Source organism: Salvelinus namaycush, chromosome 21 (genome assembly GCF_016432855.1).
Source record: "Salvelinus namaycush isolate Seneca chromosome 21, SaNama_1.0, whole genome shotgun sequence".
Lineage (NCBI taxonomy): Eukaryota > Metazoa > Chordata > Actinopteri > Salmoniformes > Salmonidae > Salvelinus > Salvelinus namaycush.
In genome coordinates this window covers 56182867-56254955 of record NC_052327.1, presented here as the reverse complement: position 1 = coordinate 56254955, position 72089 = coordinate 56182867, and the positions used below count along the sequence as shown (strand labels likewise).

General features: G+C 41.7%; 2 protein-coding genes across 2 annotated transcripts; one reads left to right on the top strand and one right to left on the bottom strand.

Annotated features, from left to right (window-relative positions):
* Positions 1-21542: 21542 nt before the first annotated feature.
* LOC120066797 (solute carrier organic anion transporter family member 1C1-like) lies at positions 21543-45466 on the top strand. The gene is made up of 13 exons (XM_039018271.1): positions 21543-21684; positions 24003-24135; positions 24508-24629; positions 26623-26769; positions 26906-27004; positions 27411-27665; positions 28480-28644; positions 37687-37882; positions 38140-38305; positions 40044-40234; positions 40449-40513; positions 40587-40704; positions 45232-45466. The coding sequence occupies exons 1-13, from the start codon at positions 21543-21545 to the stop codon at positions 45464-45466; spliced, it is 2034 nt and encodes a 677-aa protein (XP_038874199.1).
* Positions 45467-51323: 5857 nt separating this feature from the next.
* On the bottom strand, positions 51324-67048 carry LOC120065994 (B-cell receptor-associated protein 29-like). Its single transcript, XM_039017034.1, has 7 exons — positions 66957-67048; positions 60652-60752; positions 59377-59524; positions 57641-57776; positions 57216-57312; positions 54333-54433; positions 51324-51332 (listed from the first exon to the last, which is right to left on the bottom strand). The coding sequence occupies exons 1-7, from the start codon at positions 67046-67048 to the stop codon at positions 51324-51326; spliced, it is 684 nt and encodes a 227-aa protein (XP_038872962.1).
* Positions 67049-72089: the final 5041 nt, after the last annotated feature.

Here is a 72089-nt window from a genome sequence, read left to right as displayed (position 1 = left end):
CATACTGACCCATCCCAGATTAATGTTTGTGCTGTTCATACTGACCCATCCCAGATTAATGTTTGTGCTGTTCATACTGACCCATCCCAGATTAATGTTTGTGCTGTTCATACTGACCCATCCCAGATTAATGTTTGTGCTGTTCATACTGACCCATCCCAGATTAATGTTTGTGCTGTTCATACTGACCCATCCCAGATTAATGTTTGTGCTGTTCATACTGACCCATCCCAGATTAATGTTTGTGCTGTTCATACTGACCCATCCCAGATTAATGTGTGTGCTGTTCATACTGACCTATCCCAGATTAATGTTTGTGCTGTCCTGCCATTGTACAGTTCATACTGTACTGGCCTATGCTGTCTGTCTGTCTGTCTGTCTGTCTGTCTGTCTGTCTGTCTGTCTGTCTGTCTGTCTGTCTGTCTGTCTGTCTGTCTGTCTGTCTGTCTGTCTGTCTGTCTGTCTGTCTGTCTGTCTGTCTGTCTGTCTGTCTGTCTGTCTGTCTGTCTGTCTTTCTCTCTCTCTCTCTCCCCCCCCTCTCTCTCTCTCTCTCCTTCGCTGGTATTAAATATGGATCAGTATATTAACAACATTAGCAGTCCTTCCCCTCTCAGGTGATCATCAACTGTGATAGTGGTCGTGCCCAAGCTATGTTTATTAAAATGCACCTTTAAATAGCAAAAACAGAAACCATCCTGGATGTGATGTGAAGCCATGCTGTAATGTATATTCAGTAGTGTAAGCTCTATATGTCATGCAGGCTTGGTATCTATCTCCATGGCAACAGGAAAACATGGGACATCAAGGATTGACCACCAGGTGAGGTACACACAGGACGAATTCCATCACTAGACTGCTCTGTTAGAGTCTGTGTTAGATGTCTCACTAAATGTACCTCATATCATACTGTAATATTCACAGATGAAAAAAGTCACACATTTATTTTAATAGGTTTATGTATATCATTCAATCTGTATAGCAATGGAATAGTTCAGTTTTAAAATTGAGTGATGAAAATAAGAAATGTAACTGTACCCCTCATCACTGTCAAACGCTCCATAAAACACTTCAGCGAACAGGTCTTTCTAATCAACCTGGCCCGAGTATCCTGGAAGAATATTGACCTCATCCCGTCAGTAGAGGATGCCCGGTTGTTCTTTACAAGTAATTTCCTCACCATCTTAAATATGCATGCCCCTTTCAAAAAAATATAGAACTCAGAACAGATATAGCCCTTGGTTCACTCCAGACCTGACTGCCCTCGACCAGCTCAAAAACATCCTGTGGCGTACTGCATTAGCATAAAATAGTCCCTGTGATATGCAACTTTTCAGGGAAGTCAGGAACCAATACACACAGTCATTTAGGAAAGCAAAGGATAGCTTTTTCAAACAGAAATTTGCATCCTGTAGCTCTAACTCCAAAACGTTTTGGGACACTGTAAAGTCCATGGAGAATAAGAGCACCTCCTCTCAGCTGCCCACTGCACCTAGGCTAGGAAACACTGTCACTACCGATAAATCCACAATAATCGAGAATTTCAATAAGCATTTCTCTATGGTTGGCCATGCTTTCCTCCTGGCTACCCCATCCCCGGCCAACAGCTCCACACCCCCCGCAGCTACTTGCCCAAGCATCCCCAGCTTCTACTTCACCCAAATCCAGATAGCAGATGTTCTGAAAGAGCTGCAAAACCTGGACCCGTACAAATCAGCTGGGCTAGACAATCTGGACCCTCTCTTTCTAAAATAATCTGCCGCCATTGTTGCAACCCCTATTACTAGTCTGTCCAACCTCTCTTTCGTATCGTCCGAGATTCCTAAAGATTGGAAAGCTGCTGCGATCATCCCCCTCTTCAAAGGGGGTGACACTCTAGACCCAAACTGTTACAGACCTATATCCATCCTGCCCTGCCTTTCTAAAGTCTTCAAAAGCCAAGTTAACAAACAGATCACTGATCATTTCGAATCCCACCGTACCTTCTCCGCTGTGCAATCTGGTTTCCGAGCTGGTCACGGGTGTACCTCAGCCACGCTCAAGGTACTAAACGATATCATAACCGTCATCGATAAAAGATAGTACTGTGCAGCCGTCTTCATCGACCTGGCCAAGGCTTTCGACTCTGTCAATCACCACATTCTTATTGGCAGACTCAACAGCCTTGGCTTCTCAAATGACTGGTTCCACAACTACTTCTCAGATAGAGTTCAGTGTGTCAAATCAGAGGGCCTGTTGTCCGGACTTCTGGCAGTCTCTATGGGGGTACCACAGGGTTCAATTCTCGGGCTGACTCTTTTCTCTGTATACATCAACAATGTTGCTCTTGCTGCGGGTGATTCCTTGATCCACCTCGACGCAGACGACACCATTCTGTATACATCTGGCCCTTCTTTGGACACCGTGTTAACAAACCTCCAAATGAGCTTCAATGCCATACAACACTCCTTCTGTGGCCTCCAACTGCTCTTAAACGCTAGTAAAACTAAATGCATGCTTTTCAACCGATCGCTGCCCACGCCCGCCCGACTAGCATCACTTGTCTGGACAGTTCTGACTTAGAATATGTGGACAACTACAAATACTTAGGTATCTGGGTAGACTGCAAACTCTCCTTCCAGGCTCATATTAAGCATCTCCAATCCAAAAGTAAATCTAGAATCGGCTTCCTATTTCACAACAAAGCCTCCTTCACTCACGCTGCCAAACATACCCTCGTAAAACTGACTATCCTACCGATCCTCGACTCCGGCAATGCCATTTACTAAATAGCCTCCAACACTCTACTCAGCAAACTGGATGCAGTCTATCACAGTGCCATCCGTTTTGTCACCAAAGCCCCATATACCACCCACCACTGCAACCTGTATGCTCTCGTTTGCTGGCCCTCGCTACATATTCATCGCCAGACCCACTGGCTCCAGGTCATCTATAAGTATTTGCTAGTTAAAGCTCCGCCTTATCACAGCTCACTGGTCAACATAACAACACCCACCCGTAGCACGCGCTCCAGCAGGTATATCTCACTGGTCATCCCCAAAGCCAACACCTCCTTTGGCCGCCTTTCCTTCCAGTTCTCTGCTGCCAATGACTGGAACGAATTGCAAAAATCGCTGAAGCTGGAGACTTATATCTCCCTCACTAACTTTAAGCATCAGCTATCTGAGCAGCTTACCGATCGCTGCAGCTGTACACAGCCCATCTGTAAATAGCTCATCCAACTACCTACCTCATCCCCATATTGTTTTTATTTACTTTATTTTGCTCTTTTGCACACCAGTATTTCTACTTGCACACCATCACTCTAGTTTTAATTAGCTAAATTGTAATTACTTCGCAACTATGGCCTATTTATTGCCTTACATCCTCACGCCATATGCACACACTGTATATAGATTTTTTTGTATATTGTGTTATTGACTGTAAGTTTGTTTATTCCATGTGTAAATCTGTGTTGTTGTATGTGTCGAACTGCTTTGCTTTATCTTGGCCAGGTCGCAGTTGTAAATGAGAACTTGTTCTCAACTGGCCTACCTGGTTAAACAAAGGTGAAATAAATGAAATAAAAATTAAGCTATGCTGCCAGTGTGTAGAATATTCACACCATGATAGAAACATAATTTAAAAGCCATTGGAATTACCATGGGTCATTAAGTGTGCCCAGTTAGTTCCAATTAGGCTTATTATCAAGATGTGGCTTTGGACCTTTTCAGGGTTAACCAACCAGGTAACACCAGATCCAATATTTTTTTATTTAACTAGGCAAGTCAGTTAAGAACAAATTCTTATTTACAATGAAGACCTAGCAGAGAACAGTGGGTTAACTGCCTTGTTCAGGGGTAGAATGACAGATTTTCAGCTCAGGGATTCAATCCAGCAAACTTTTGGTTACTGGCCTAATGCTCTAACCACTGAGCCACCTGCTGCCCCAAAAACAATTCCAGGTCCCTAGAACGTCGGGAGATGCCTTTAATACCGGCCACTAGGGAAAACAGTGAGCACTATTCCCATCAAGTAGGCTCGCGGCTTCCTACGGCGTGCTACGGCTTGCTAGACCACGAGCTCTGGCTCAGAGGATCGCCTGTTCAATCCCAGTGGTGGGCATTTTTTGCCTGAACCTTTAAAAAAAATCGATGTTTGTGGACAAACGTCGAATACTGCAGTCATACAATGAGATATTGTTGGCCAAAGAGGTGCGAGTTTGAATAGTTATTGGCACTGTATATCACTGCATGTAGAAGTGCTGTAAAACTGTTACAAGCTCATATGGTACATATTAGGCAGAACTATACTTTACTTTACTGTTTTGAATTATAACATGTTTCACATCAACATGTGAACCTGAGAAAGAAAATATGTTATGGCTTGTTATGTCGCAAAAAAACTGTTAATGAGACGTGATCACCTGCAGCTAAATGAATGATTCATTCACAGTACTTAAGATTTTTGCTGATCATCACGTCATCAACCTCTCATCATCACGTTCCACCCTCATCATCTGCCATCTAAGACATCTAAGGTTTATCTATTTTTTTTATTTCTTTCGATGTTTAGGCTATTCCGATTTACCACACCTGACATACTTTCCCTGGCGTTTGCCGTGATGCTCTATAGCCTAGATTTAATTCACGGCTAAAATAATGGCATGAATTAAATGTGCTTTTCTATAGTTCTACTCAGACGCGCATCACGTGTTTCGGTTCAATTCTCAGCCAGCGGTTTCCATGAACTGAACTATAGGCTTCAATGCTCAGATTGCTCCAGTTCTCCGGGTATGTGGTCGCTTGTCAAAGCCGGACTGAAATCCACAACCAAAAAATGAAAATTCTGAGAAATTGATTGAGGTGATTATTGAAGATAGCGATATTTCGATTGGACAAGAAAGCATATGGAAAACTGAAAACTGGAACCAGGGGTTCGGGCAGGGGTTCTGCTACGAAGAAGTTTCAGAGTGGATGTAACATCGACACGTGAAAGCTCTGCAGCCTCAGAGGCTCCTTCAGTTCAGAAAAAAAGTACTTGGGTAAGTAGGAATCAATTAAATATATTTATTGGCTATGGCAACATATTTAGCCTAAAGCCACAGTCTCTGAAATTTCCAGTGAATGAAAACATTTAAAAAAAACGAATAACATATTAGGCTATATTATATTTTATCATGGTGGACTGTTATCCAATTATCTTTAGATCCTTAAAAAATAATGATGCTCTCGTCAAATGTCACTGCTTGAGAAATACAGATCACAGACATTGTAGGAAGTGCAGCATTGCTGTGGCAACAGTTGCATGTGAAAATGTCATTTGCTTTGTTTTGTTGGTCGCCCTTTATGAGCGCCATACATACTATGTGTTTATATCCTGATACAAAGAGTTTATCTTACAACGAACAATCTGAAGAAAAAAACGACATCATATTCAATATTTACAATGATTAAATGCGGACACTGGCGCATAAGGAGAAACGTGTAGCCTATTGGACATTATTGGACAAAAGTACTGTTGCATCCACAGATTAGTTTAAGATCACTTGTAGGCTTCACTATTTGGTATTGTTTTGTAAAGGTTATTAGGCAAACAGTCTATAATGTTATTAGCTATGATATGACCTATCAGATTGTCTATAATCAGAGACCTTACCTTTAGCCGACCTACTGAATAAATTACCTATTAATTAGCCACTTGGGTTGCTGAGAGAGAGCGAGAGAGATGGGGAGAGAGAGAGAGAGAGAGAGAGAGAGAGAGAGAGAGAGAGAGAGAGAGAGAGAGAGAGAGAGAGAGAGAAAGAGAGAGATGGGGAGAGAGAGAGAAAGAGAGATGGGGGGAGAGAGAGAGAGAGATGGTGAGAGAGAGAGAGAGAGGCAGAGAGAGAGAGAGAGAGAGAGGGATGAGGAAAGAGAGAGATATGGGGAGAGAGAGAATGAGAGAATGAGAAAACAAAAAGATAATTACTTGACACATTGGAAAGAATTAACAAAAAAACAGAGCAAACTAGAATGCGATTTGGCCCTAAACAGAGAGTACACAGTGGCAGAATACCTGACCACCGTGACTGACCCAAACTGAGCTGCACTTCCTAACCTCCTGCGAAATGTATGACCATATTAGAGACACATATTTTCCTCAGATTACACAGATCCACAAAGAATTAGAATTATACTCCCATATTTATTGGGTGAAATATCACAGTGTGCAATCACAGCAGCAAGATTTGTGATCTGTTGCCACAAGAAAAGGGCAACCAGTGAAGAACAAGCACCATTATAAACACTTTTGTACTTTAACCATTTGTACATGTTACAACACTGTACATAGACATAATATGACATTTAAAATGTCTTTATTCTTTTGGAACTTTTGTATGTGTAATGTTTACTGTTCATTTTTTTTGTTTATTTTCACTTTAGTTTATTATTTATTGCACTTGCTTTGGTAATGTAAACATATGTTTCCCATGCCAATAAAGCCCCTTAAATTGAATTGAAATGAGAGAGAGAGAGAGAGAGAGAGAGGGAGAAGGAAAGAAAGAAAGAAAGAAAGAAAGAAAGAAAGAAAGAAAGAAAGAAAGAAAGAAAGAAAGAAAGAAGGAAGGAAGGAAAGAAGGAAGGAAGGAAGGAAAGAAGGAAGGAAAGAAAGAAAGAAAGAAAGAAAGAAAGAAAGAAAGAAAGAAAGAAAGAAAGAAAGAAAGAGAGAGAGAGAGAGAGAGAAAGAAAGAGAGAGAGAGAGAGAGAGCTCTCTGTCTTCTGTGTGCATTGTGTGATTCAGTCATAGTGTACCGTGTCATTCATCTAGTTAGTTAAAGTGTGCACGTGGTCTGGACAGGGATCAGAGACGGATGGTCTGTTTTACATCTTGATTGAGATTCATTCATGAAACCAAGTGATGAAAATGTCATTTTATTCACACAATGTGACATTAAAAATAAAAAAAACTACGTTGACCCATTCTGTTAAAGAGTTGTCCAACTATTCAACTTTGAACATATTGGTTTCACTAGGCTGTTTGTGCCTAGTCAAGATAATCCATCCAATTATCAAATCCAATTTTCCAAACTTTGGGCAGCAGGTAGCCTAGTGGTTAGAGTGTTGGACTAGTAACTGAACGGTTGCTAGATCGAATCCTCCGAGCTGACAAGGTAAAAATCTGTCGTTCTTCCCATGAACAAAGCAGTTGACCTACTATTCCTAGGGGTTCATTGAAAATGGGATTTTGTTCTTAACTGGCTTGCCTAGTTAAATAAACTAAAGAAACAGTCAGATACACATGTATATGTGATTATTATTGATCCTACATCTTGATTTATCGAGGAAACCGTCACTTTTGCTTTCTGTCAGCCCCCTCGTAGAATAGATCATGATTAACATTTGGACGCCCAATGTTGTTATGAATGAACAATTAGCCTATCAAACAATGATAAATCACTGGATAATCAGATGAAGCCATAACAAGGGGTTATGAATTGAAATAGACAGTAAACAGTAGGCTATAGGCCCTTATAGCGCATGTGGCTATCTGTACTTTCTCTCTGTTTGCTCCAGTTAGAAAACAAAGGGTGCGTTGTTTACCGTGAGAAATGGCTTGTGGCTTCCGCACACATGATGTTTCCTCATCTCTTTCTGTAGGCCACATGATTCAGTTGTTCAATAAGTCGTTCAGAAAATCCCCCGCCAAAAAATATTTACCACGAGGTGGCCACCGTCTTTGATATTAAATTGGTTTGGTCAACCCTTTGAAAGCTAAAGTAATATGTTAGCGACCTCGTAAACAAACGCAGCGCCATTTTGGTGGACGTTGTGCTACTGTACCCTTGACTGGAGATGGTGTTTCCGGCAGAGAGAAAAAAGACATAGGCCTACACCTTGAGGCTTTTCTCATTTGGGCAAAAGTCTGTCTTCCGTCCTCCATCCTCTCTCCTCCGTGACCCAAAAGTATGTCCACACCCTGTAAATGTCATTTGGCTGATGAAGTGTGAGTCTCATTTAATTTTTCCAGCCTCCATCTAAACAAATGGAAAAGAAAGGCACCATATAATTCCATATTTTTAGATGAGGCCTGCAGTCAGTAATTTACTTTCTTTGGAAAATAATAACTTCCAACAGGTGTGAGTTGAACCAATGACGAAAGATTACAACAGAGAAACTCCTTCCCCTGAAGACACCATTATCTTCCTTAGAAAGATGGAGGTTCCATCTAAAGGGAGGTGGACCCCAGACGACGTCTCCTCTACCCCATCATCTTCAGGGATGCAGAGGTCCAGTTGCTCCAGTCTGAAGGTACAGTACTTGTCTCTTCTCAGATCACCTCATGGGAAATTAAAACCCTGTACTGATCTAGGATCAGGTCCCCGTTATTCATATAAACATATTCTTTAAGATCTAAAAGGCAGAACTGATCCTACTCTGTCTGTCTGTCTGTCTGTCTGTCTGTCTGTCTGTCTGTCTGTCTGTCTGTCTGTCTGTCTGTCTGTCTGTCTGTCTGTCTGTCTGTCTGTCTGTCTGTCTGTCTGTCTGTCTGTACTGTAGAGTTCTAGGATTAATTATTCTGTCGCATAAACACTCTTCAAAAAGGGTTTGTAAAGGGTTCCTCGGCTGTAGGAGAACACTGTTTAGTTTCCAGGTAGAATGCTGTTTAGTTTCCAGGTAAAACACTGTTTAGTTTCCAGGTAAAACACTGTTTAGTTTCCAGGTAAAACACTGTTTAGTTTCCAGGTAAAACACTGTTTAGTTTCCAGGTAAAACACTGTTTAGTTTCCAGGTAGAACGCTGTTTAGTTTCCAGGTAGAACACTGTTTAGTTTCCAGGTAAAACACTGTTTAGTTTCCAGGTAAAACACTGTTTAGTTTCCAGGTAAAACACTGTTTAGTTTCCAGGTAAAACATTGTTTAGTTTCCAGGTAAACACTGTTTAGTTTCCAGGTAAAACACTGTTTAGTTTCCAGGTAAAACGCTGTTTAGTTTCCAGGTAGAATGCTGTTTAGTTTCCAGGTAGAATGCTGTTTAGTTTCCAGGTAAAACACTGTTTAGTTTCCAGGTAAAACACTGTTTAGTTTCCAGGTAGAATGCTGTTTAGTTTCCAGGTAGAATGCTGTTTAGTTTCCAGGTAGAACGCTGTTTAGTTTCCAGGTAGAATGCTGTTTAGTTTCCAGGTAGAATGCTGTTTAGTTTCCAGGTAGAATGCTGTTTAGTTTCCAGGTAGAATGCTGTTTAGTTTCCAGGTAGAATGCTGTTTAGTTTCCAGGTAAAACACTGTTTAGTTTCCAGGTAGAATGCTGTTTAGTTTCCAGGTAGAACGCTGTTTAGTTTCCAGGTAGAACGCTGTTTAGTTTCCAGGTAGAATGCTGTTTAGTTTCCAGGTAAAACACTGTTTAGTTTCCAGGTAAAACACTGTTTAGTTTCCAGGTAAAACACTGTTTAGTTTCCAGGTAAAACACTATTTAGTTTCCAGGTAAAACGCTGTTTAGTTTCCAGGTAAAACGCTGTTTAGTTTCCAGGTAAAACGCTGTTTAGTTTCCAGGTAGAACGCTGTTTAGTTTCCAGGTAGAACGCTGTTTAGTTTCCAGGTAAAACACTGTTTAGTTTCCAGGTAAAACACTGTTTAGTTTCCAGGTAAAACACTGTTTAGTTTCCAGGTAAAACACTGTTTAGTTTCCAGGTAAAACGCTGTTTAGTTTCCAGGTAGAATGCTGTTTAGTTTCCAGGTAAAACGCTGTTTAGTTTCCAGGTAGAATGCTGTTTAGTTTCCAGGTAGAATGCTGTTTAGTTTCCAGGTAAAACGCTGTTTAGTTTCCAGGTAAAACACTGTTTAGTTTCCAGGTAGAATGCTGTTTAGTTTCCAGGTAGAATGCTGTTTAGTTTCCAGGTAGAATGCTGTTTAGTTTCCAGGTAGAATGCTGTTTAGTTTCCAGGTAGAACGCTGTTTAGTTTCCAGGTAGAATGCTGTTTAGTTTCCAGGTAAAACACTGTTTAGTTTCCAGGTAAAACGCTGTTTAGTTTCCAGGTAGAACGCTGTTTAGTTTCCAGGTAGAACGCTGTTTAGTTTCCAGGTAGAACGCTGTTTAGTTTCCAGGTAGAACGCTGTTTAGTTTCCAGGTAGAACGCTGTTTAGTTTCCAGGTAGAACGCTGTTTAGTTTCCAGGTAGAACGCTGTTTAGTTTCCAGGTAGAACGCTGTTTAGTTTCCAGGTAGAACGCTGTTTAGTTTCCAGGTAGAACGCTGTTTAGTTTCCAGGTAGAACGCTGTTTAGTTTCCAGGTAGAACGCTGTTTAGTTTCCAGGTATAACGCTGTTTAGTTTCCAGGTAGAACGCTGTTTAGTTTCCAGGTAAAACGCTGTTTAGTTTCCAGGTAAAACGCTGTTTAGTTTCCAGGTAGAACGCTGTTTAGTTTCCAGGTAAAACACTGTTTAGTTTCCAGGTAAAACATTGTTTAGTTTCCAGGTAAACACTGTTTAGTTTCCAGGTAAAACACTGTTTAGTTTCCAGGTAAAACGCTGTTTAGTTTCCAGGTAGAATGCTGTTTAGTTTCCAGGTAGAATGCTGTTTAGTTTCCAGGTAAAACACTGTTTAGTTTCCAGGTAAAACACTGTTTAGTTTCCAGGTAAAACACTGTTTAGTTTCCAGGTAAAACACTGTTTAGTTTCCAGGTAAAACACTGTTTAGTTTCCAGGTAGAACGCTGTTTAGTTTCCAGGTAGAACACTGTTTAGTTTCCAGGTAAAACACTGTTTAGTTTCCAGGTAAAACACTGTTTAGTTTCCAGGTAAAACACTGTTTAGTTTCCAGGTAAAACATTGTTTAGTTTCCAGGTAAACACTGTTTAGTTTCCAGGTAAAACACTGTTTAGTTTCCAGGTAAAACGCTGTTTAGTTTCCAGGTAGAATGCTGTTTAGTTTCCAGGTAGAATGCTGTTTAGTTTCCAGGTAAAACACTGTTTAGTTTCCAGGTAAAACACTGTTTAGTTTCCAGGTAGAATGCTGTTTAGTTTCCAGGTAGAATGCTGTTTAGTTTCCAGGTAGAACGCTGTTTAGTTTCCAGGTAGAATGCTGTTTAGTTTCCAGGTAGAATGCTGTTTAGTTTCCAGGTAGAATGCTGTTTAGTTTCCAGGTAGAATGCTGTTTAGTTTCCAGGTAAAACGCTGTTTAGTTTCCAGGTAGAACGCTGTTTAGTTTCCAGGTAGAACGCTGTTTAGTTTCCAGGTAGAACGCTGTTTAGTTTCCAGGTAGAACGCTGTTTAGTTTCCAGGTAGAACGCTGTTTAGTTTCCAGGTAGAACGCTGTTTAGTTTCCAGGTAGAACGCTGTTTAGTTTCCAGGTAGAACGCTGTTTAGTTTCCAGGTAAAACACTGTTTAGTTTCCAGGTAGAACGCTGTTTAGTTTCCAGGTAGAACGCTGTTTAGTTTCCAGGTAGAACGCTGTTTAGTTTCCAGGTAGAATGCTGTTTAGTTTCCAGGTAAAACACTGTTTAGTTTCCAGGTAAAACACTGTTTAGTTTCCAGGTAAAACACTGTTTAGTTTCCAGGTAAAACACTGTTTAGTTTCCAGGTAAAACACTGTTTAGTTTCCTGGTAAAACGCTGTTTAGTTTCCAGGTAGAACGCTGTTTAGTTTCCAGGTAGAACGCTGTTTACTTTCCAGGTAGAATGCTGTTTAGTTTCCAGGTAAAACACTGTTTAGTTTCCAGGTAAAACACTGTTTAGTTTCCAGGTAAAACACTGTTTAGTTTCCAGGTAGAACGCTGTTTAGTTTCCAGGTAGAATGCTGTTTAGTTTCCAGGTAAAACACTGTTTAGTTTCCAGGTAGAATGCTGTTTAGTTTCCAGGTAGAATGCTGTTTAGTTTCCAGGTAGAATGCTGTTTAGTTTCCAGGTAAAACGCTGTTTAGTTTCCAGGTAGAATGCTGTTTAGTTTCCAGGTAGAATGCTGTTTAGTTTCCAGGTAGAATGCTGTTTAGTTTCCATGTAAAACACTGTTTAGTTTCCAGGTAGAACGCTGTTTAGTTTCCAGGTAGAACGCTGTTTAGTTTCCAGGTAGAATGCTGTTTAGTTTCCAGGTAGAATGCTGTTTAGTTTCCAGGTAGAACGCTGTTTAGTTTCCAGGTAAAACACTGTTTAGTTTTCAGGTAAAACACTGTTTAGTTTCCAGGTAAAACACTGTTTAGTTTCCAGGTAAAACGCTGTTTAGTTTCCAGGTAAAACGCTGTTTAGTTTCCAGGTAGAACGCTGTTTAGTTTCCAGGTAGAACGCTGTTTAGTTTCCAGGTAGAACGCTGTTTAGTTTCCAGGTAGAACGCTGTTTAGTTTCCAGGTAGAACGCTGTTTAGTTTCCAGGTAGAATGCTGTTTAGTTTCCAGGTAGAATGCTGTTTAGTTTCCAGGTAGAACGCTGTTTAGTTTCCAGGTAGAATGCTGTTTAGTTTCCAGGTAAAACACTGTTTAGTTTCCAGGTAAAACACTGTTTAGTTTCCAGGTAGAATGCTGTTTAGTTTCCAGGTAAAACGCTGTTTAGTTTCCAGGTAGAACGCTGTTTAGTTTCCAGGTAAAACACTGTTTAGTTTCCAGGTAGAACGCTGTTTAGTTTCCAGGTAGAACGCTGTTTAGTTTCCAGGTAGAATGCTGTTTAGTTTCCAGGTAGAACGCTGTTTAGTTTCCAGGTAGAACGCTGTTTAGTTTCCAGGTAGAATGCTGTTTAGTTTCCAGGTAGAACGCTGTTTAGTTTCCAGGTAAAACACTGTTTAGTTTCCAGGTAGAACGCTGTTTAGTTTCCAGGTAGAATACTGTTTAGTTTCCAGGTAGAATGCTGTTTAGTTTCCAGGTAGAACGCTGTTTAGTTTCCAGGTAAAACACTGTTTAGTTTCCAGGTAGAACGCTGTTTAGTTTCCAGGTAAAACACTGTTTAGTTTCCAGGTAGAACGCTGTTTAGTTTCCAGGTAGAATGCTGTTTAGTTTCCAGGTAGAATGCTGTTTAGTTTCCAGGTAGAACGCTGTTTAGTTTCCAGGTAAAACACTGTTTAGTTTCCAGGTAGAACGCTGTTTAGTTTCCAGGTAGAATACTGTTTAGTTTCCAGGTAGAATGCTGTTTAGTTTCCAGGTAGAATACTGTTTAGTTTCCAGGTAGAATACTGTTTAGTTTCCAGGTAAAATGCTGTTTAGTTTCCAGGTAGAACGCTGTTTAGTTTCCAGGTAGAATGCTGTTTAGTTTCCAGGTAAAACACTGTTTAGTTTCCAGGTAGAACACTTTTTAGTTTCCAGGTAAAACACTTTTTTGTCTTCTCCCTTCCAGGTAGAACCCTTTCACCCACGAAAACACCCCAATTAGGAACCTTTTGGTGAAAAGGTTCTACCTGTAACCCAAAGGGATTCTCTTATCAGGACAGTCATTCATCCAAATAACTCGTTATGGCAGGTTTTAGGTAAAACCTTTTTTTCTAAGAGTGTAACCACACAGTGTTGATTTTAGCATGTAAATCTTGGTGGGGCAAAAAATGTGTAATGTGGGATGCATGCCAGCAAAGCCACAACACAACACAACACTAAACAATACAACACAACACAACACAACACAATACAACACAACACAACACAACACAACACAACACAACACAACACAACACAACACAACACAACACAACACAACACAACACAACACTAAACAATACATTAATTGCACTATAACGGTGACAAACGGTGCCCACAAACTGTTAGGGCCTACATAAAGCTGTCCCAACAGCAGAGTCCAAACATATCAGTCCCAACACCTTACCACCGCTACACCTGGTTATCAGCAGAGCCTTGTCTGGCAGGGAAACAGTTCATTCAGCCTCATTTACTGCCTTTTAAGAAAACATAGCTGATGTGGCTGACTTGGTTAAACAAATTTGGTTTCTTCTGACAATTGAGATGTACAAACTATGGCAAAAGGGAACGACGAGTGGATAAGAGGCAATCCATCACTTAGATTAAGACATTAATGAGCGAGCTAGGACGGCCGTACAGTAGTCAATATAACTATTTGTTCAGCACTTTTGAAATGTACAGCGACAGAATTCAGAACATGGGCCATTCTTACAGTATCCTCTCTGTACACCAAGTCAGAACCGCAGGATAAATAAAGGGTGCATATAAGCAGACAATGAAGCTCTTACAATATTCGATCATGACATTTCTCTAAAACAGGTTATACTGTAGGCTTCATGTGCACCACCAAGTCAGAACAGTAGTCGAAATTAAGAGGGGAAAAGGGACCTAATTATTAGGGTGAGGCACATGGGCTACTAACAGCTTACCACACAACATACACTTAGTATTACTTTCTTAGCTACAGTATACATATCTCCCTGGCATATTACATCATTTATGCAGCAGCATATAAGACATTTTTGGATTCACCTTGTTGTGCTGTGCTCACTTGAACAGGAAGGTGGCCCGGCGGTTCTTCCTGGGCAAATTATGTCATCAAAGTCTAGCATTCTCTGGATTTATGGTGCTTTCAAGATAACATGGGAACTCGGTAAAAAACAAGGTTGAATCATAATGACGTCAGTGATCTTCGGGTCGTAGCTCTAGAAAGAGGCCCGAGTTCCCGACTTTGTTGACCGCTCAAAACGTATTTTCCCAGCCGGAGCTTGTTTTTCCCGAGTTCCCAGTTGTCTTGAACTCACTGAAGTCAGATTTCCCAGTTTCCGAGTTAACAGTTGTTTTGAGCGCGGCACAAATCATGCTTCATTGACAGCATGGCCAATGTTGAATGTTTATCATTTTAAACTAGGAAAAGATACCCTTAATCTTAGACTTTGTTCCACACAGCCACTCCACTCAATAGCAAGCTAATGATTACTTTCCAATGCTTGCAGTTAGCCATTTTCCTTCCAAACCAGTCATTTTTGAATTTGCGAAGATCAACTTGTTTTGTAATGTTTATGTCCAATGGCCGATAAGCAACGATACGTTTTATCTATAATTTCTCTTCATTATTTCTCTTCAAATGACAAGGATTAAAAAGGATTTGCCAGTAGATTGTCGACTTGATTCATGATGATGATTGCTAGCTAAGATTTGAAAGTATGTTGTTGACATGATCAGTCCAATCAAGGCCACTGTAGATATAACGTGATTTAACATAATTTTATCTGTGGCCAATGATCTTGAGCCTTCTTGGATGGGCACTTCTAATATAACTATATAGCAGCACCCAAGGAGCTTGAATATTTGAGCTCTACCCTTAGACTTGGCGGGGAAGTAGTGTCCCCATGAGTGACAGAACACTGAGCCAATCACAGTGCAACTAGAGAACATTACCAACACCTACGCTCCGTATTTTCCGCTGGATGCCACACCACCACAGAAAGCACTGAGCTAGGCTTAAGCACCTGCGTGTGTGTACTCTACATCATGCTGTAAGACAGTGTGTGTGTGTGTGTGTGTGTGTGTGCTGTAAGACAGTGTGTGTGTGTGTGTGTGTGCTGTAAGACAGTGTGTGTGTACTGTATATCATTGTTGTAAGGCCGTGTAGTGTGTAAAGCATGATATACAGTACAATCTTTGGTTTCCCTAATTGATTATTTCAAAACAGAAGCTTGAGTGAACTTGACTGCAATGGAACGTAGTGAATATTATCTCAGCCTAAGAATGATCACGCAATATGTTACACTGAACAAAATGAATATGAAGCTTCCAAACTGAACAAACATATAAATGCAACATGCAACAATTTCAAAGATTTTACTGAGTTGCAGTTCATATAAGGAAATACATGTATTAGGCCCTAATCTATGTATTTCACATGACTGGGAATACAGATATGCATCTGTTGGTCACAGATATCTTTCTTTTTTAAAGGTAGGGGCGTGGATCAGAAAGGTATCTGGTATGACCACAATTTGCCTCATGCAGCGCGACACATCTCCCTCAAGTTGATCAGGCTGTTATTTGTGGCCTGTGGAATGTTGTCCCACTCCTCTTCAATGGCCGTGCGAAGTTGCTGGATTTGCGGGAACTGGAACACGCTGTCGTACACGTCGATCCAGAGCATGCCAAACATGCTCAATGGGTGTCATGTCTGGTGAGTATGCAGGCCATGGAAGAAATGGGAGCTTCCAGGAATTTTGTACAGATCCTTGCAACATGTGGCCGTGGATTATCATGCTTATAAAAGAGGTGATGGCGGCGGATGAATGGCACGATGTCGTCATGGTATCTCTGTGCATTCAAGTTGCCATCGATAAAATGCAAATGTGTTCTTTGTCCATAGCTTATGCCTGCCCATGCCACAACGTTGCAAACCACTCTCCCACACGTCATACACATGGTCTGCGGTTGTGAGGCCGGTTGGACGTACTGCAAAATTCTCTAAAACGACTTTGGAGGCGGCTTATGGTAGAGAAATTAACATTAAATTCTCTGGCAACAGCTCTGGTGGACATCCCTGCAGTCAGCATGCCAATTGAGACATCTGTGGCATTGTGTTGTGTCACAAAACTGCACATTTTAGGGTGGCCTTTTATTGTTCCCAGCACAAGGTGCAACTGTGTAATGATTATGCTGTTTAATCAGCTTCTTGAAATGCTACACCTGTCAGGTGGATGGATTATCTTAGTAAAGGAGAAATGCTCACTATGAGCCCTCAACACTTAGCCCTTAGTGCTCTTTGGACTGCAACCTCCCTCCCTCCCTCACCCAGGCCCTGCAGTGTATTATAAAGTGTGAAAATAAATGTCCTAACCCAGGGCTGCTGAGAGAGAGAGAGAGAGAGAGAGAGAGAGAGAGAGAGAGAGAGAGAGAGAGAGAGAGAGAGAGAGAGAGAGAGAGAGAGAGAGAGAGAGAGAGAGAGAGAGAGAGAGAGGTCTGTGTACTGTACAGTGAAACCGTTTCTTGTTTGCCACTAGCTTGTGTACTGTGTGTGTACAATAGTTGTCTTTGTATATGATTAGTGCAGCTAATGACGTACTGTACATTAACTTTACACAGTGTATACACAAGCACTGTATCTGTAAAATGAGTGAGGTAGCCCTCAGCAGCAAGTGTAACAGAGTTTAGGGCCTGTCTTTGTCCTGATCTGGGCTCAAACAAGGGACCTTCTGCACAACAACCCTTCACGGTCCTGTGTTGCTAAGTTTGTGAGAGCCTGATGCTAGCAACGCCAGGGTGGTGGGTTCAATGTCCGCCATGGCCACCCATACGAAAAAAAAATGTAAGTTGCTTATGATAAAAGCTTCTGCTAAATGGCAAGCAGCACCGTCAACACCAGTGACCCAGAAAAGCCCAGTCGTTTCTTTGTCTTGGGCTACAGTACTTCTAGGTCTTGTGCGATGGACCCTACTACTGCACGGCACACACAGCTAACTACTTACCAGTGCCACATCAGCTACAGGGTCATTCCATTAAATTATTCTCTTTTGGGTATTGTAATTTATTGGAAAAATTCATGAATTAAATAATTTTTCCTTCTTTCATGAAGAGCACATATTCAACTTAATAAAAAAAAAATGCTTTCCCCATCTCAAGAGGTTAAATGACTATAGTAAGTACCAGATAAAGTAACGGGGTTGATGATTTCTTCTTAAATCAGCCATACATCTCCTCGTGACAGGGGGAACGGAAGCTTGGTGTGTGCAACAGGCAGGGGCAATTGAACGCAAGCTTCACCCCCAAAAAATTATATTGTAAAAAAAAAAAAATGTCAAGCCGGTCTGTGGGTAACAAGGTTGACGTGCTATCCTCGACCAGCTCAGCTTAGTTTTTACCTTAAAATGAATCACTAATCACAATAATAATCTTGATAAATTACTTTGTCAAAGCAACAAAATAACTTTTTATTTATGATGGTGAAAACGTTACAATGATTGTGAAAACTTGGAGAGATTTTGGTGCACAGATCCACTGGGGGAAAAAACTGGTTGAGTTAAACGTTGTTACAACGTAATTTGTCAACGTATGTTGATGTGGAATCTACGTGGAAAATACATTGCTTAAAAAAAAAAAAGGGAATCAACGTAAACTGTTGGTTTGATGTTAAAATTTCAAACACAAGATGATGTCATTATGTTTAAAAAAAATTACATAAACAAAACTTGTATAAAATATGTTGAAATTATATCCTCTATCAGACAAAAGTCCAGCCCTAGCTATAAAAGTCCAGCCCTAGCTATAAAAGTCCAGCCCTAGCTATAAAAGTCCAGCCCTAGCTATAAAAGTCCAGCCCTAGCCTTAGCTATGATATTTGTCACTGTCTATAACCAATGCACTGTCGTGAGAATGCTTGTTGAGAGATCTCCACTTAAAAATAGAAATAGATTCACTGTTACCATCAAAGTAATTCCAAAGGGTCGGTTTATTAACGGGGCAAATGAAATGTGAGCATACAACAGCTATAGTTTCAATTCAACCCAGAATTCAATGAAACCAAAAATCTGACATTGTTTTTCTATTGGAATTTGGTTGTGCATTTTTTTTAGATGTTTGAAAGCATAGTGAAAACACATAAAAACATTCAACTAACTTGTGGCTGTCTTTCTGAGTGGGTGATTATAGGTTGAAATCTCATTGATCAACATCTCAACCAAATATTACCCAATTATCCACTTGGTGTGCCCAGTGGGGAGGGACATGTTAAAAGGTAGAATTTTGGCACATTAGCAAGTCTTAATTCATATAGAAAAACAGATTTATAGAATTTTCCATGTGGTATATATTAAAGGGCACTTCATTTAATATAGCATGCTTTTAAGTACAATATTGTTGGACAATTTCTACTTAGAATATCAAAGGGACGAAAAAGGGACTCATTTCGTTGAATGATCCTACAATAAAAAAGCTGATTAGCAAGTCTGGTTTCTGTTTTTTTGACAACTGTTTCTAACAGGATTTATTTTGGATGTACTTTGACTGAGCTTGTAGACTCGTGGTCACGGTTTCTCTTCACGTTGACAGCCGTTTGCCACAATGCAGTCCGTTGCTGTTGTTTCTAGATATTTCTTTACGCAGACAGACTTAGGGAGTAAACACACATTGTTTGAGGATTCAGCATATTACAGTACAGTATGTGTGTTAAATGTGGATGCTAAGGCAACTTCTTCTGGAGGCTTCTAGCTTGATATCTTGACAAACGGTAATATTACTTAAGGAGAAAACAGAATTGGCGTCAAAAATCCTCCTTTAACCTGGATCATAGCTTTCACCTGGATTCACCTGGTCAGTCTCCATGTCATGGAAAAGGCAGGTGTTCCTAAAGTTTTGTCCACTCAGTGGATATTGTATCCTTTTAATTTATTTTATAAAAGTGCAGAAAATGTGCATGTACTTTTATCCTCATTTTCAGTATTTTACATTTAAACTCTTACAACTGTCAAATCGGTGTTCCATTAAGAAATGGCAAGATTTCATGGAGTAGAAAAGAGATTCAAGAACACTTGGAGGATGATGGATTTTTTTTTTTTTTTAATGTATATTATTAAAAGTACAAACAATTAATTTCAAGATGTATGTAAGTGAAATGTTAATTTATGATGCTGAGGCCTGCTGTGTTCTGGAAGCTAAGTTTCTGGGTTTATTACTTTGACCCCAGATCAAGGGTCATGTGCAAGTATTCTAGCCAGTCACAGGGTTTGCGACACAGACATATAACATGAGCTAAATCACAGCTCCTAGGAATTCAGTTTGTGGGATTCGGGGAATCTGGACTTTTTATACTTGGTCAAATCTTTCTCAGGAAATCTCCCCATGGCCTCTGTCACACCTTGGTTCAAATACTATTCGCAATAATTTCAAATACTCGATTGAGGCTTGATTGAGCTTGCCTGGTGCACTGGAATTAATAGATTAAATGTATGAGAAAATCCTGCCCATCTGGCACTACCAGATAGGCTAAAGCAAACTCTCAAAATTATTTTCAAGATTTCCAATCATATTTGAATCCAGGTCTGGCCTATATTCTGGCCTAAAACTGCATTTACAGTCTGCCCAATTCTGCTAATTTATTCACTAATTGGTATTTTGACCAATCAGAAAAAAGATTGGTGACAATTTCTGGGATCGGTCAAAAGACCCAATTATTGGTAAAAATATAATAATTGGGCTTCCTGTGTTAACACAGCCTTGGAGACATAATGTGGGGGACCCCTATACCTTGACAGCAGAACCCAGTACCCTATGCTGTAGCTCCTAAGTGTAAGCTGCATCAGATATTTTTCAGAGCTGATCTGATTAGTCTAAAGACCAATTAGCGGGGGGGGGGGGGGGGGGGGGGGGGATCCAATTGGGCTTTCTATAGCCACAATGGAAAACAACGGGGCGAGGCGATGATGAGCTATCGTGTTGTTCTGAACTGTGACCTAGTTTGGTGCTGAACGTTTTACAGAAACAAAGGTGCTATTCTATTCTACTGAAGTGCCCTCCTGCACAACCCACCAAGCCGAATTACTCAGTGATGTAACGACTGTACTCTAAAATCCACCCGCATCATTATAATTTAGGCTATGACTTGAGATGGACTAGTGTGAGGAACATTTTAAATTATAGGTTGTATGTGTTGGATTTGAAATGAATACATTAATTCAACCAATTTAGACCCTTCAGACTTATGGCTGGATCTGTAAGCAGCTTCTCCATTATCTATGTGAACGATTGAATAAATAAATGAATTCATGAATGAACTGGCCTCGTTCCCAGGAAAACTGTTGCTGAAATGTAATTTGTCTCAGGCCAAAATTAGAAAGGTCTTATTGTAAAAAAAAAAAGAGTTAAGGAATCAACATAAGTTGATGACAACATACTGTATGTTAATGACATGGAAATCATTTTAAGTGATGTCTCAGTTACGACTTTGCCGGAAACATTTCTCAAGAAGTAGAATCTCTGCACCATAAGGCCAGTATCAGTCATGTCGTCAGCGTTCAGAGAAACACAGTACATCTGAGGTCAAGTTGCTACTGTTGAAAATATTTGAATAGAAATATGAATGATGTATGACATACTGAAACCACTGATAACTCAGATGAGTGTCTTTGTGTTTCCTCTCTGATGGACAGAAATAGAGATGTCCTGGTCTGTCTGAGGTGAAGTCTTTGTGCTTCCTCTCTGATGGACAGAAATAGAGATGTCCTGGTCTGTCTGAGGTGAAGTCTTTGTGTTTCCTCTCTGATGGACAGAAATAGAGATGTCCCGGTCTATCTGAGGTGAAAGTCTTTATGTTCAACTCTGCCTTTTGAAGAAAGGATCTCACTGATGACAACCCCCCGATCACTGCAGGGCTATTTTCATCCCGATCAATTTTCATCCCTAACAATGTAGTCCGGACACTGATGCTGATGCTCACCTGTTTCCAATTAACTGTCCAGAGTTATTGCCATGCGGCTGAATATGTCAGAGTCAGGAGATTATGACTCATGAGATCGAAGACCTCTTTTAATCCTGTCTTTGTGAAGACTGCCTATGGAGATCAACAACGAGCGAGGACTCGGTGCTCAGCATTCTTAGACCAGGCACTTATTAGTCTGATTTTGTTGTAAAATATATATTTTTTATTTTCTTGACCTCTTTTTCTCTCTCTCTTCTCTCCCTCTCTTTAGATGTTCCTGGCTGCCCTGTCCTTTGCCTACTTCTCTAAAGCCTTGTCTGGGAGTTACATGAAAAGTACGATAACCCAGCTGGAGAGGAGATTTGATATCCCAAGTTATTTGATAGGTGTTATCGACGGGAGCTTTGAAATAGGTAAATACTGTACCTGCATACCTACAGTACATGTTTTGTTTGCTTCTCTACCTAGCTATGCGTTCGTGTTTCTTCTTCCTCTTCTTCTTCCTCCTCCTCTTCTTCTTTTTCTTCTACCGACTTAGCTATTCATACTGTATGTTTCACTAAAATGTTACGGGTGCATCAGGTGGATGAGTGGGCCAAGATTACGTCTTCCCGAGCGTGTCATCGTAGGATCAACACACTATTTGCCAATTCATGAGCTTCCCTTTGAACGAATGTGGCTTTTTGTTATGGTGGGTTGTGTAATACAACCTCAAAAGCTAATGGTGCAATACCTATCCTATGTTCATTCTAGCCCTGTAGTTCTATAAGACATCAGTGGTGTCGAATGCTGCTATACTAGTGCTCTTATTGTCAGCATATGACCCTGGTCCGTAGCGCCAGTCACTGGGGTTTCTATGGCGATGTACGTTTCCGTGGGCAATTGCATCAAAAGCAGGGCTTCTTGTTAAAGCAGAGATCATAATATTATGTCCACATGCTGGATCCTATGGCTCACTGTGTTAGAGCATATAGGGGATTGATCTACATCAAGTTGTATTATAACCTGATGAAGACTGTCTGTCTGTAGGTTATTCAATTATGGCATCTGAGCTCCTAGAGTGTGAGGCTCTCCTTATCTTTTTCAAGTGTTCTTTCAGGGTTTTGGTACACTATATTTGCCATTGTCCATGTTTATAGTTCCGTAAGCACTTTTGGATAAAAGTGTCTGCTAACTGACCACCATAAAGTCCTATCAGAATAACATCCTGACGCTACATTTCTCTGCTATAAAAACAGAATCACATCCTGACGCTACATTTCTCTGCTATAAAAACAGAATAACATCCTGACGCTACATTTCTCTGCTATAAAAACAGAATCACATCTGTGGTTCAGATGTAAACATCTCTTGACCAATAGTGTTGTCGTTCTGAAAGTGTGACCCCTGTAACTGTCAAATGTACCCAACCATATCTCCTTCCCCACCCGTTCCCCTCACCCCTTCCCTTCCCCTCACCCCTTCCCCTCATCCCTTCCCTCATACCCTTCCCCTCACACCCTTCCCCTCACACCTTTCCCCTCATCCTTCCCCTCATACCTTCCCCTTACCCTTTCCCTTCCCCTCAACCCTCCTTTCCCCCCCTTTCCCCTCACCCTCTTCCCCTCACCCCTTCCCTTCCCCTCACCCCTTCCCCCTCACCCCTTCCCCTCACCCCTTCCCTTCCCTCACCCCTTCCCCTCATCTCCCTTCCCCTCACCCCTTCGCCTCATCCCTTCCCTTCTCCTCACCCCCTTCCCCTTCCCCTCACCCTTCCCTCACCCCTTCCCCTCATCCCTTCCCTCACCCCTTCCCTTCCCCTCATCCTTCCTTCCCCCCTTCCCTTCCCCTCATCCCTTCCCTTCCCCCCTTCCCTTCCCCTCATCCCTTTCCTCTCACCCCTTCCCCTCATACCCTTCCCTCACCCCTTCCCCTCAATCCCTTCCCCTCATACCTTCCCCTTACCCCTTCCCTTCCCCCCAACCCTCCCTTTCCCTACCCCTTCCCCTCACCCCTTCCCCTCACCCCTTCCCTTCCCCTCACCCCTTCCCCTCATCCCTTCCCCTCACCCCTTCGCCTCATCCCTTCCCTTCTCCTCACCCCTTCCCTTCCCCTCACCCCTTCCCCTCACCCCTTCCCTTCCCCTCACCCCTTCCCCTCATCCCTTCCCCTCACCCCTTCGCCTCATCCCTTCCCTTCTCCTCACCCCTTCCCCTCACCCCTTCCCTTTCCCTCACCCCTTCCCCTCACCCCTTCCCCTCACCCCTTCCCCTCAACCCTTCCCTTTCCCTCACCCCTTCCCCTCACCCCTTCCCCTCACCCCTTCCCTTCCCCTCACCCCTTCCCCTCATCCCTTCCCCTCACCCCTTCGCCTCATCCCTTCCCTTCTCCTCACCCCTTCCCTTCCCCTCACCCCTTCCCCTCATCCCTTCCCCTCACCCCTTCCCCTCATCCCTTCCCCTCACCCCTTCCCTTCCCCTCATCCCTTCCCTTCCCCCCTTCCCTTCCCCTCATCCCTTCCCTTCCCCCCTTCCCTTCCCCTCATCCCTTCCCCTCACCCCTTCCCCCTCCTTCCCTTCCCCTCATCCCTTCCCCTCACCCCTTCCCCTCATCCCTTCCCCTCACCCCTTCCCTTCCCCTCATCCCTTCCCCCCTTCCCTTCCCCTCATCCCTTCCCTTCCCCCCTTCCCTTCCCCTCATCCCTTCCTCTCACCCCTTCCCCTCATCCCTTCCCCTCATCCCTGTATTGTAGGTAACCTATTGGTGATAGCCTTTGTGAGTTATTTTGGTGCCAAGCTTCACCGACCTAAGATCATAGCGATCGGATGTGTCCTGATGTCGTTTGGGACGTTCCTCATCGCCATGCCTCATTTTATTTTAGGACGGTAAGTAAGACGAGTACACAACTTGTCGTCAGAACATGAGAACATGTATTGACCTCCCTGTGTTTGTAGGTGGCTCACATTAAGTTATGTTTTTACAGTGAGATAGTAGTTTGATCTTAAGTTTTGGCTAACATGTTGCATGACGCTGGGAATCGAGTAGACGTGAGTAGACGTGACAGTAACATTATCATTACGTGGGTTGGATAACAAAATCAAGGGAAGCAATTAAATGGCCAATATACTGCTTTCTTTTTTTTATGAATGTTTACATAATTTTAATTTGTTGTGAATTACATGTTTAAATCTAATGACACCTGATGGATGCTTTATCCCTCCACTTGCTTAACGGTCACATTGCTATTTTGTACCCAGCTATAAGTTCCAATCGTCAGTTAGAGCGTCCATGAATTCAACCACTACCTTCGGTCCATGTCCAGCAAGCTCAGCTGAGTCCACACAGGCAGGTGACAAGGCCTCTATACTGCCGTCTGTAGGTAAGACATGGTAACTAAACCATATACACAGACATGCAGTACAAATGTAATCCCTACCATCTCCCCTTGACCCTAACTCTTCAATGTGTGTAGATCTGTAAGATGGAAGCAATATAGTGGGAGCTCCAACACTACACTGCTTATACTCAAGATAATAAACAGATCACTGACCATTTCAAATCCCACCGTACCTTCTCCGCTGTGCAATCCGGTTTCCGAGCTGGTCACGGGTGTACTTCAGCCACGCTCAAGGTACTAAACGATATCATAACCGCCATCGATAAAAGACAGTACTGTGCAGCCGTTTTCATCGACCTGGCCAAGGCTTTCAACTCTGTCAATCACCGTATTCTTATCGGCAGACTCAACAGCCTTTGTTTCTCAAATGACTGCATCACCTGGTTCACCAACTTCTTCTCAGATAGAGTTCAGTGTGTAAAATCGGAGGGACCTCCGGCAGTCTCTATGGGGGTACCACAGGTTCAATTCTCGGGCCGACTATTTTCTCTGTATATATCAATGATGTTGCTCTTGCTGCGGGTTATTCCCTGATCCACCTCTACGCAGACGACACTATTTTGTATACATCTGGCCCTTCTTTGGACACTGTGTTAACTAACCTCCAAATGAGCTTCAATGCCATACAACACTCCTTCTGTGGCCTCCAACTGCTATTAAATGCTAGTAAAACTAAATGCATGCTTTTTAACCGTTTGCTGCCCACACCTGCCCGCCTGACTAGCATCATTACTCTGGACGGTTCTGACTTAGAATATGTGGACAACTACAAATGCCTAGGTGTCTGGGTAGACTGTAAACTCTCCTTCCAGACTCATATTAAACATCTCCAAACCAAAATTTAATCTAGAATCGGCTTACTATTTCGCAACAAAGCATCCTTCACTCAAGCCGCCAAACATACCCTCGTAAAACTGTCTATCCTACCGATTCTCGACTTCAGCGAAGTCAATTACAAAATAGCCTCCAACACTCTACTCAGCAAACTGGATGCAGTCTATCACAGTGCCATCCGTTTTGTCACCAAAGCCCCATATACCACCCACCACTGCGACTTGTATGCTCTCGTCGGCTGGCCCTCGCTACATATTCGTCGCCAGACCAATACTGTCTCCAGGTCATCTATAAGTCTTTGCTAGGTAAAGCTCCGCCTTATCTCAGCTCACTGGTCACGATAACAACACCCACCCATAGCACGCGCTCCAGCAGGTATATCTCACTGGTCATCCCCAAAGCCAACACCACCTTTGGCCTCCTTTCCTTCCAGTTCTCTGTTGCCAATGACTGGAACGAATTGCAATAATCGCTGAAGTTGGAGACTTATATTTCTCTCACTAACTTTAAACATCAGCTATCTGAGCAGCTAACCAATCGCTGCAGCTGTACATAGCCCATCTGTAAATAGCCCACCCAATCTACCTATATCATCCCCATATTGTTAAAAAAAACTTTTCTGCTCTTTTGCACTCCAGTATTTCTACTTGCACATCATCAATTGCACATCTGTCACTCCAGTGTGAATTTGCTCAATTGTAATTACTTCGCAACTATGGCCTATTTATTGCCTTACATCCTCACGCCATTTACACACACTGTATATAGATTTTTTTTCTATTGTGTTATTGACTGTACATTTGTTTATTCCATGTGTAACTCTGTGTTGTTGTTTGTGTTGCACTGCTCTGCTTTATCTTGGCCAGGTCGCAGTTGTAAATGAGAACTTGTTCTCCACTGGCCTGCCTGGTTAAATAAAGGTGAAATAAATAAAAAAACATTGAAGGGTTAGGGCCAATGGGAAAGGAGGGAATTCGGACTGGCTGATGTCCAGGATACTAGAACATTGATAGGTTAAGGCCAACAGAAGGGGTAAGGAGGGAATTGCGACCGGTTGTTGTTCATCCATTAAATCATACTCTGCTATTGTGGGATCTAATGCTGTATTTAAGCATGCTTTTTTCTTTTTTCTAAATGACAGGCTGTGAGCAAGAGTCCAGTGTGTCTATGTGGATCTATGTGTTCCTGGGTAATGTGTTAAGAGGGATAGGAGAGACTCCTGTACATCCGCTGGGAATCTCCTATATAGACGACTACGCCAGGTCTGAGAATGCAGCCCTTTACATTAGTAAGACATGTTTTTTCTGTCTCACAATAAAATGTATATTTATTATAACTTTTAGAATAATTTGTTTAAAGTAGGATAGGTCATCTGTCATGTAGCTAAATCAAGTTCCTATCTTTTCTATGTTTGAATGTTTCAGGCTGTGTCCAGACCATATCAATCATAGGTCCTGTCTTTGGCTACTTACTAGGATCCTTGTGTGCCAAGATATACGTTGACATAGGATACGTGAACATGGGTGAGTCGATTCCGACAACTACCATATTACGGGCGTCGTATATACAGCTTGCCACGGTGGTGCCGTTACGTAATGACATAATCCAGTCCGGTTCCTATATACTCATGGTGCTGTTATAGCGCTTTTATCCAGAGCAACTTACAGTCATGCGTCTATACATTTTATATATTGGTAGCCCCAGCGGGAATCGAACCCACAACCTTTGGTGTTGCAAGCACTATGCTCTATTGCACGTTTTTGTTTTTGCCCTAGCACTACACAGCTAAATCAAATAACCAACCCAGGACTGAGAACGGGAAACCCTGGGTTGTTCTCAATTCACTTACTGATTTAACTGAATCCTAAATGGCTTTGAGCCCAACCCTGTTGGTTATATGACCCTGCTACACCTGTCCTTCTTCTCCAGAGACTATCACCATCACCCCAGGCGATGCCCGCTGGGTTGGGGCGTGGTGGCTAGGGTACCTCATAGCCGGGGCTATCACCCTCATGTCTGCCGTACCCTTCTGGTTCCTGCCCAAGTCGCTGCCCATGCCCGTGGATAAGCAACTTAATGCCAACTGCACCCCAGTACAGACCCGGTTCATCAAGGACTCTCCCTCAGCCATGGAACATAAGTTTAGACCAGAGGAACCGGCCAACTTCCATCAAATGGCTAAAGGTACCTTAATATCCCCTGGCCTGGCTTTTGAGAAGACCCATAACAACATACAGTACAGGCCTAATGATCAGATGAGTGTATACTTCAGGCAGGGTAAAATTAGGTTAGGGATACAGTAACGTATTGGAGAGGACCATATCTACTACACTCTTAAACATTAAAACCTGTTCCGAAAGGTTTCTTTGGCTGTCCCCATAGGAGAACCCTCTGAAGAACCATTTTATGTTCTAGGTAGAACCCTTTTGGGTTCCGTGTAGAACCCAAAAGTGGAACGGGTTCTACCTGGAATCCAAAAAGGGTTCTTCAAAGGGCTCTCCTATATGGACGTCCGAAGAAACCTTCTAGGTTCTAGAGATTTTTTTTTTTTCTAAGAGTGTACTTCAGAGGGCTCAGAGAGTACACTCTGGACTGTCTGAGCCCTCTGAAGAAGTAGATATTGTCGTCTCCAATCGCATTATTCATTCTCTTTCCATCTGTATGTCAATGCAGTTTTATATAGATGTGAATGGTACATTATATATTTATTTAACCTTTATTTAACTAGGCAAGTCAGTTAAGAACAAATCATTTTTTTTACAATGACGGCCAAACCCGGACAACGCTGGGCCAATTGTGCGCCGCCCTATGGGACTCCCAATCACGGCCGGATGTGATACAGGCTGGATTCGAACCAAGGACTGTAGTGACGCCTCTTGCACTGAGATGCAGTGCCTTAGTCCGCTGCGCCACTCGGGAGCAAAGAGACAAGTAAGAAATTAAAACGAACAGAAACATTTAACAATAATCGCTGTTGTTTGTTGTTGTATTTTCACAGAATTTGTTCCAACATTGAAGAGCTTACTGGGAAGTCCAGTCTATATAACCTACCTCTGCGTGACCATTATTCAATTCAACTCTCTCATCGGCATGGTAACCTACAAGCCCAAATACATTGAGCAACATTACGGACAGTCAGCATCAAAAGCCAACTTCCTAATGGGTGAGTGCATCCATCGTTTTATGATCATGTGTTTAATGTGTCTTTAAAAATCCTACATCATCAAAAGTAACATTGCTAATATTGTGTAATGGTGTAATAAAACATATATTTCAGTTAGCTGGTTTTGTCTGAAGAGTTTCATGTTCTTATGTTCTTTATGTTACATTTCCATGGCAGTATGTTTCTTTCATACAAAAAAACAGACAGCTCCTCGAAAGATAGCTCTGACTTCTCTGTAATTTAACACTGACATGAGGAGACGGACTCTGACTTCTCTGTAATTAAACACTGACATGAGGAGACGGACTCTGACTTCTCTGTAATTAAACACTGACATGAGGAGACGGACTCTGACTTCTCTGTAATTAGACACTGACATGAGGAGACGGACTCTGACTTCTCTGTAATTAAACACTGACATGAGGAGACGGACTCTGACTTCTCTGTAATAAACACTGACACGATGAGACGGACTCTGACTTCTCTGTAATAATTACTGACACGAGGAGACGGACTCTGACTTCTCTGTAATTAAACACTGACATGAGGAGACGGACTCTGACTTCTCTGTAATTAAACACTGACATGAGGAGACGGACTCTGACTTCTCTGTAATTAGACACTGACATGAGGAGACGGACTCTGACTTCTCTGTAATTAAACACTGACATGAGGAGACGGACTCTGACTTCTCTGTAATAAACACTGACACGATGAGACGGACTCTGACTTCTCTGTAATAATTACTGACACGAGGAGACGGACTCTGACTTCTCTGTAATTAACACTGACATGAGGAGAAGGACTCTGACTTCTCTGTAATTTAACACTGACATGAGGAGAAGGACTCTGACTTCTCTGTAATAAACACTGACACGAGGAGACAGACTCTGACTTCTCTGTAAATAAACACTGACATGAGGAGACGGACTCTGACTTCTCTGTAATAAACACTGACACGAGGAGACGGACTCTGACTTCTCTGTAATAAACACTGACACGAGGAGACGGACTCTGACTTCTCTGTAATTAAACACTGACATGAGGAGACGGACTCTGACTTCTCTGTAATTAAACACTGACACGAGGAGACGGACTCTGACTTCTCTGTAATTAAACACTGACATGAGGAGACGGACTCTGACTTCTCTGTAATTAAACACTGACATGAGGAGACGGACTCTGACTTCTCTGTAATTAAACACTGACAAGAGGAGACGGACTCTGACTTCTCTGTAATAAACACTGACATGAGGAGACGGACTCTGACTTCTCTGTAATTAAACACTGACATGAGGAGACGGACTCTGACTTCTCTGTAATTAAACACTGACACGAGGAGACGGACTCTGACTTCTCTGTAATTAAACACTGACACGAGGAGACGGACTCTGACTTCTCTGTAATAAACACTGACATGAGGAGAAGGACTCTGACTTCTCTGTAATTAAACACTGACAAGAGGAGACGGACTCTGACTTCTCTGTAATAAACACTGACATGAGGAGACGGACTCTGACTTCTCTGTAATTAAACACTGACAAGAGGAGACGGACTCTGACTTCTCTGTAATTAAACACTGACACGAGGAGACGGACTCTGACTTCTCTGTAATTAAACACTGACACGAGGAGACGGACAAGATAAAAGCGAGATAGACTTGAAATTAATAGAACATAATATTGAATAATGTAATTAATAAATAGCCAGTCTTGATTTAAAATGATATTAAAGTTAAATTATATTTAAAGTGCTGTTGATGACCACATAATAATAATAATAATAATATGCTTTTATTCTGTACTCAATTAGAGAAGAGTGGTTTAGTAGGGAGAGGAGAGGAGGTTGGGGGCTCAGCCAGAAATACATGCAGCATTCCCCCTGTCCTTTCAACCATCAAAGACAGTTTCATCTCTCATGACCACTTCACATGAAATATGGATGAACGACTTTGATATGAATGAGGCTATTCCTTCCTTTGATCTCTTCTGGGAAGAAGGATTGCACTAGATACAGTCGCATCTCTGCCTCCCTGTAAAACCCAGTGAGTGATTCCCAATACAGTTCCCTTCCCCTCTGTAAGAACCTGGGCCCTTTCTCAATTCGTCTTTCTGTGATTCATCACATCCTATCTCCTTGCCCGCTTCTCAACCCTATTGGAGGAGAAGATCCTTATGAGGAGGAGGCGATGAGACAAAGATGATAATTGAGAAAGATCCCTTTTGTCTTGTGATGTCTGTATTGTACGTGCCTGGCTATCCAGACTCCTTGCTTCTGTCAAATGCTACACCACTCCCACGGACGTTAGTTTCTTGTCTGCAATGAGTCTGGATCTGAGTACCTCCCCGATCCTTAAACGAATGCAAACACATTTTTGGGGCTGTCTGATTGGTCCAGAACCAGAACACACGTGGGCAAAGCGTCGGTTTGAAAGTTCGTCATTGGCTTTGATACTCTGATTGGTTAGAGATGATCCAATCGATGATGAATTTGTTTTGTACAAAACCCCTTTTGCCCCTCGTCACCACAAACGACTTCAGACTAAAGTATGTAGCGAACAACAGAGTAACGGAATAATTTATTGTGAGTTGTCAGGTTAGTATTGTATTGCAGGCATAATCACCATCCCAGCTAGGAAGAGAGGATTGTGGTTGATCTTTCCCTGTAAAATGGCTATAGACAAGGCCGGATCTAGCCTTTTGGGGGCCCTAAGCAAAATTTTGTTGGGGGACCCCTCACCACCATGCTGGCAAAACATTTTAGTGGCCCCCCCTCTTGATGGTGGAGAGATTTTTGGTTTTGGTTTTTAGTTAATTTCCTGCAATTTTACACTTTGCCATGGGGCATAGAGAAAATGCTGTCGTTTTTTAAACAAGTTTGCAGCAATTCCACACATTTTGCCATGGGGCCGTTTTAGGGGCATTTTTTTGTTGTTGCCGTTTTTACAGCTAATTTCCTGCAATTCTACACATTTTGCCCAGCCCATTATGAGCCTGAAAACGTCATACTGGCACGTTTTTGCAAAAAAGGTCAAATGTCACAGTAGCTGATGTTTTTTCTCAATACATTGCAACTAATGGGAAAAGATGGGTGTCACAAGATTGATGCTTATGTCAATACACACAGTAGCAGTCAATGGGAAAAGATAAGAGACAACCAATTGGGTTGAGCCAGGATGTTGAGATGAAGCGAGGGTTAGGCTTAGAATTGAGCTGGAAGTTGATATGAAGCTAGGGTTAGGAATGAGGTTAGGTTTAGGGTTGAGCAGGGTTGAACTTTGAGTGGACATGAAGCTAGGGTTAGGGTTAGAGTCAGGTTTATGGTTAGGGTTGAGCTTTGAGTGGACATGAAGTTAGGGCCTCAACCCTAGACATAACCCTAGCCTTAATCCAATTTAACAATCCATTAATTTGCCCCTCCCCCTCTACATGGCTCCCAAGTGGCACCGCGGTCTAAGGCACTGCATCTCAGTGCACGAGGCGTCACTACAGTCCCTGGTTCGATTCCAGGCTGTATCACATCCGACCGTGATTGTGTGTCCCATAAGGCGGCGCACAATTGGCCCGTTGTTGTCCGGGTTAGGCCGGGGTAGGCCGTCATTGTAAATAAGAATTTGTTCTTAACTGACTTGCCTAGTTAAATAAAGGTGACATAAAAACATTTAAAAAAGGGTAGGCCTCACCTGATCTAGACTTAATGTACTTTTGAGTGACATCGGCAGAACGGTTGAGGATAGAAACAAAATTCACACATGGGGACCGTTCCCCAGACGTTCCCCGGTGAACGCAAGCCTACATCTGACCATGTGAAATGAACTCTTCACCGTGAAAACTTGGTCTCTCAGAGAACAAGGCATTTCTTTCATAGAAAAGCATTTTTTACAGTCCTCACATTACATTTACATTACATTTAAGTCATTTAGCAGACGCTCTTATCCAGAGCGACTTACAAATTGGAAAGTTCATACATATTCATCCTGGTCCCCCCGTGGGGAATGAACCCACAACCCTGGCGTTGCAAGCGCCATGCTCTACCAACTGAGCCACACGGGACCGTCACATAACCATGACACTCCCGTTGACTGCGTTTGAACTAGTTAACCGTCCTTGCCCGCAACCAATCGTGACCTTATAGGGATGCCCTGTGTTGAGGTTCAACTTCCTGTGACAATTAAGGGTCTTCATTTACCCTCAACATGGTCCTTAATTCTCTCCCTGCAGTTACACACAAACAATGTCTTCCATCCTCTGTAGAACGTCATTTCTTAATGTAAAAACTTGAGGGCATTATAAAAGAGTGTTCCCAGGAGGGAACCCGACATATGAAATTTAAAGTCAATAGACCCAAAATTATTTTTTACCTCCGTTGGACACAATGGTCTTGCAGTTCTAGAAACTAAGAGCCTTATTATGAATTATTGAATTAATTCTGAAAAGGATATTGTTAGATTGACTTTAAACTTTAAAACTGTGTGTGTCTGCCTTCCTGTCTGTCTGTTTGCCTGCCTGCCTATCTGTCTGTCGGCCTGTCTGTGGGAGAGAGAGAGGTGAGAGGAGGGGGAGGCAGAGAAAGGAGAGAGAGAGAGAGAATGGAGGGGGAAGAGGGAGACAGAAGTGGGAGAGGGAGGGAAGGGGAGAGGGAGAAGGGGGGATGGGGAGAGAGAGGAGGGAGAGAGACAGATGAGAGGAGGTGGAGGGAGGGAAAGGAGGAGGGAGAGAGCGAGAGAGAGACAGAGAGGGGGAGGGGAGAGAGGTAAGAGAGAGACGAAGAAGGTGAGAGAGAGACGGAGAGGATGGAGGATGAGAGATGTGAGAGGGTGAGAGAGACGGAGAGGGTGAGAGAGGGGGAGGTCAGAGAGGTGAGAGAGAGAAGGAGAGGGTGAGAGAGACGGAGTGGGTGGAGGATAAGAGATGTGAGAGGGTAAGAGAGAGACGGAGAAGGTGAGAGAGAGACGGAGAGGATGGAGGATGAGAGATGTGAGAGAGACGGAGAGGGTGGGGGAGGTGAGAGAGGTGAGAGAGAGACGGAGAGGGTGGAGGATGAGAGATGTGAGAGGGTGAGAGAGATGGAGAGGGTGAGAGAGGGGGAGGTGAGAGAGAGAGGTGAGAGAGAGTCGGAGAGGGTGAGAGAGACGGAGAGGGTGAGAGAGACGGAGTGGGTGGAGGATGAGAGGGTGAGAGAGAGACGGAGTGGGTGGAGGATGAGAGATGTGAGAGGGTGAGAGAGAGACGGAGAGGGTGAGAGAGGGGGAGGTGAGAGAGAGACGGAGAGGGTGGAGGATGAGAGGGTGAGAGAGAGACGGAGAGGGTGGAGGATGAGAGGGTGAGAGAGAGACGGAGAGGGTGGAGGATGAGAGGGTGAGAGAGAGACGGAGAGGGTGGAGGATGAGAGGGTGAGAGAGAGACGGAGAGGGTGGAGGATGCGAGGGTGAGAGAGAGACGGAGAGGGTGGAGGATGCGAGGGTGAGAGAGAGACGGAGAGGGTGGAGGATGAGAGGGTGAGAGAGAGACGGAGAGGGTGGGGGATGAGAGGGTGAGAGAGACGGAGTGGGTGGAGGATGAGAGGGTGAGAGAGAGACGGAGAGGGTGGGGGATGAGAGGGTGAGAGAGAGACGGAGAGGGTGGAGGATGAGAGGGTGAGAGAGAGGGAGAGGGTGGGGGATGAGAGGGTGAGAGAGACGGAGTGGGTGGAGGATGAGAGGGTGAGAGAGAGACGGAGAGGGTGGAGGATGAGAGGGTAAGAGAGAGACGGAGAAGGTGAGAGAGAGACGGAGAGGATGGAGGATGAGAGATGTGAGAGAGACGGAGAGGGTGGGGGAGGTGAGAGAGGTGAGAGAGAGACGGAGAGGGTGGAGGATGAGAGATGTGAGAGGGTGAGAGAGATGGAGAGGGTGAGAGAGGGGGAGGTGAGAGAGAGAGGTGAGAGAGAGACGGAGAGGGTGGGGGATGAGAGGGTGAGAGAGAGACGGAGAGGGTGGAGGATGCGAGGGTGAGAGAGAGACGGAGAGGGTGGAGGATGAGAGGGTGAGAGAGAGGGAGAGGGTGGGGGATGAGAGGGTGAGAGAGAGACGGAGAGGGTGGAGGATGAGAGGGTGAGAGAGAGACGGAGAGGGTGGAGGATGAGAGGGTGAGAGAGAGACGGAGAAGGTGGGGGATGAGAGGGTGAGAGATGATAAGCAAAAATTCGTGCAATTCTACACATTTTGCCATGATTTATGCCATGTTAACATAATATCTACATGATTTATGCCATGTTAACATAATATCTACATGATTTATGCCATGTTAACATAATATCTACATGATTTATGCCATGTTAACATAATATCTACATGATTTATGCCATGTTAACATAATATCTACATGATTTATGCCATGTTAACATAATATCTACATGATTTATGCCATGTTAACATAATATCTACATGATTTATGCCATGTTAACATAATATCTACAGTAAGAGTGAGTGACTAACAAAATCAATGGAGACCACCTGGAAGTCAGGGGACCCTGGGCAGGATTACTACAAGTTTAGATAGCTGGCTAGACTAACTTAACCAATCTAAAAAATGTTAGCTGGCATGGGCTAATTGAGTGACTGTCAGTGACTGTCAGTGACTGTCAGTGACTGACATAAGATAACAACTGCTGATGCACCTTGTGTATTTTAGTATTCTAAAAGGCGCTGCGCGGTCAATCTGACGTCTGCATTGACCGTGCAGCGTTTACGGTGATACGGCCTCAGCCCTGCCGTGCAGCGTTTACGGTGATACGGCCTCTGCTCTGCCGTGCAGCTTTTACGGTGATACGGCCTCAGCCCTGCCGTGCAGCGTTTACGGTGATACGGCCTCAGCCCTGCCGTGCAGCGTTTACGGTGATACGGCCTCTGCCCTGCCGTGCAGCGTTTACGGTGATACGGCCTCAGGCCTGCCGTGCAGCGTTTACGGTGATACGGCCTCAGCCCTGCCGTGCAGCGTTTACGGTGATACTGCCTCAGCCCTGCCGTGCAGCGTTTACGGTGATACTGCCTCAGCCCTGCCGTGCAGCGTTTACGGTGATACGGCCTCTGCCCTGCCGTGCAGCGTTTACGGTGATACTGCCTCAGCCCTGCCGTGCAGCGTTTACGGTGATACGGCCTCTGCTCTGCCGTGCAGCGTTTACGGTGATACGGCCTCTGCTCTGCCGTGCAGCGTTTACGGTGATACTGCCTCAGCCCTGCCGTGCAGCGTTTACGGTGATACGGCCTCTGCTCTGCCGTGCAGCGTTTACGGTGATACGGCCTCAGCCCTGCCGTGCAGCGTTTACGGTGATACGGCCTCAGCCCTGCCGTGCAGCGTTTACGGTGATACGGCCTCAGCCCTGCCGTGCAGCGTTTACGGTGATACGGCCTCTGCTCTGCCGTGCAGCGTTTACGGTGATACGGCCTCAGCCCTGCCGTGCAGCGTTTACGGTGATACGGCCTCTGCTCTGCCGTGCAGCGTTTACGGTGATACGGCCTCTGCTCTGCCGTGCAGCGTTTACGGTGATACTGCCTCAGCCCTGCCGTGCAGCGTTTACGGTGATACGGCCTCAGCCCTGCCGTGCAGCGTTTACGGTGATACGGCCTCAGGCCTGCCGTGCAGCGTTTACGGTGATGCGGCCTCAGCCCTGCCGTGCAGCGTTTACGGTGATACGGCCTCTGCTCTGCCGTGCAGCGTTTACGGTGATACGGCCTCTGCTCTGCCGTGCAGCGTTTACGGTGATACGGCCTCAGCCCTGCCGTGCAGCGTTTACGGTGATACGGCCTCAGCCCTGCCGTGCAGCGTTTACGGTGATACGGCCTCAGGCCTGCCGTGCAGCGTTTACGGTGATACTGCCTCAGCCCTGCCGTGCAGCGTTTACGGTGATACTGCCTCAGCCCTGCCGTGCAGCGTTTACGGTGATACGGCCTCTGCTCTGCCGTGCAGCGTTTACGGTGATACGGCCTCAGCCCTGCCGTGCAGCGTTTACGGTGATACGGCCTCAGGCCTGCCGTGCAGCGTTTACGGTGATACTGCCTCAGCCCTGCCGTGCAGCGTTTACGGTGATACGGCCTCAGCCCTGCCGTGCAGCGTTTACGGTGATACGGCCTCTGCAGAAGTCAGGTCATTCATACTTCTTTCGCCTTCGCGGAGCAGCGCAGAGCTGTTGTCAAGGAAGTTGTCAAGGAAGTGAGTTTGTGTTTTTTTCGGGACCTCTCACCTCTCTACCGTCAACCAATCATGTCGATGTAGAGCTAAACGGAGCCCTCCGCATTGTTACAACATTTGGGAGGCGCACGGCGATGCGGTACGGAGCTCGATTTGGTCTCCGAGTGCCTTCGTAATTGCGTCACAACATCCACACGGAACCTTCGACCACATTCCCCGGATCATTGATGCACATATACCACTCCAGTGTTAATTGCTAAATTGTAATTACTTCGCCACGATTGGCCTATATATTGCCTTACCTCCTTACATCATTTGCACACACTGTATACAGATTATTCTATTGTGTTATTGACTGTATGTTTGTTTATTCCATGTGTAACTCTGTGTTGTTTGTGTCGCACTGCTTTGCTTTATCTTGGCCAGGTCGCAGTTGTAAATGAGAAATTGTTCTCAACTGGCCTACCTGGTTAAATAAAGGTGAACAATTTTTGTTTTGTTTTTAACTCTCAACAGTAAGTTGACCCCCTGACTGAGCTTATTTTTGGGGTCGGGGGCCCCCGTCTCCTATGTCGCTTATGGCAAGGGCCAGGCCTGGCTATACCCCTAATTCCACACTTCCCCTCCCTGTAGTATAAACTTGTTGTTTGTATGACGTCTGTAGAGATCCCATGGGGAAATCTGTTTGGGAACGAGCTGGCAACCGGAGGGTTAATGGTATCAGTATCGTAGATGCCTTCTCCTGACGTTGTGCCCTCGAAAGACACTTAACCGTCAAAACTGCTTCAGGGGAGCTGTACTACGACTAGAACGGTTCTTTCAACTTCCCTCTATGCGCCGTGCATGCATGGCTGACGTCTGTTCTGCTCTCCAGGCACGGTCAACATCCCCGCAGTGGCTCTGGGGATGTTCTCAGGGGGTGTGGTCATGAAGAAGTTCAAGCTGGGCGTCATGGCAGCTGCTAAGTTCTCCTTCGGGACCTCCCTGCTGGGGTACTTCCTGTCCCTCTTCTTCTTCGCCATGGGCTGTGACAACGCCAAGGTGGCTGGGATAACCATGTCATACACAGGGTAAGTCTCCACGATGGATACAAACCTCCCCCCATCATCATTTATGTATTCAACTGAACTCTATTGGGAACGAGTAGCTATTCTTAGTCACTCAGAATAGAGAAAAACATGTCACTCAAAACAGAGTCGCTATGAACTGACCTAGAAAACAGTCTGTGTAAATGAGTGAACAGTGATGTTCTAACAGATCTTTCTAGAATCTAATACATACTGTACCTTTTCAGTTGTTTCTCCATCCGTCTCTGTGTTTTGTCCAGGGTGGAGGGGTTGTCGTACCAGCAGCCATCTCTGTTCTCTGAGTGTAACTCCGGTTGCCTGTGCTCCGGGAGTGACTGGGACCCTGTCTGTGGAGAGAACGGGATCACGTATGTGTCCCCCTGTTTGGCTGGCTGTACATCCTCTACCGGAGCAGGCAGAAACACGGTGAGATGATATCTTAGCGTTCCCCTTGGGCCGATACACGGACTATACAAAACATTAACAACAGCTGTTTCCATGACACAGACTGACCAGGTGAATCCAGTGGGACGCTATGGTCTGTTACTGATGTCACTTGTTAAATTCACTTTAATCAGAGTAGATGAAGAGGAGGAGACGGGTTAAAGATGGACTATTAAGCCTTTAGACAATTGAGACATGGATTGTGTACGTGTGCCATTCAGAGAGTGAATGGACAAGACCACCGGTTTGTGTCAAGAACTGCAACGCTATAGGGTTTTTGCAACGCTCAACAGTTTCCTGTGTGTATCAAGAATGGTCCACCACCCAAAGGACGTCCAGCCAACTTGACACGACTGTGGGAAGCATTGGAGTCAACGTGATACAGCATCACTTGAGCCAGCAACACTTTCGACACTTTATAGATTCAATGCCCCAATGAATTGAGTCTGCTCTGAGGGCAAAAAGGGAGGGGGTGCTACTCAATATTAGGAAGGTGTTCTTAATGTTTGGTATACTCAGTGTATGTGAAGTCATGAGGTGGAGACAAATATATCGAACTCCCGCCTCTAGGGTTCTTATGTAGACTATAGTAGGTAGTACTCACCCTAGTCCAGACTCTCTATACCGCTAGTCCAGACTCCCTAGACCGCTATTCCAGACTCTCTATACCGCTAGTCCAGACTCTCTAGACCGCTAGTCCAGACTCTCTAGACCGCTAGTCCAGACTCTCTAGACTGCTACTCCAGACTCTCTAGACCACTAGTCCAGTGTCTCTAGGCCACTAGTCCAGACTCTCTAGGCTGCTAGTCCAGACTCTCTAGATCGCTAGTCCAAACTCCCTAGACCGCTAGTCCAGACTCTCTAAACCGCTAGTCCAGACTCTCCAGACTCTCTAGACTGCTAGTCCAGACTCTCTAGACCGCTAGTCCAGACTCTCTAGAGCACTAGTCCAAACTCCCTAGACCGCTAGTCCAGACTCCCTAGACCACTAGTCCAAACTCTCTAGACCGCTAGTCCAGACTCTCTAGAGCACTAGTCCAAACTCCCTAGACCGCTAGTCCAGACTCCCTAGACCACTAGTCCAGACTCTCTAGACTCTCTAGATCGCTAGTCCAAACTCCCTAGACTGCTAGTCCAGACTCCCTAGACCACTAGTCCAGACTCTCTAGACCGCTAGTCCAGACTCTCTAGACTGCTAGTCCAGACTCTCTAGACCGCTAGTCCAGACTCTCCAGACTCTCTAGACCGCTCGTCCAGACTCTCTAGACCACTAGTCCAGACTCCCTAGACCACTAGTCAAGACTCTCTAGACCGCTAGTCAAGACTCTCTACACCAATAGTCAAGACTCTCTAGACCGCTACTCCAGACTCCCTAGACCGCTACTCCAGACTCCCTAGACCGCTAGTCCAGACTCTCTAGACCGCTAGTCCAGACTCTCTAGACCGCTAGTCCAGACTCCCTAGACCGCTACTCCAGACTCCCTAGACCGCTAGTCCAAACTCTCTAGACCGCTAGTCCAGACTCTCTAGACCGCTAGTCCAGACTCTAGACCGGTAGTCCAGACTCCCCAGACCGCTAGTCCAGACTCCCCAGACCGCTAGTCCAGACTCCCTAGACCGCTAGTCCAGACTCCCTAGACCGCTAGTCCAGACTCCCTAGACCCTATATTATTGCAGTGTTTTACTACTCAGTGATCCTTCCCCATGTCCTCTCCTCCAGGTGTTTGACCAGTGCAGGTGTGTGGCAGTGACAGGGGCAGGTTCTCAGCCCAGCAACCTGACTGCCTCCCTGGGTCACTGTCCAATCAGAGACAGCTGTGACACAATGTTCCCCTACTTCCTCTTCTTGTCTGTCATCACTTCCTTCATCATCTCTCTGGGGGGAACGCCAGGCTTCATGCTTCTCATCAGGTCAGTGAGGCCATCTAGTGGATGGACTGGAGAAATGCAACAATGCTTTTAATGACACAAAATGTGTTGTATCCTAACATGTTCAACTTGGGGAAACCGTTTTGTAAAAATCATGCTTTGATGTCACTCAAGTTCAAGTTAATCACAACAGTTAGGATTAAGTTTAGTTGGCCTTTAAAGGACTTCCCCTAACTCCCTAATAATCTTCTTATAGGTGCATTAAGCCTGAGTTTAAATCCCTTGCTCTTGGAGTCCACACGTTGGCCACCCGGACCCTGGGTGAGTATTACTTATGTCCTCGGTTGACTGATAGATTGAGTTAGTCAATGATTGATTGATTGATTGATTTTAGCTGGCATCCCTGCACCTATCTACTTCGGAGCCGTCATAGACACGACCTGTTTAAAGTGGGGAATCACACAATGTGGAGGAAGAGGAGCGTGCAGAATCTACAACACAACAGCCTACAGGTAAAACACCTAGGGGGTCAATTCAGACTTAGGAAACTATGCCTTTCACAACACACTTCTCAGTAGTTGGTATTCAGACTTACCTTATGCAGGTGCATAATGGTTTTGCAGGCGTGGTTATCTTGCACGCGCTGAATAAATGTAATTCGACAGCTGAAAACCCTCCCACTTGCTGGCCAACCGATTTTTCTCGTCAAGTTTTCATTCAATATGATTTTTAGTACATTTATCTAAATCCATCCCTTTAAATTTGGTGTACCTTTTTTAATTAGATATTCCTCGACGGACTCACTAGAACATATGGAGAGAAGAGTTCAGAATATTAGAGATCAATTAAAAAAATCCATGTAAATCCATGGATATTAATGTCCTTGTCAGCACTAATTGGTAGATTTAAAAATACTCTGATCTTGTCTATTATTTAGGGTTAGAAAAGTATTTATGAATAATACAAATTTAAAAAAGATTTGGAGAGCCTTTACGCACAAAATATATTGGTGAATAAAAAATATAGTGGTTTGATTCTTCCTGAAGGTTGCCGTGTTGAATTGTTTAATCCATGAAAAATTAGAAGTTGACAAAAGTGTACAATAAGGGTTGATCATCCTCATTAATCATGGAACTGTTATAACTGTTGTGAACCATGTGCCAGGCTCGTATAATCTGCTTCTCATAGTGATTCCAATAGGCTACATGTCCCAAATTACTGAGCAACTTATAATACGTTAGCCTGATATGATCCACTATTGTTATAATCAGATGGTGTGCAGGGTGGGCCCCTGTGGCCCCTCTCCTAGCAGTGTGTCTGTATGGGATAGGACTATAATCTGATGGTGGGCCCCTGTGGCCCCTCTCCTAGCAGTGTCTTCTCTCTTCATCTGTTGACCTTATCTTGAGTTGAGTTCCACATCTCTCATGACATTTTTTATTATTTAACCTTTATTTATCTAGGCAAGTCAGTTAAGAACAAACTCGTATTTACAATGGCAGCCATCCAGGGAACAGTGGGTTAACAGCTTTGTTCAAGGGCAGAATGACAGATGTTTTACCTTGTCAGCTTGTGGATTCGATCTAGCAACCTTTCGGTTACAGGCCCAACGCTCTAGCCACTAGGCTAAGTACCTGCCCCCCCTCATGCTCCTGATTCCGCAGCAACTGACCTGCCTCATCAGGAACTTAAACGACACTGTTGCCCTTTGCCCCCCTCCTTAGGAACATTCATATTGAACAATATAATATTTGAACAGAATATGAATTTTCTGCACTTCCACTTCCAAGTCTCACTCAGTAACTTTCCATATCACTCAGTAACTTTCACCACACCTAGTTCCTCTTGACCCTTCCTTGACCCCTAACATATGCATTATTTATACATGTAAAGTAATCAATAAGTTTTAGTATGGTAACATGAATAAGTATATTTCAAACTAGAATCCAAATCCATACTGTTCAACATTATACAAACTTTGAAATTACTTATAAATGAACAGAAAAGAAAACATGATTAATATTCTCACAATTAATTTGTATGTTCACACCTCCAAGACTTATGGGCTCTGATTATGTAATCTGCTTCCATGGCATAAGGCCCTGGTCTGAATTTATAATCGCACTAAGAACACTCTACCCCCTCCCCCCCCCTCCTATCTGCCATTAAACAACTGATAATGACATTTCAGTTGGAGCTTTTGACTTTCTCTTCCTCCCTCAGGTTCCTAAGAGAGTGACGGCAAAATACTTGAAAATGACAAGTGTTAGTAATGCGTTATTAACCTATGCATAATCATTTATGGCAATAACCCGAAGTTTGATAACATGACGATTCCCACTCTCCCTTAGTCTGACTAAGGGATGCCTTTGGGATACCGTTCTGCTGGGTTCCACAGAAATGCTTATACCCAGACTTCCTCCTCAGTTAAAAGTCTATGCATATAATTAAAATCATAAATCAACTCAGTAGGTTTGGCACTATACTGTCTTTTACGCGTGGCTACAGAAGTCTCTAGCTTGTCTCTCCGAATGTCATTCTTGCAAGTTATAAAGCCAGCATTTCATAAATTTGACTTTGGAAAAAAAATGTATATACCACTGGGCACACACGTCAATTCAATGTCTATTCCACGTTGGTTCAACGTAATTTAATTGAAATGACGTTGAAACATCGTTGATTCAACCAGTGTGTGCCCAGTGGGATGTTGATATGCTTCAGTTTGATACCATATGACTAGTTTTACATGTTTCTCCAGCGATCAAAAGATAAAACCCTCCCACTTGCTGGCCAACAGATTAGCTCTTGCGGTTTTCATTCAATAGGGTTTTCAGTCCATTTGTCTTAAGCCATCCCTTTAAATACGCTCTACCTTTTAGTTATTGTCCATAGACTCAATAAAATATATGGAGAGAACGTGTTCAGAAAGAAAACCATCTAAATATGCATGCATTTTCTTCTCCATTTCAGAACCAATTAAAAATTAATACTCTGATTTTGTAGATATTTTAGGGTTAGGAAAGTACTTATGAATCATAAACAGGTTTGGAGAGCCTTTTACACATTCAATAAATAAAACTGTGGTTTGATTCGTTCAGAATATTGCCACATTCAATTCTTCAGCCCATGGTAATGTTGGAAGATTAGTGTACATAGAATTATAATAGAGAGATTCGTGTACAATGGTTGGCTAAACCCTGTTCTATTGCCTGCACTAACCACGGCGCCAAGTATTACGCCATGCGTCGGTTCAAACCGTTACGTCTTGGTCTGCTCCCCACTCCAGAACAATTTAATTAGCCTACATGTCTTTCTTATATATATATATATATATATATATATATATATATATATATATATATATATATATATATATATATATATATATATATATATATATGATCAACTTTTAGTAATGATCGTCAGCAACAACCACACAACCGTGACTGCATTTACAGAGGAACCAAATGAAGGTAAATGAAACAATGTAATTAAATGGAATGATAATGTAGGCTATACCAACTGAAGGGAACAAACAGTAAAATGGCTGGTGAATATGTGTGGTTATTTGGCTTACTGACGGTTGATCCTGATAGTGACTAATATTTTACATGACAGGAAACAGGAAGCAGAGAAAGTCAGGGTAGCCTATAATTAACACGTTCAAGAATGCCCATCGCTGCAAGTTAAAAGGCCATATAATTTCGGTAGGTTCGCTTTTTTTTCATGGTTTCCTCGCACGTAAAGGTGATGGAATTAGGAGGGAATTAAGTCCATGTCAGAATATGACGTCTCTGTAGACACACATTCATGTATTCCATCTCCACCCCAAGTGAATAGCTGGTGAATAGCATGCTATTTTCATGCCTATATTTAAGGTCAGAATACGGATGCTTAACTCAGGTGGGAATTCCCCCCCTAGTGAATCCCTACAGTACAGCTCCTAGCTCCATAGCTATCTCTATTTGGATAGGGGTAGCCTACATTGGTTTTAGTAGACACTTATTTTCTTGTTTTACTGTGCCATGTTTTTAGTGTTCATGCTCTCTGCTCTATTTTAGGGCAACAGTTAACATTAATGTACACTCATGTGAAGTGTTACTTTAGAATAGTCTATTTCAAACACTTTACAAGTGTTGCCTTCATGTAAAGTGTAACCTATTTTAGTTTATTCTAAGGATTTTTATTTGTTAACCAGGCAAGTCAGTTAATAAAGAACAAATTCTTATTTTCAATGACAGCCAAGGAACAGTGGGTTAACTGCCTTGTTCAGGGGCAGAACGCCCGAGTTTCACCTTGTCAGCTCGGGGATTCAATCTTGCAACCTTTCGGTTACTAGTCTAACGCTAGCTGCCGCCCCGATTCACTCTCTCCTCTGGTCTGTTCTAGGATAGTATACCTGGGTCTGACTCTGGTCCGAAGGACTGGGAAGGGGATACCGACTGTAGTCAGTTGTACAACTGAATGAATTCAACCAACATGTTTTTTCCCACGTTTAACTCACCCCTCTGATTCCGAGAGATGCGGGGGGCTGCCTAAACTACGTCATCAGCGCCCGGGGAGAAGTTATTTTTGGTTAACTGCCTTGCTCAAGGGCAGAACAGCAGATCTTTCCACCTTGACTGCTCAGGGATTCGAACCAGGGACTTTTCGGTTACCAACACGCTTAACCGCTAGGCTACCTGCCATCTGTTATCTCTTGCTTCCTGTGTATACTGGCTTTCCCTATCCCTAACTCTGACCCTATCCCTATCTCTGACCCTATCCCTAACTCTGACCCTATCCCTATCCCTAACTCTGACCCTAACTCTGACCCTAACCCTAACTCTGATCCTAACCCTAACCCTAACTCTGATCCTAACCCTAACCCTAACTCTGATCCTAACCCTAACCCTAACTCTGATCCTAACCCTAACCCTAACTCTGATCCTAACCCTAACCCTAACTCTGATCCTAACCCTAATCCTAACTCTGATCCTAACCCTAATCCTAACTCTGACCTTATCCCTAACCCTAATCTCTCCTCTGTTCTGTTCTAGGGTAGTATACCTGGGTCTGACTATGGGCCTGAGGACTGTCTCTTTCTTCCTGTGTATACTGGGCTTCACTCTACTCAGGAGGCACGTCAAGCAGGAAGAGAAAATGGCGCTGACCAATGGGAATGTAGAGATGGAGGCCGAGTCTCTCAGGAAAGAGGAGAGCAACAGCTCTTTACACTGTGACCAGTTTGTAAGAGCGCTGGACTGTAACCCTGACAGGGAGACACGCCTTTGATGGACCTCAATAGCTCAACATAGATCGACTCCAAGACGGAATGAAACAGGTGTCGGTGTATCGACCTTTTGCCTACATAAAGCTAGTTGTGATCTCCCCCAAGTGGGTTAACCCTGTCGGAGTAGACTGTGTTTAGCAAGTTCGCCAACAGTCTGAGAGGCCCATGTTTGCACTGTCGCCGTTCACTACAACGGTAATCATTTTGACAGTACCAGTGTTAATTATTTTTGGGGTCAATATTCAGCAAATATTTTTGTGAAAGGTGTCAGTACCCTGCGCTGGTACTCCATACCATTGTGTACCTGCTCCACTGACCCACTACATGCCCTGACATCTCCTTTTTAAGTATTGTTCCACCCTGAATACAATCGATTTAGCGAGGAGAGAAGAGAAGAGCATAAAGTCTATTTGTACTGTACTCCTGTAGATGATGTGAAAAAATAGTTTATTTTTGTTTATACAATATCTAGTGAAAGTATACACACCCCTTGCAGAGTATTCACATTTTGCTACATTACATTTTTTATCTAAAAATGGATTACATTAGATATATTTCCTTCAGATCTATACAACTCCATATTTTCAAAAAGTGAAAGTTATTTCAAAGATTATACTGAGTTAAAGTTCATATAAGGAAATTGACAATTGTGTTGTTTGTCCGTAGTTTATGCCTGCCCGTACCATAACCCCACCGCCACCAATGGGCACTTTGTTCACAATGTTGTGACATCAGAAAACCGCTCGCCCACACGATGCCATACACGTGGTCTGCGTTTGTGAGTCTGGTTGCACATACTGCCAAATTCTCTGAAAGAACTTTGGAGGTGGCTTATGGTAGAGAAATTAACATTCACCTCACCTCATTCACCTCAAAATTAACATTCACCAGAATTGACATTCTGGTGGACATTCCTTCAGAAAGCATATCAATTGCTCCCTCAACTTGAGACATCTGTGGCATCTTGTTGTGTGACAAAACTGCACATTTTAGAGTGGCCTTGTATTGTCCCCAGCATCTGTGTATCATGCTGTTTAATCAGCGTATTGATATACCACACCTGTCAGGTGGATGGACTATCTTGGCAAAGGAGAAATGCTCACTACAAGGGCTGTAAACAAATTTTTGCTCAACATTTGAGAGAAATACGCGTTTGTGCATATGAAACATTTCTGGGATCTTTTATTTCAGCTCACGAATCGCGGGACAAACACTTTACATGTTGCGTTTATATTTTTGTTCAGTGTTAATATTTACTGTGCTTGAGCCATTTTTACAACAACAATGGATATATGTTGCCCTAAGAGTTTTGCAAGGTTGGTAGAATCTTATAAAAAATTCTTCACAATCTATACATCCTCATTTTTATATTTCTTAGTAATTTGGAAAATGTTTTGTAACATTTCTTTCACTTGTAAATTTGAAGTAGGTTGTGTAGATCAATAGCGGGAAAACATCTGATGTAATCCATTTTATTTTTTATTTTAAGGCAGCAAAAGAAGACTGCCTGCGGTGTGTAGACTCATGACTGTATGGAACAAAAATACATTTCTTGAACGTTAACGTATGTGTTTTACAGTGCCTTGCAAAAGTATTCATCCCCCTTGGCGTTTTTCCTATTTTGTTACATTACAACCTGTAATTTACATGTATTTTTATTTGGATTTCATGTAATTGACATACACAAAATAGTCCAAATTGGTGAAGTGAAATTCAACACAAAAATAAAATAAAATAAAAATGGAAAAGTGGTGTGTGCATATGTATTCACCCCCTTGCCTATGAAGCCCCCAAATAAGATCTGGTGCAACCAATTACCTTCAGAAGTCACACAATTAGTTAGATTGCACACAGGTGAACTTTATTTAAGTGTCACATGATCTGTCATATGATCTCAGTATATATACACCTGTTCTGAAAGGCCCAAGAGTCTGAAACACCACTAAGCAAGTGGCACCACCAAGCAAGCGGCACCATAAAGACCAAGGAGCTCTCCAAACAGGTTAGGGACAAAGTTGTGGAGAAGTACAGATCAGGGTTGGGTTATAAAAAAAATATCAGAAACTTTGAACATCCCACGGAGCACCATTAAATCCATTATTAAAAAATATAAAGAATATGGCACCACAACAAACCTGCCAAGAGAGGGCCGCCCACGAAAACTCCCGGACCAGGCAAAGAGGGCATTAATCAGAGAGGCAACAAAGAGACCAAAGATAACCCTGAAGGAGCTGCAAAGCTCCACAGCGGAGATTGGAGTATCTGTCCATAGGACCACTTTAAGCCGTACACTCCACAGAGCTTTGCTTTATGGGAGAGTGTCCAGAAAAAAAGCCACTGCTTAAAGAAAAAAGTAAGAAAACATGTTTGGTGTTCACCAAAAGGCATGTGGGAAACTCCCAAAACACATGGAAGAAGGTACTTTGGTCAGATGAGACTAAAATTAAGCTTTTTGGCCATCAAGGAAAATGCTATGTCTAGTGCAAACCCAACACCTCGCATCACCCTGAGGACACCATCCCCACAGTGAAGCATGGTGGTGGCAGCATCATGCTGTGGGGATGTTTTTCATCGGCAGGGACTAGGTACCTGGTCAGAATTGAAGGAATGATAGATGGCGCTAAATACAGGGAAATTCTTGAGGGAAACCTGTTTCAGTCTTCCAGAGATTTGAGACTGGGACGGAGGTTCACCTTCCAATGACCCTAAGCGTACTGCTAAAGCAATACTCGTGTGGTTTAAGGGGAAACATTTAAATGTCTTGGAATGGGCTCGTCAAAGACCAGACCTCAATCCAATTGAGAATCTGTTGTATGACTTAAAGATTGCTGTACACCAGCGGAACACATCCAACTTGAAGGAGCTGGAGCAGTTTTACCTTGAAGAATGGGCAAAAATCCTAGTGGCTAGATGTGCCAAGCTTATAGAGACATACACCAAGAGACGTGCAGCTGTAATTTCTGCAAAAGGTAGCTCTACAAAGTATTGACTTTATGGGGGTGAATAGTTACGCACGCTCAACTTTTCTGTTTTTTTGTCTTATTTCTTGTTTGTTTCACAATAAAAAATATTTTGCATCTTCAAAGTGGTAGGCATGTTGTGTAAATAAATTGATACAAACCCCATAAAATCCATTTGAATTCCAATTCCATTTGTAAGGCAACAAAATAGGAAAAATGCCAAGGGGGGTGAATACTTTCGCAAGCCACTGTACTTAAATGGAACCAGTTTTGTTTTGTTTTGTGGAAAGGAATGTCGTTTTTTGTTTGTTAATGGTTTATGTAGAAATTGTTGTTTTTTATGTTTGTATTTGAAATGGGTTGTAGGTTGGTCATGTTTTTCATTTCCTGGCTTTGGTTTAAAATCTGAACAACATGACCGTGTCAGTATTATCTAGTATTTTTTATTTATTGAATGTAAAAATTTGAGAAAACAGTTCCAGTTCCGCTTCCATACATTAATTCCATACATTAGTTCCGTACATTAGTTCCGTACATTAGTTCCATACATTAGTTCCGTACATTAGTTCCGTACATTAGTTCCATACATTAATTCCGTACATTAGTTCCATACATTAATTCCGTACATTAGTTCCATACATTAGTTCCGTACATTAGTTCCGTACATTAGTTCCGTACATTAGTTCTGTACATTAGTTCCGTACATTAGTTCCATACATTAGTTCCGTACATTAGTTCCGTACATTAGTTCCGTACATTAGTTCCGTACATTAGTTCCGTACATTAGTTCCATACATTAGTTCCGTACATTAGTTCCGTACATTAGTTCTGTACATTAGTTCCGTACATTAGTTCCGTACATTAGTTCCGTACATTAGTTCCGTACATTAGTTCCGTACATTAGTTCCATACATTAGTTCCATACATTAGTTCCGTACATTAGTTCCGTACATTAGTTCTGTACATTAGTTCCATACATTAGTTCTGTACATTAGTTCCGTACATTAGTTCCGTACATTAGTTACGTACATTAATTCCGTACATTAGTTCCATACATTAGTTCCGTACATTAGTTCTGTACATTAGTTCCGTACATTAGTTCCGTACATTAGTTCCGTACATTAATTCCGTACATTAGTTCCATACATTAGTTCCATACATTAGTTCCGTACATTAGTTCCGTACATTAGTTCCGTACATTAATTCCGTACATTAGTTCCATACATTAGTTCCGTACATTAGTTCCGTACATTAGTTTCGTACATTAGTTCCATACATTAGTTCCGTACATTAGTTCCATACATTAGTTCCATACATTAGTTCCGTACATTAGTTCCGTACATTAGTTCCGTACATTAGTTCCATACATTAGTTCCATACATTAGTTCCGTACATTAGTTCCGTACATTAGTTCCGTACATTAGTTCCGTATATTAGTTCCGTACATTAGTTCCGTACATTAGTTCCGTACATTAGTTCCGTACATTGGTTCCGTACATTAGTTCCGTACATTAGTTCCGTACATTAGTTCCGTACATTAGTTCCATATATTAGTTCCGTACATTAGTTTCGTACATTAGTTCCGTACATTAGTTCCGTACATTAGTTCCATACATTAGTTCCGTACATTAGTTCCATATATTAGTTCCGTACATTAGTTCCATATATTAGTTCCGTACATTAGTTTCGTACATTAGTTCCGTACATTAGTTCCGTACATTAGTTCCATACATTAGTTCCGTACATTAGTTCCGTACATTAGTTCCATACATTAGTTCCATACATTAGTTCCTTTCACTAGTTCCATACATAGACTGATCACTTCAGGTGGACAATGACCAGATAAAATGCAATGACCTCACGCACAAAAGTTACATTTTAAGTCCATACCTTAACTTGATTCTAGCCTGCCCCAGATCTGTTTGCGACAACGATCATAGGAGTTGGCAAGAAAGCACACCAATACCTCACTGTATTATTAATCTACCTGATTGCAGACCTGGGATAACTGTAGTTCTTAACATACTTCGTGGAAAGTAACTCTTTTTAGGGGGGGGGGGGGGGTAAATTGTTACTTTGGAGGTGACAATTTGAATACAAATCCCCCCAAAATTACTACTTCAACAAATATATTTGAATTCAGATCTCTGGAAGTGACAACTTTTCAAAAAAGTATTGGATTGGCAGCCTTCGACTAAAGGGAGGGTTGTTTCTGGAAGAGAAATTATTGGATTGGCTGCCTTCGACTAAAGGGAGGGTGGTATCTGGAACAGAAACGATTGGATTGGCTGCCTTTGACTAAAGGGAGGGTTGTATCAGGAACTGCATGTTGCAGATAGAAATAGAACGAATAGAGCAAATACAATCTCCTATTTCATTCCAATCTATCTGACAGTCATATTTGATCTACACAAAACATTTCTATCTGAACATTCTGTAAATGTCCATTCTCCTGAGCATACCCCAGGTGTACATAACGAAGTCAAACCAACCAACGATATTTTGTACAGATAAATATGAATAGGTTATGACAATTAATTACTGCATGGCTCTTTCAACATACCACTGAAAAGGTTGAATGTTGCAATTCATATTATGACACCTGAAAATACTGCAGAGAAATTAAAAGCCATTTGTAAACATTGCAAACAGATGGGGTTGGATGTTTAGCAAAAAACTACTTTGAACAACCTCTTTGTCCATGTCAAGGTTCTTGTTTTCAAAACACACACTATACCATCTTTAAAGGGATAGTTTACTTAGAATACAAATGAACATGATTTTCCAGCTATTTGTCTGTCATTGATTCAAGAAGGCTGTTTTGGGGATATTTAGTCCCCTTACACTTAACAGCCATAGTTGAACAGTTGTTGTGAGCTTTCTCAGTCATATTAAACTGTTATTGAGCCTGTGTAACAACACGGTCATTATTTTTAGAGCAACATTTCATTAGCATAATGCATAATACTTTGGTAATCACATTTAAATTGCATAGCAATGAGCTGAGTGGTTTTGTAACTACAGTACACGAAAGCAATCGTGACTGTTCCTTATTCCTCTTGTGTAATAACTACCATTATTTCTAAAGTCCTATCCTATGTATCAACAATGTTGCTATTGTAGTAATAATCACAAAGTAACTACATGTTTATAAGAACTTGATGTCAAGACATTACCTTATGTCACTCATTATGAAAATGTATTTTAAGTTATTTTGAAAATGAAAAAGTGTTTCCACTCTAATGTTGAGATGAGTCCATGTCCCTTATAATAGATCTAGCTGAATATCTGTTTGGTTTACATTACTTCCATTATTTAGATCAATACATGTTAATGTTTTAGCATCTTGTATTTTTTCTCCAATTCATCTGCTAATGATCTAATTCTACTAACTGTTGTAGTTTTTGGTTCTTCATAAAATATCTGTCAGCCATCAAATAAATGTTTTTTTTTTGTTTTCAAATAACTTTCATATATTCAAATACTTTAAAGTATTAATCGTTTTCTGAGACCTGTGTTTGTATATCAAAATAAACAATTGCCTTTAGTTTTTCTTATAAACAATTGCCTATATTTGACTACCTTGAAAAAGTTGGTATTTCAAATAAACAAAAAAGTTACTAGTGTGCTTAATCATTTTAACAATGAAAATACAGTTATTTTTCAAAACAAACAGTATCCCCTGTCCTGTCTTCCCACATCTTACCTATAATACTTGTCCTGTCTTCCCACATCTCATCTACAATACCTGTCCTGTCTTCCCACATCTCATCTACAATACCTGTCCTGTCTTCCCACATCTCATCTAAATTACCTGTCCTGTCTTCCCACATCTCATCTACGATACCTGTCCTGTCTTCCCACATCTCATCTACATTCCCCGTCCTGTCTTCCAACATCTCATCTACATTACCTGTCCTGTCTTCCCACATATCATCTACATTACCTGTCCTGTCTTCCCACATCTCACCTACAATACCTGTCCTGTCTTCCTACATTACCTCTTCAGTTTGTGCTTTCCTTCTACTGTACATAATGCCTCAAACGTTGGATTTCTTCAAATGTTTCTTTTTTAATCATTGAACACAAGAGGATCATGCCACTTCATGGTACTCAGCAAAAACATATTCACAGTTGATCTGAGAGTATACCCTCCCCGTAACCAGTTCTGGTTGTAAACAGTGACATTATTTCAACCAGTTTTGCCCACTTGGTACAGATGTAAAACAGGATTTTGCTGAACGCTCTGCATATTAGCATAATGCACTTTGAGTATATACGATACAAGTATTATACTTTAAAGTACTAATATACTATACTATGATTTAAAACGGCAAAGCAATTAACCAATGACATTACATGAGCTCCAGAGAAGGAATTTAAGACCATACGTTTACAGACACAAAATCCTCCGTTCCTTCTTCAAACATGACACAATTTTAGCTCCCTATCTTAGTTAAAATACAAATGCATGTGGATACATTGAATAACACGTGTTGAATAACTGTACCCTTTTTCCCCATGCACAGTACAGTATAGATAGGACAGAGATGAATGAAGAGTTGCTGAGCTGAATAGCTGGTATCCATGTGAAATCACTGTGGCTGGCTACCTTCTGTCTTTGACACTAGTCATCTGGATCAACGATTTGGATCCAGTCCCTATTGATCCTTCTTGTCTCCAGCTCCACCCTGAAGATTCTGCATTTCAAAATAGTAATGAACAAAATAGACAGTCAAGTGGTGAAATCAGTCCTATCAATGTTGGTGAAAAGTTATTTGTGATTCATTTATTGGGGGGAGGGGGGGGGGGGGGGGGGATCAATCACAAATATGCTTACCATGATGCATTGACGTGTGTGTGTGTGTGTGTGTGTGTGTGTGTGTGTGCGTGTGCGTGTGTGTGCGTGTGCGTGTGGTGTGTGTGGTGTGTGTGGTGTGTGTGTGTGTGTGTGTGTGTTTTGTGTGTGTGTGTGTGTGTGTGTGTGTGTGTGTGGGTGTGTGTGTGTGTGTGTGTGTGTGTGTGTGTGTGTTTTGTGTGTGTGTGTGTGTGTGTGTGTGTGTGTGTGTGTGTGTGTGTGTGTGTGTGTGTGTGTGTGTGTGTGTGTGTGTGTGTGTGTGTGTGTGTGTGTTTAACTATACTTGTGTGAACCAGAAGTCCCCAGAAGAATGGTAAACGAACAAACATTTTACCCAACTGGGGATATTTTATTGGTCCCCACAAGGAGGTCTAGGGTTACGGTTAGAAATAGTGTTAGGGTTAGAATTAGAATTAGGTTTAAGGTTAGAATTAGGTTTAAGGTTAGAAATAGTGTTAGGGTTAGAATTAGAATTAGGTTTAAGGTTAGAATTAGGTTTAAGGTTAGAAATAGTGTTAGGGTTAGAATTAGGTTTAAGGTTAGAATTAGGTTTAATGGTTAGTGTTAGGGTTAGAATAAGGTTTAAGGTTAGAATTAGGTTTAATGGTTAGGGTTAAGGTTAGAATTAGGTTTAAGGTTAGAATTAGGTTTAAGGTTAGAATTAGGTTTAAGGTTAGGTTTAAGGTTAGAAATAGTGTTAGGGTTAGAATTAGGTTTAAGGTTAGAATTAGGTTTAAGGTTAGGTTTAAGGTTAGAATTAGGGTTAAGGTTAGAATTAGGTTTAAGGTTAGAATTAGGTTTAAGGTTAGGGTTAAGGTTAGAATTAGGTTTAAGGTTAGAATTAGGTTTAAGGTTTAGGATAGGAGCTAGGGTTAGGGTTAAGGTTTTGGGGTTAAGGTTAGGGTTAGGTTAAGGATAAGGGTACGGGTTACGGTTAGGGGTAAGGGAAAATAGGGTTTTTAATGGGACTCAATTGTGTGTCCCCACAAGGTTAGTTCTATAAGGCTGTGTGTGTGTGCGTGTGCGTGTGCGCGTGCGTGTGTGTATTACCTGTAGTTCGTTGTGCTCTGTCAACAGTCTGTCATACTCCTTTGTCAGACCGTTAGCCTGCCTCTTCATGGCCTCCACCTCAGCGTTAGACTTACGCACAGCTGCACAGACAACACGCACTTCACTCACGTATACTGACATGTAGATGTTATACATAACAACGGTCTTTGACATTGGATACAACAGCCTACGAATGCAGAAGTGAAGCTATTATTCTGATGTGCTAGACTAGGGTTGTGGAGGTCACAAAAATTCGTCAGCCGGTGATTGTCAAGCAAATAACTGTCTGTCTCACGGTAATTGACTGTTAATTAACATAAACATTTAGCATCTCCTGGCTTCCACACATCAGTGGCCTACAAGCCACTGATGCAGACCTTTGGAACATCTAAAAAGTCTAATAAATTCATGTAATATAGCCACCACCTTCATAATAAATATATGATTTATTTTAGACAGGTCTGAAGATACATGATACGAAGAAAATGTATTTTAGAAGAACAGAATAGCATACTCTTAGTCGTCCTTATGTCACGTCCTGATCTGGCTATACCATACGGCTGTGGGCTTGTCACGTTGTCACGTTCGTATGAATCGGACCAAGGCGCAGCATGGTATGCGTACATTCTTTAATATAATAAGAATGAACACTGAACAAACTTACCAAGATAACAAAACGACACGTGAAGCTGTACAAATGAGTGCTGTCAGGCAACTACACATAGACAAGAACCCACGAACACAAAAGGGAAAATGGCTACCTAAATATGATCCCCAATCAGAGACAACGATAAACAGCTGCCTCTGATTGGGAAACCATATCAGGCCACCATAGACATACAAAATACCTAGACCTACAAAAACCCCTAGACATACAAAAACCCTAGACAATACAAAAACTAGCGTACCCATCCTCATCACACCCTGACCTAACCAAAATATAAAGAAAACAGAGATATCTAAGGTCAGAGCATGACAACAGTAGTTCATTTAGCAGACAAGACTTGCTCAGAATTCCGTGGTATTATTTTATAGTATGAAGAATACAATTGAACAAAGCTGAATAAAATAGAAAGGATATTTTCTCCAAACGATTTTAGGGAGGGCGCATATGCTGCTATTCTGTGTTGAGCGTTTAACAAATAAATTGGTACTCCTATATGCTTAATTTAGAGTTATTAATGTAACTGTAGTCGTTCTATAAACGTTGGGATATATGTTTTTATTTTTAATACATTGTAAGGCTGCATAATGCGATTCTGTTGATGATTTGAAGAAAGTTGCTTGAAAGGCATGAGCTCTGCTTTGTTTTTTGCCGAGGCTGTACACACTTCATCAGTCTCTCATTCACAATTTGACAAGCCTCGAATTTCCTGGCGTTTGTTCCCTTCTCCCTGAGTGCTGTGTGCTCCGAAGCACCTCTCACTCACATGGCTCTCCATCAATTGATCGGGTCTTTCTCACAGGCTACAAGTGAAGACAGACACTTCGGGAACACAACTGCCGTGTCCAATTCCGAGGTGCATATTGAAGATATTGGAAGAACTGTCCACATTTACTTTTTGTCAGCCAACAAGATGAGTAGGCCTAACGAACAGCAAAAGCACTAGCCTATGTCAATCTACTATCCTCCATAGGCCAAAAGTTGATTCTGTGTGAGAAAAAAATATTCAAAACATAGTCTGGGACAGTTGTGGGATGCGATAGATCTCAAATTAATACAACCACTAGCATAAAACAAATATTTTTGCACAATGAGACTGACGCAACAGATCAGAACGTTTAGCTTAAAATGTGATAAACTATTAGGCTATTTCTTCACATTATAAGTGCAGCAATGCACTCACGGCAGTAGCTATAAGCGCAAATGTTCCAATAGCAAGAAAACACCACCGCGAATGTGATTATGCGTGTGACCTTATAAAGGTATATTTTTATTGTAAAAATTATCTTCCCCAAACTTGAAACTCACGCGCTGCTTATGTATGCCAGTTAGGCTCTACACCCTTTGTAACACGGATTAATGTGCTTAATTTTAAGTTATTTGGCCACTTTTGTTGTGATACAAACCTTATCAAAACATATAGGCTTATAGGCTAGGCTACATGAGATGTACGACTATGATTAGAAAAAGTTGCACAAAAAAGGCATTGTTTCTTTCGTCAGCGGCATCATTCATAAGTGACAATATATAATTCACAAGTGATAGGCTAATCTTGGCACCCATCAGACTATTCCTGATTTAATATTGTCTTTACATATAATAAATGTGTGAAATTTGTTTTTATTTTAGAATGGACTATTATCATGCACCTGTCTTGAAATGGAGGCGGGGGAAAATACATGTAATCTCTGAACTTAAATAAGAAACGGAGAACTCTTTTCACGTGGTTCATTTTCATGCCAGCCAGGTAGGTTATACTCCCATTGAAAAGATAAGCAATGTGCTTGGCATTAGGAAAGTTGAGATTGCTTTCCTTAAATAAAAAAAACAAGAAAATGGCGCCATCTGGTTTGCTTAATATAAAGAATTTATATTACTTTGACTTTGGATACTTATGTATATTTGAGCAATTCAATTTACTTTTAAAAGTTCAGTATATTTAAAACCAAATACTTTTACTCAAGTAGTATTTTACTGGGTGACTTTTACTTTAGTCATTTTCTATGAAGGCATCTTTCCTTTTACTCAAGTCTGACAGTTGGGTACTTTTTCCACCGCTGCCCGTAAGTAAGCACTTCACTGTTAGTTTATGAAGCATGTGACAAATAAAACTTGATTTGAAGACAGGTTTGGAGGTCAATTCCATTTAAATTCAGGTAATAAAAAAGCAAAGTAAACATTAAACAGTTTAATTCTTGATTCACTTCCTGATTACCCACCATCCTCTGCAGTCTTCAGTTCCTCCATCAACTTCTCTGCCTCCTTCCTCAGTAGCCGTTTGCCTGCAGTTGTGTTTTTCTCCTCATCCAGCAGAGCCTGAGCAGACAGCACTTTCTTACATTAGTTATTGTATTGTGAGGTAAATGTTCTCATGAAAGAATGAATGGTTTATTTGTCGGTTAGGAAAACAATTTCGTACATCACATGGTGACATAATGGTGCAATAAAGTGCATACAGACAAGAAACACAACAATGACATCATCTGACAAAAATACCCATCACAACTCCTTGGCTCGCTTAAGTTTGTTAAACATTTGTAAATATGTTTTAAGTCTTCCACGAGAGATGACTATCGACTCTCTACTGTACATATAAAGTCAGATAATGCCCCTTCCAGGCCCTCTTCCTGACTCTGGTGTTCACCTGTTTCAGAAGCAGGTTGTCCTCCTGGTACTTCTTGGCTGCCTGATTGGCGCTCTCCGCCTGGGTTTGCAGGCTGGTCCCTGTTACCGTAGCGATGGCCACCTGGTTTATCAGAGTCACCACACGCCGCATCACACTACAGGGACAAGAAGTGATAAATGAGTGACACACTAACCCGAACTAACCCTAGCCTAACCCTAGCCTAACCCTAGCCTAACCCTAGCCTCACCCTAGCCTCACCCTATCCTAACCCTACCCTAACCCTAGCCTAACCCTAGCCTAACCCTAGCCTCACCCTAGCCTCACCCTACCCTAACCCTAGCCTAACCCTAGGCTAACCCTAACTAACCCTAGCCTAACCCTAGCCTAACCCTAACTAACCCTAGCCTAACCCTAGCCTCACCCTAGCCTAACCCTAGCCTAACCCTAGCATAACCCTAGCCTAACCCTAGCCTAACACTAACTAACCCTAGCCTAGCCTAACCCTAGCCTAACCCTACCCTAACCCTAGCCTAGCCTAACCCTACCCTAACCCTACCCTAACCCTAGCCTAACCCTAGCCTAACCCTAGCCTAACCCTAGCTTAACCCTAGCCTCACCCTAGCCTCACCCTACCCTAACCCTAGCCTAACCCTACCCTAACCATACCCTAACCCTAGCCTAACCCTAGCCTAACCCTAGCCCAACCCTAGCCTCACCCTAGCCTCACCCTACCCTAACCCTACCCTAACCCTAGCCTAACCCTAGCCTAACCCTAGCCTAACCCTACCCTAACCCTAGCCTAACCCTACCCTAACCCTAGCCTAACCCTAGACTAACCCTAACCTAACCCTAGCCTAACCCTAGCCTAACCCTAGACTAACCCTAACCTAACCCTAGCCTAACCCTAGCCTAACCCTAGCCTAACCCTAACCACAACCCTATCCACAACCCTAACCACAACCCTAACCACAACCCTAACCATAACCCTAACTTAATGGTCACATCCCAGTTTAACCCTAACTAGCTTCAACCACAACCCTAACTTAATGGTCACATCCCAGTTTAACCCTAACTAGCTTCAACCACAACCCTAACTTAATGGTCACATCCCAGTTTAACCCTAACTAGCTTCAACCACAACCCTAACTTAATGGTCACATCCCAGTTTAACCCTAACTAGCTTCAACCAAAACCCTAACCACAACCCTAACTTAATGGTCACATCCCAGTTTAACCCTAACTAGCTTCAACCACAACCCTAACCACAACCCTAACCACAACCCTAACCACAACCCTAACCACAACCCTAAACCCTAACCACAACCCTAAACCCTAACCACAACCCTAACCACAACCCTAACCACAACCCTAACTTAATGGTCACATCCCAGTTTAACCCTAACTAGCTTCAACCAAAACCCTAACTTAATGGTCACATCCCAGTTTAACCCTAACTAGCTTCAACCACAACCCTAACCTAACCCTAACCACAACCCTAACCCCAACCCTAACCATAACCCTAACTTAATGGTCACATCCCAGTTTAACCCTAACTAGCTTCAACCACAACCCTAACCATAACCCTAACTAGCTTCAACCACAACCCTAACCATAACCCTAACTAGCTTCAACCACAACCCTAACCATAACCCTAACTAGCTTCAACCACAACCCTAACCCCAGGAAGTTGTTACATGTCATCTATGATAAACCAACCTGACTTTTGCTGAGTGATAATATAAAGTAGGACTCACAGCCAGAGGAAGAGGGAGAAGCCAGAGATGTAGAGGTTCCTCTGGGCTCTGAACAGCTTCATGTGGAGGTGGTCAAACAAGTTGGGGTTCAGCTTGGCTTCTCCCATGGGCTCTGCATTGGAGTACTTCCTCACCTCTCTCAGAGCATCTTAGGAGGGAGACACAGGGAACAGTTGTATTAGTGTCTATAGCTACACTTTAAAAAGGTTATTTAAAGGATTCTCACATGGAGACAGGGTATGGAGCATAGAGGACTGATTACTAGTATAACCACAGGCTAGAGTTAATCAGCTTGCTGTTTTCCCACGGGCTCTGCACTGGAGTACTGCCTCACCTCTCTCAGAGCATCTTAGGGTGGAAACAGGGAACAGGTGTAACAGTGATGTGTAGCAACTATACCGCATTACAGCAGGGGATCATCACTAGATTCAGCTGCGCGCCGATGGTCACGGGGGCCGCAAAATAATTCCAAACAATTTGTAGAGTGCAAATTGACTGCGTGAAGCCCAAACAGATATAATATTTGACTTAAACATAATAATTTCAGACCTTGCTTACATTTGTATAGATCACGTACTGTATATCTCCCTATAATGCAAAATGAAAATCCCTTGGAGCTGGTTTCCTGGTCTTTTATCAAATCAAATCAAATGTATTTATATAGCCCTTCTTACATCAGCTGATATCTCAAAGTGCTGTACAGAAACCCAGTTTAAAACCCCAAACAGCAAGCAATGCAGGTGTAGAAGCACGGTGGCTAGGGAAAAACTCCCTAGAAAGGCCAAAACCTGGGAAGAAACCTAGAGAGGAACCAGGCTATGAGGGGTGGCCAGTCCTCTTCTGGCTGTGCCGGGTGGAGATTATAACAGAACATGGCCAAGATGTTCAAATGTTCATAAATGACCAGCATGGTCAAATAATAATAATCACAGTAGTTTATGTCCAACAATAAAAACTAACACTTTTGGGGCCAAATAAAATCACCAGCTGGTCCCCAGTTGGGGATCGCTGGACTACAGGACTGATTGTAACACTGTGTAAAGCCAGGTACAATGCTTTATAACTTGTTGATATAAGCATGTATATGCCTTTGTATGTCTTGTAATGTGTATAATATGTCACTAGACTATGAGATGAAACTATAGAACAAGGAGAATAACCCACAAATCCTATAAAAGGTGTCATTATGGAAAACTTTCTGACTATCTATCTACAATAGACTCAGTGTTGCCATACCAAAGACCCAACCAATACACTGCAAGTATGATGACTTACCACAGAAGAGAATGATGAGGATGAGTATCATGGTAAAGAATCCCCTGTTCCAATACGGAGCAAACCAGTTCCATACACTCAGGTTGAACAGTGATCGCCATCTGCAAAAAGTAAGAGTTAGAAACTTAGAGAATGACTAGTTACAGACAACAAGGGATTAAACCAAAGTTACTTGGTTCCTTGTATATGTCTGTGTAAATAAGTTACAGAGGGGTCAAAGATCATACTCCCCATGAAATGCTAACCTGGTGAGAGGTTAGCATGTCTTGGGGGGATGATCTTTGATGCTCTGTAACTTTCTCACTCATCAACATTCCCGATTCATTCAGGATTATCCGTAGTCATGGTAACATGAATATAGAAGTGTTTAGAAACATGTTCTATTCACAATAAAAGTGACGCCAAAATCACACATTCTATTGGGCGCAAAATAATCTGAAACACAACCAAAACAAACTGCAAATGCATCCAACAAGTTTGTAAAGACACAAGCTTGATGTGGTCATTGCGTGCTAGGAAATATGGGACCAAATACTAAACTTTTGACTACATTATTTATAATAATTTTTAGGGGTATCAATAATTTTGACCCCTAACTTTTTGAGACAAAAAATTGTTACTTGTTTAAGAAAATGTCTTTCTCTGATCAATTCTATTAGTAAAAAATTATATAATTACCCAATTTGTTTGCTACATTATAGCTCAGTATTTGAATTGTATATACAGTTGAAGTCGGAAGTTTACATACACCTTAGCCAAAACTCAGTTTTTCACAATTCTTGACATTTAATCCTAGTAAAAATGTGTTGTCTTAGGTCAGTTAGTATCACCACTTTATTTTAAGAATGTGAAATGTCAGAATAATAGTAGAGAGAAAGATTTATTTCAGCTTTTATTTCTAACATCACATTCCCTGTGGGTCAGAAGTTCACATACACTCAATTAGTATTTGGTAGCATTGCCTTTAAATTGTTTAACTTGGGTCAAACGTTTCAGGTAGCCTTCCACAAGCTTCCCACAATTAGTTGAGTGTGTTTTGGTCCATTCCTCCTGACAGAGCTGGTGTAACTGAGTCAGGTTTGTAGGCCTCCTTGTTCGCATACGCTTTTTCAGTTCTGCCCACAAGTGTTCTAAAGAATTGAGGTCAGGGCTTTGTGATGGCCACTCCAAAACCTTGACTTTTTTGTCCTTAAGCCATTTTGCCACAACTTGGAAGTATGCTTGGAGTCATTGTCCATTTGGAAGACCCCTTTACGACCAAGCTTTAACTTCCTGACTGATGTCTTGAGATTTTGCTTCAATATATCCACATAATTTTCCTCTCTCATGAAGCCATCTATTTTGTGAAGTGCAGCTGTCACTCCTGCAGCAAAGCACCCCCAGAACATGATGCTGCCACCCCTGCGCTTCCCGGTTGGTATGGTGTTCTTCGGCTTGCAAGCCTCCCCCTTTTTCCTCCCAACATAACGATGGTCATTATGGCCAAACAGTTCTATTTTTGTTTCATCAGACCAGAGGACTTTTCTCCAAAAAGTACGATCTTTGTCCCCATGTGCAGTTGCAAAACGTAGTCTGGCTTTTTTATGGCTGTTTTGGAGCAGTGGCTTCTTCCTTGCTGAGCGGCCATTCAGGTTATGTCGATATAGGACTCGTTTTACTGTGGATATAGATACTTTTGTACCTGTTTCCTCCAGCATCTTCACAAGGTCCTTTGCTGCTGTTCTGGGAATGATTTGCACTTTTCGCACCAAGGTACGTTCATCTCTAGGAGACCGAATGCGTCTCCTTCCTGAGCGGTATGACGGCTGCGTGGTCCCATGGTGTTTATACTTGCGTACTATTGTTTGTACAGATGAACGTGGTACCTTCAGGCGTTTGGAAATTGTTCCCAAGAATGAACCAGACTTGGAGGTCTACACATTTTCTTCTGAGTTCTTGGCTGATTTCTTTTGATTTTCCCATAATGTCAAGCAAAGAGGCACTGAGTTTGAAAGTAGGCCTTGAAATACATCCACAGGTACACCTTCAATTGACTCAAATGATGTCAATTAGCCTATCAGAAGCTTCTAAAGCCATGCCATCGTTTTCCTGAATTTTCCAAGCTGTTTAAAGGCACAGCCAACTAAGTGTATGTAAACTTCTGACCCACTGGAATTGTGATTCAGTGAATTATAAGTGAAATAATCTGTCTGTAAACAATTGTTGGAAAAATGACTTGTGTCATGCACAAAATAGATGTCCTAACCGACTTGCCAAAAATATAGTTTGTTAACTAGACATTTGTGGAGTGGTTGAAAAACGAGTTTTAATGACTCCAACCTAAGTGTATGTAAACTTCCGTCTTCAACTGTATTGGTATAAAGTAATATAAATATCCCATGTTTTTTTAGCATACAATATAGCTCAGTATTTTTTTATTTTTTTTATTTTTTGGGGGGGTGGATCAGCTTAATATTGTGGAAAGAATGTTGCTTCCAATGTAATTGTCTGCATCATTTCCAATCCCCCATATTTTTTTGGGTAAATATATATATCCATTCACGTATGCATACATATACACATATATACATACACATACCTACATAGACATACATACTTTTTTTAAAGAGTATACCTTTATTATTATTCCCCGCAAACCCTACCACCGATCCCCCAATTGGAGTAAACTGATAAACATTTCTGTTTTTACCTTCAATTTATACATCTTATACACATTTTACAGACACAGTCTACTTTATAATAGTTCTCTCTTGTTTGTTCTTAGTCCTTCCTCTATTTCTGTTGTCCATCCAGTTTAATTTCCACTTGTAACTGTGCTATTTCACAATAGCTCCGCACCTATACACATTTCACAGATCCCGTATGCCCTACATTGTTTATCTTGTTATTAGTCCCACCCTTCAGCTCCACTCAACCTTTCCCATCTATCTTCCAACATCATCCATTTCGGATTTTTATTTGCCATATATTTTTCAACTGTGCTGTGATGCTTCACAAAAGATTTGGATCTTCCTATTCTCATAGCTTCCACGGATTGTAAATTAAAAATAAACATTTTTGCTAAAATAATTATTATATTATTGATTGATTGACTATGGCTTTTCAGATCCCCCAGTATTGCTATCTGTAGCGTTAGTTCTACGCAAATGGTGCAATTCTTCAACCATTCCTGGACCTGTGACCAAAAACGAGCTACATGCGGACAATACCAAAATAAATGGTCTAATGACTCTGCCTCCTCACAGCAGAATCTACAGAGCTGGGAAGATTGTATCCCCCATATATATAACATTCTATTAGTTGCAAGAATTTTGTACAATAATTTAAATTGAAAAATTCGAAGTTTTGAATCCGGCGTTGTTTTGCGTATCAATTCATAAACCATGTGCCATGGAATGGGTACATCGAAAATCTCTTCCCAACTATTTTGCAATTTATATGGCACAGCTGTAAGTTTTTTGGTCCTTAAATGAAATTGGTATATGTTTTTATTTATCACACTTTTCTTTAACCATTTATGTTCTTTAATATAAGGCCGACATACAAGTTCCTTACTTTTATCCCCTTCCACCTGCCTCTTCCATTTTTGTGGTAATGCTGCAATTAATTGGTTGTAATTTTGGGTAGAGCAGACATTTCCATATGTCTGTGTTAGCTGCATGTGTGACATTACTCCACCAGTCCTATTTATGATATCATTCACAAAAATTATACCTTTTTTAAACATTTCTTCGATAAATACAGTTTTTTTTATCAATTACTATATTTGAATTTAACCACAAGATTTGTTGTACTATTTGTTCCGTCCTTTCAGGTGGATTAAACTGAAATTGCAACCAACTTTCTAAGGCTTGTTTAAAAAATAAAGATATTTTGGAGATTATTTCCTTTTCAAGCAACCGAAAGTGAGCAGGTGTAATCTGAATAAAGGGAAAAAGGCCCTTCTTAAACATAGGATGAGACATTCGTACCAATCTACTAGAGAACCAGTTTGGATTTAAGTATAACTTTTGTATGACTGATGCCTTTAGTGAGAGGTCTAATGCTTTAATATTTAATAATTTCTGCCCTCCGAATTCATATTCGTTATATAAATAGGCCCTTTTAATTTTATCTGGCTTACCGTTCCAAATAAAATTGAATATTTTTTGTTCATATAATTTAAAAAGCAGGTCACTAGGTGTAGGCAAAACCATAAGCAAATAGGTAAACTGTGATATGATTAAAGAGTTAATCAGGGTGATTTTCCCACAAATAGACAGGTATTTTCCTTTCCATGGTAGCAAGATCTTATCTATTTTTGCTAACTTTCTATAAAAATTTATTGGAGTGAGATCATTTCTTTCTTTTGGGATTTGTATACCGAGTATGTCCACATCACCGTCAGACCATTTAATTGGTAAACTACATGGCAATGTAAAATGTGTATTTTTTAGTGATCCAATACGTAATATGGTACATTTATCATAATTTGGTTTTAATCCAGAGAGGATAGCAAATGTATCTAGATCCTCTAAGAGGCCGTGGAGAGATTCTAGTTGTGGTTTTAAAAGAAAACATGAATCATCAGCGTACAATGACACCTTAGTTTTTAGGCCCTGGATTTCTAATCCCTTAATATTAATGTTTGATCTAATTTTAACAGCTAACATTTCGATGGCAATAATAAATAGATATGCCGATAGTGGACAACCTTGTTTAACTCCTCTAGATAGTTTAAAACTTTCTGAGATGTAGCCATTATTTACTATTTTACACCTAGGGTTACTATACATAATTTTTACCCATTTTATAAGAGATTCCCCAAAATTGAAATATTCTAGGCATTTATATATAAACTCCAGTCGTACTTTATCAAAGGCCTTTTCAAAATCAGCTATGAAAACCAGGCCTGGTGTCCCCGATATTTCATAGTGTTCCATTGTTTCCAGTACTTGCCTTATATTATCTCCAATGTATCGTCCATGTAAAAAACCTGTCTGATTAGGATGAATAATATCTGACAAAACTTTTTTTATTCTATGCGCCAAGCATTTTGCTAGGATTTTTGCATCACAACACTGAAGTGTAAGAGGTCTCCAATTTTTTAAATGGACTGGATCTTTATATATACCACTTGGGTCCTGTTTCAGTAATAATGATATCACACCTTCTTGTTGCGTGTCTGATAATCTATCATTTATATAGGAGTGGTTAAAACAAGCTAATAATGGTCCTTTGAGTATATCAAAAAAATGTTTGTATACTTCCACTGGTATGCCATCCAGTCCTGGAGTTTTCCCATCCTTAAATGCCCCAATTGCATCAAGTAGTTCCTCCTCTGTAATTAGGCCTTCACATGAGTCTTTCTGTACAGATGGTAATTTTACATTATTATTAGGGAAAAAATCCATACAATTAGTTTCAGTTAGTGGAGATGGAGGAGCCTGAAACGAAAATATATTCTTAAAGTACTTTACTTCCTCTTTCAAAATATCATTTGGTGAATCATGCGTGACTCCATCATTTGTAACAAGTTTTAATACGTTTTTTTTGGTAGCATTTCTATATTGAAGATTGAAAAAGAATTTGGTGCATTTTTCCCCGTATTCCATCCAGTTCGCTTTATTTTTGTAATATATTACACTGGATCTTTCTTGAATAAGTTCCTCCATTTCTTTTTGTTTTTCCTCTAACTTATTCTGTGCCTCTATGGTACCGTTTTTATTGTTATCTAACTGTACTGTTAGTCCTTCAATTTCCTTTGTTAATATGGACTCTTTTGATCGAAATTGCTTTTGTTTTATAGATGAGTACTGAATTGCATGGCCTCTAAAGGCACACTTAAAAGTGTCCCATACAATATGGGGATCTGCTGTACCTATGTTATGTCTAAAAAAGTCAGTTATAAATTATTCTGTCCTAGTTCTAAACAATTTATCATCTAGTAGGCTTTGATTAAATTTCCAATATCCTCGCCCACGTGGAAATTCTGTAAGAGTAATATATATGCCAATTATGTGATGGTCCGACCGCATTCTGTCCCCTATCAAACACTTTTTAACTTTTGGTGCCAGAGAGAATGATATAAGAAAGTAGTCAAGGCGACTAGCTTGATTAAGCCTCCGCCATGTATATCTCACTAGGTCATATAGCTCAGTATTTGTATTATTTATTAGACACAGACATTTTGTCTTGCTTATCTTTATCAAGGGTGCCAATAGTTTGGGATTGGACTGTAAATGTTACAGTTTTGGCCAAATGTCACAAGAGAAGGCTTAACGCTTCAACCTGGCTAAATGCTAGGATATGATTCCCCACAGTACCTTTTGGCAGATATAAAAGGCAGACAAAGGATCAGAATGACAGCTATCTCCACATAAAGGAAGATAGCCACCACAGTCCACTGGAGAGTCATCTTATGCTGGGAGTCCACTGTGGAGAAACAACACCACTGTAAATACATACATAAAATGCACAATTCAATATCCAGCAGGCAAAACTGAGCTACTTTATTTAGTTCTTATGTACAGAACATCACAAGGCTCCTGAATCTGTGTTTGTGTCATATGGTTCTGACAGAAAAAGACTGCGAGGGACGATAGACCAACAACACACTGACTATTCACTTCTTATCAATCTATACTAGGTAACAGTGGCGTGATGATTACAACTTATTACAGAGGGATAACATATAGATCATACACGTGTTACCTGAATATAGTATACTTTTGTTTTTGTTTCGTGTTATTTCCTATCACTGAGTCCATGTTGAACATATGAATGGAATTGGAACCAAATGCAAACAATACGAACCTTTACAAATTCCTTTAAAAATCGAATCAATTGAGTGAATTTCCCTGATCTGACCAGTAGAGAAACTCTTTACCGGTTATTTAGCTACGTAACAGTGTGGGCACTGTGGAGATATCATGACAATGAATACCGAAACGTTGCTTTTGGTAAAACATTAGAGACACCAGAAATAGTCTATAACTACTCCTACTGCTCTACAGCACGAAGTGGCATACTGTTAACACGCATTTACAAATACAGTGCATCCAAATGCTATTTATATCTCAAGTTATTTTCTAACTTCGCCACGGTTGACCACCTAAAGATCATTTGTCAAATCAACAGTACGTTATCTTGCTTTCTATACTGTACATGGGAACCACGTCGACACACCCAAACAAGCAGAAATAGAGTTGGAATCTTACCCGACAAATATGGTAGATTAGAACTAGACCAGGACGGAACATACCCCCACGCCCTCCTCTGAACCCCCCACCCCCCCCCCCCCCGCCCTGCACAACAGCTGTTCATGCCCAGCCTCTTAAGCCCTGACGTCACCTGAGAGAAACTTGAACAAGATGCCCATAAATAAAGCCATCACCATGCCGTATTAAGCTGAAAGTAAACCCCTGTCGTTGTGTTGAAGGTAACTAATAAATAAGGTTCAATTTGAATGTGTTTCATAGTATTAAGGCCATTTAGACTGTGGACTTAGGATCTAGGCCTCTCTAATATTCCATATTAGAGAGATATTAAACGATATTAACATTGCAAATAAAGCTGCTGATGTTTTGGCTCAACCTAAACCTTGAGATACGTAACATCTCAACTAGAGGTCGACCGAGTAATCGCAATGGCCGATTAATTCGTTTTCATAACAATCGGTAATCGTCATTTTTGGACACCGATCATGGCCGATTACATTGCACTCCACGAGGAGACTGCGTGGCAGGCTGACTACCTGTTATGCGAGTGCAGCAAGGAGCCAAGGTAAGGTGCTAGCTAGCCTTAAACTTATCTTATAAAAAACAATCAATCTTTACATAATCACAAGTTAACTACACATGGTTGATGATATTACTAGTTTATCTAGCTTGTCCTGCATTGCATATAATCGATGCAGTGCCTGTTAATTTATCATTGAATCACAGCCAACTTCGCCAAACAGGTGATTTAACAAGCGCATTCGCGAAAAAAGCACTGTCGTTGCACCAATGTGTACCTAACCATAAACATCAATGCCTTTCTTAAAATCAACACACAAGTATATATTTTTAAACCTGCATATTTAGTTAATATTGCCTGCTAACATGAATTTCTTTTAACTAGGGAAATTGTGTCTCTTGCGTTCTGTGCAAGCAGAGTCAGAGTGTATGCAGCAGTTTGGGCCACCTGGCTCGTTGCGAACTGTGTGAAGACCATTTCTTCCTAACAAAGACCATAATTAATTTGCCAGAATTGTACATAATTATGACATAACATTTAAGGTTGTGCAATGTAACAGCAATATTTAGACTTAAGGATGCCACCCTTTAGATAAAATATGGAACGGTTTCGTATTTCACTGAAAGAATAAACGTCTTGTTTTCGAAATGATAGTTTCCGGATTTGACCATATTAATGACCTAAGGCTCGTATTTCTGTGTGTTATTATATTATAATTAAGTCTATGATTTGATAGAGCAGTCTGACTGAGCGGTGGTAGGCAGCAGCACGCTCGTAAGCATTCATTCAAACAGCACTTTCCTGCATTTGCCAGCAGCTCTTCGCTGGGCTTCAAGCATTGCACTGTTTATGACTTCAAGCCTATCAACTCCCGAGATTAGGCTGGCAATACTAAAGTACCTATTAGAACATCCAATAGTCAAAGGTATGTGAAATACAAATGGTATAGAGAGAAATAGTCCTATAATAACTACAACCTAAAACTTCTTACCTGGGAATATTGAAGACTCATGTTAAAAGGAACCACCAGCTTTCACATGTTCTGAGCAAGGAACTTAAACGTTAGCTTTTTTACATGGCACATATTGCACTTTTACTTTCTTCTCCAACACTTTGTTTTTGCATTATTTTAACCAAATTGAACATGTTTCATTATTAATTTGAGACTAAATTGATTTTATTGATGTATTATATTAAGTTAAAATACGTGTTCATTCAGTATTGTTGTAATTGTCATTATTACAAATATATGTGTATAAAAATTGGCCGATTAACGGTATCGGCTTTTATTGGTCCCCCAATAATCGGCATCGGTATCGGTGTTGAAAAATCATAATCGGTCGACCTCTAATCTCAACTATCTTTGGGGATCACCAATTACTGGGTCAATGAAAGTATTCTGAGTACGTAGAACTACTTTAATGTATTGCTTCTCCTACATTCCGTATCAATTTGTTCATGATAATTGTACAGTGCCTTCAGAAAGTATTCACACCCCTTAACTTTTTTCACATTTTATTGTGTTACAAAGTGGGATTAAAATGGATTTAAATGCATTTTTTTTGTCAACGATCCACACAAAATAGTTTGTAATTTCAAAGTGGAAGAAAAAATGTTTAAAAAAATGTCTGAATGGAAAATAAAACCATAATATGTCTTGATTAGATTAGTATTTAACCCTCTGAGTCAATAAGTGTTAGAATCACTTTTGGCAGAGATGACCAATGTGAGACTTTAACTTCTTATGGCTGCAGAGGCAGTATTACTCCCGGGTGGCGCAGTGGTCTAGGGCACTGCATCGCAGTGCTAGCTGCGCCACCAGAGTCTCTGGGTTCACGCCCAGGCTCTGTCGCAACCGGGAGGTCCGTGGGGCGACGCACAATTGGCATAGCGTCGTCCGGGTTAGGGGTTAGGGAGGGATTGGCCGGTAGGGATATCCTTGTCTCAGTATGTAAATTTAAAAAAAAAAAATTAAAAAAAAAAATGTATGCACTCTACTGTAAGTCGCTCTGGATAAGAGCGTCTGCTAAATGACTAAAATGTAAATGTAAATGTAAATGTATTGAGTAGCTTGGATGAAAGGTGCACAGAAGTGCCCAGAGTAAACGGCCTGCTCCTCAGTCATAGTTGCTAATATATGCATATTATTATTAGTACTGTATGGAAAACACTCTGAAGTTTCTAAAACTGTTTGAATTATGTCTGTGAGTATAACAGAACTCATATGGCAGGCAAAACCTGAGAATAAATCCAAACAGGAAGTGGAAATTCTGAGGCTGGTAGATTTTCAACCAAGCTCCCATTGAAATCACAGCGAGATGTGGATGAGTTTGCACTTCCTACGGCTTCCACTATATGTCAACAGTCTGTAGAACCTTGTCTGATGCCTCTACTGTGATGTGGGGCCAGATGAGAGGAGAATTAGTCAGGTCTGCCATGAGGTGACCATACTTTGACCATGCGCGTTCACATGAGAGCGAGCTCTGTTCCATCGCTCATCTGAAGTCAATGTAATTCTCCGGTTGGAATGTTATTCAAGATTTATGTTAAAAACATTCTAAAGATTGATTCAACACATCGTTTGACATGTTTCTACGGACTGTTACGGAACTTTTGGACATTTCGTCAGGTTTTAGTGAACGCGCTTCCCTGACGTTGGATTTGTATACCAAACACGAGACAAAAATAGCTATTTGGACATAAATGATGGACATTACCGGGAAAAAAAACATTTCTTGTGGAAGTGGGAGTCCAGGGAGTGCATTCCGATGAAGATCAGTAAAGGTAAGTGAGAATTTATAATGCTTTTTATGAGTTTTGTTGACTGCACAATTTGGGCGGGTAACTGTATGGCTTGCTTTTGTGGCTGAACGCTGTTTTCAGATTATTGAATATTGTGTTTTGCCGTAAAGCTTTTTGAAATCTGACACAGCGGTTGCATTAAGAACAAGTGTATCTTTAATTCTATGTAAAACGTGTATCTTTCATCAAAGTTTATGATGAGTATTTCTGTTATTTGACGTGGCTCTCTGCAATTTCTCCGGATATTTTGGAGGCATTTCTGAACATGGCACCAATGTAAACTGAGATTTGTGGATATAAATATGCACATTATCGAACAAGACATATATGTATTGTGTAATATGAAGTCCTATGGGTGTTATCTGATGAAGATCATCAAAGGTTAGTGATTCACTTTATCTCTATTTGTGCTTTTTGTGACTCCTCTCTTTGGCTGGAAAAATGGTTGAATTTTTCTTTGAGTTGGTGGTGACATAACATAATCGTTTGTGGTGCTTTCGCTGAAAAGCCTATTTGAAATCGGACACTTTGGTGGGATTAACAGTAAGATTACCTTTAAAATGGTGTGAGATACATGTATGTTTGAGGAATTTTAATTATGAGATTTCTGTTGTTTGAATTTGGCGCCCTGCACTTTCACTGGCTGTTGTCATATCATCCCGTTAACGGGATTGCAGCCATAACACGTTTTAATACTCTCTAAAAGCTTTGCACATCACTAAAAGCTTTGTAAAACATTTGCCAATTATTCTTTAAACATGTTTACAAGCTCTGTCATGTTGGTTGTTGATCATTGCTAGACAGCCATTTTCAAGTCTTTAAGTCAAAACTGTAACTACGACTCTCAGGAACATTCAATGTTGTCTTGGTAAACAACTCCAGTGTATATTTGTCCTTGTGTTTTAGGTTATTGTCCT

Coding starts and splice junctions, on each gene's coding strand:
- LOC120065994 (XM_039017034.1), bottom strand. CDS start 67,048: ATGACTCTCCAGTGGACTGTGGTGGCTATCTTCCTTTATGTGGAGATA. Junction 59,525..60,651: donor CCTCATCATTCTCTTCTGTG/GTAAGTCATCAT, acceptor CTCCCTCCTAAG/ATGCTCTGAGAGAGGTGAGG. Junction 57,777..59,376: donor TTCTCCCTCTTCCTCTGGCT/GTGAGTCCTACT, acceptor TTGTCCCTGTAG/TGTGATGCGGCGTGTGGTGA.
- LOC120066797 (XM_039018271.1), top strand. CDS start 21,543: ATGTTCCTGGCTGCCCTGTCCTTTGCCTACTTCTCTAAAGCCTTGTCT. Junction 27,005..27,410: donor CATAGGATACGTGAACATGG/GTGAGTCGATTC, acceptor CTTCTTCTCCAG/AGACTATCACCATCACCCCA. Junction 37,883..38,139: donor ATAACCATGTCATACACAGG/GTAAGTCTCCAC, acceptor TGTTTTGTCCAG/GGTGGAGGGGTTGTCGTACC.